This window comes from Protopterus annectens, chromosome 15.part0 (assembly GCF_019279795.1).
Source record: "Protopterus annectens isolate FY-2018-M chromosome 15.part0, PAN1.0, whole genome shotgun sequence".
Lineage (NCBI taxonomy): Eukaryota > Metazoa > Chordata > Ceratodontiformes > Protopteridae > Protopterus > Protopterus annectens.
Window position 1 is genome coordinate 171560404 of NC_056749.1, and position 72089 is coordinate 171632492.

A 72089-nucleotide genomic window follows, 5' to 3' on the forward strand; every position below is an offset into this window, starting at 1 on the left:
GCCAAAGCCAGAGCATATTGGGCATGTCTATGTCTGCCTACAGGAACATCATCTGGGGGTTCCTCCTCCGAGTCCTCCTGTGAGTGTGGCTGTGGTGACCTAGGCACTGGAGGGAGGTTGTGTATCCCTTCCCTTTCCTAATCCTGCTGCAGCTGTTTCTGCAGAATCATATTGTGTAGCATGGCACATACTGTGAACATATGGGCACATCTGGCTGGAGAGTAATGTAGGGCTCCACCAGATATATTGATGCACCAAAACTCTGAATTCAGAAGCCCAAATACATGCTTTATGATGTTCCTCGTTTGTTCTTATGCCTCATTATAGCATTCTTCAGTAGGTGTGTGTGCATTTCTTATGGTATCATCCACGGTTCCAGTGTATAGCCAGCATGCCCCAGTAAATGGCCATGTGGGATGTCCCCTCTAGCAAACATCTGGTTCAGCTGTGAGGCATGCCAGATATGGGAGTCATGATAACTGCCAGGGCTGCCAGCACAAACATTCATGATAATGCCCTGGTCATTGCACACAACCTGGCAGTTGATTATGTGGCATCCCTTGTGGATGATGCAGATTCTATCCTCTGCACCAGGTGGTGACTTGATGTGTACATGCGTGCAAATTATGGCACCCAGTACCTCAGGGTAATGTGATACATGGTAAAAGTGTTGCATATTGCTGGTACTCACCTCAGTGGTGAAGGGAAAAGAAATGTGCTCACTGGCATGTGGTAGCATGGCATCCAGGAACTGGTGGAGTACCCTGGAAGGATGCCTGTGAGACTCCCATTATGTCCCCAGTTGGTATTTGGAAAGTACCTGTAGCTAGTATCATAAGGGCTACACATACCTTTGTTTTCACTGGGACAGGTTCCCCTCTGTTGGCTCTGGGTCTGAGTAGAGGGCGGCAGAGCTCAGTGAGTTCTTGTAGTATATCCCTTTCCACCCTGTAGTGCTCTATAATCTCTAGCTCATGTAGCTCCTGAAAGGTTACCCTGGACCTGAACACTCTTCTCCTTCTCTGCCTAGGCCTATTGTCAGCAGCAGCAGCATTGACCTCGGCATCTAGCATATACAGATGTAGCAGATCTGCAGTAGCCCCTAGTGTTCTTTTAGTTAAAATTACCAAGTCTGTATTCCAATGGTGCAGAGTATGGGGGCAAAATCAGATTGTAGGGTGTATGCATACTTTATAGTGCTCTGCTGTAGGTGCTGACTATGTGATTGGCTACCTATGATGCATTCTTCCTGCCTAGTATATCATTAACATCATGTAATGGCCCTAGCTTAAGTTAAACAGAGGTCAAAACTAATTAATATGTCACTGGGTTTAACATACAATCAGCACTGTGACACAACACACAGACACATGCCCCATAGGTAAACAAAGCTTAGCAGTCAGTGTACACACACCCCCAGACTTCTATGCTTAGTATGGCAGCGCACCATACAAACACATTGAAACTCACTCCCCTGAGCTAAACAAAAGTTAGAAGTGAGTGCACACATCCCCCTACAAGGTTATGCTCAGCATTGCGGCACAACACACAAGCAGCCTGAAATAAACTTAGAGGTCATTGGACACATCCTCCATTGATGTCAGTTACCTCTTCTGTAAATAACAACATGGTTCTCTGCCTACACAAAGGGAATATGCAGACACGATTACCCCTTTGTGCTATTAAGTAACTACGCCTTATTTGCATAAGCATCCATGCTCACAGCCTGGAAACTACAAGTTTCAAAGCCATACCATGTTAGCAACAGCACCACTGCATCATTGCAGATATTCCATGCTGGGTCCTGTAATACACTTCTGTCACTTTTTCTAATTTTTTTTTTTTTTTATAAAGCATCTTTGAACACTGTGGCATGCTGTGCCAACATGCTCAGATTATAAAAATAAATTTAATTTAACTTATTTCTTTTAATTTTTCAGACACACAGAGGATAGTTTCATATCTGTATGTGATATGCCATTTCTATCCATCTACCTACATTTTTACAGACCCGTTTGTCTGTCTATATTCTTGTACATGGAATTTTTCCATATACACTACGGACACTGACATGGGGTATGCAGAACTTCCTATCTGTTTGCTAGATCACTCTACCTGCCTCATTTGCATGAGATTCACTTGCATATGAGGTGATTTGCATGCCACAGAAGTTTCGGTGTTGGTGCACTCATCGCTCAGCAGCGCTTACTGAATCTAATAATAGTAATAATAATACTATCTCAGATGGCTTAGTGGTTAAGTGCTGTGGCTATAGTGTACAGGGTCCTGGGTTGAAGACCTGCATGGGCTATTTATTTGGGAGGGTGGCCTAATGGTTAAGGTGTTTGCCTTACAAACACAAGGTGCAAGGTTTGAGTCTCACAAGGGATAAGTGGCTAGGCTTGCAAAGGCTCACAAGGGCAGTTAGCTTCGTACTAATCTATAATCTATAATGTAAAATCTGCTTACTTTTGTGTAAGCAGCATGGCACAATCCCTACATGTTAAAAAAGACTGGGTAGGCATTTTTAAATTCACCCGCAGATCTTAAACCAATAAACAAAGCTCATTCTTAACATCGGGTTAAATGTTGCCCATAAGAACTAAATCAATAAACCAAATGTAACTTAAGTTTGAACTTCTCAACCAAAATTCAAACTCCTCAACCAAGAAGCTATTTTTTTCACAAAAACTTGTACTTAATTTGTGCCAGTCCAGCATGATCAAATTTATTTTTAAAGATGGCTGTTCAACCTTGACCAGATAATTGAAAATATGCACAAGCTTCTTGGTCGTTTATTGGTTAATGACATCAGTTCGATGCTTTTTACTGGGCAAGTCACTGCACAATTTCTTTGGGTAGTTACTGATAACCAGACTTGGCACTAAGAAACTTAAACAGTGATTGTTGTTTAAAGTTCTAATTATGAAGAAGTCAGTGTTACACATGGATGAAATCACTTAATTTTGGTTGGAGTAAACATTTTATTTTACTTCTCTTTAGATGCCTCTCTCATTTTCCTTGCATAGATTGTGTACTTGGAATTGGAGTGTGAGTTTTGTTCCTTGTTTGTTTTGGAATGATTCATATTATAACACTACATATGGTGACTTACATGGACTTGCTGATGTTTACATATGTTGACTTTTAGATCTCCTGAATTTGATGAAATTTCACAAACTCAGTTTTAGTCTAAAATAAATGCTGTGGAAATTACTAAGAAGTGGCACTAGCATGGTATACTTGACACCCTGGGTTTGATTCCCACTAATTAAACCATTAGAGACTGGTAGCCATATGTATACTGTATAGATAGGTAGAAAGATTTACAAATGCAGTATGCAATTGCAGAGCAAAGGGGAAAATGAGATGCAATGCTCCATGATTATAAACATACTTCATTCATAAAAATTGGAAGACAATATACATAACCTATGCACACATTCATAAATTGTGCACAATGCCTAATTTGTATCAGGGCACAGAGTTATGTCACACTTTGGAAGTATGTGCTCAAAAATGAGATGTTGCAGCTTTTCCTAGAATATACATACATAGCTAATAGAGGGACAGCATGTACACTGTGCCTCCTAAACCTACCTTACCAGCAACGACCATTAAAGGCCCTGCATCATAGCCGGCCACACATACTGCCATGCTGCACTACAGAATTGTACCTGGACCAGACAGCACACATCATTAATACCATGATATGGTTTGTACATGTCAGTACCAAAGTGCAGGACTGAATGACACACATGACAGCAATAGCATCTAAAGGTATATAAATAAACTTTGGTACATTTAGTATGAGCTCAGTTTTAGTACATCAATAATTTATTAAGACAAGTTCATCCCTGAGGTTTTGGGTGTTGCAGAGTGACATAACAACAACCCCCCAGTTTGCAATTGTCTGCAAACTTTTTAGCCAAGGGTATAGGTTGTCTGCTTAGGGCTCCTAGAGGTAAATACCAAAAAGATGAGTTCCCAGCACTGAGCCCTGAGGGACACTGCTGGTTACTATTGTACTTTCCGATGAAATGAAGCACCTGTAATTTGCACTGCATGGGTTCTGACTTTCAGCCAATTTGCTACCCATCTTACCATATATAGGTTGATTTTTAAAACATTTAGCTTTTGTATGATACCAGCACTGTGAATGGTGTGAAAGGCCTTATCCAGTTCAAGATACACCACATGCATTGCATGCCCACCATCTACAGCTTCAAATATCTCTTTCAAAGAAATTTAGCAGATTAAATATACAGAATCTATGCTTTATAACGCCAAACTGCTGAGAGTCACGTCTAAGAAGATTCTTGATATTACAGTTTGGGAGGTAAATAATAATAATACATTCTATGGCTTACAGATAGATAATACTTGTAAAGGTGTTAGGCTAGGGCTAAAATGTTTTGAGAATCAAATAAGCAAACATTCTCAAATGGAAAGTTGGAGAATAGGGTTTATATTAGATCTTCAAATGCTTAGGTTGCTGAGCACCGAAACGTCAACACCTAAATGTCAAAGTCTAATAAACGAGATAGGCCAATTATGCAAATTTTTTCCCTGGGAAAAAATATGCTTGGCCATCATTGGGAATTTTCCATTTTCCCTGATATAGAGTGATCTCAGAGTTGGTATATTTAGTTAGGGGGTTGTGGTGGATGAAGCCCCCCACTTGATTAGGGTTTTAGAGTTTGTTTGATTTTGTTTTTTTTGTTTTTTTGTTGGACACGCAATTTTTTTCCCTGGGAAAAAATTCTCGTAACTGGCCTGTTTGCGTTTATTAGATTTCAATGTTTAGGTGTCGACGTTTCAGCGTTCAACATCCTAAGTGTTTGAAGATCTAATATAGACCTGGAGAATAGTGACCATGACACATCTAATGGAAGTGGTCTTGGGAAACAACTTTTTACGTTTTGAAGGCCAGTTTTTTAGACAAACAACAGGGGTGGCCATGGGGGCCGCCTGTGCTCCATTGTTTGTGAATTATGTCATGGCTGAGTGGGAAGACCAATATGTGTTTAATAGCTCTTATAAAACGTTTGGGTCATATATACCCAATTTTTGGATGACATCTTTATTTTATGGAAGGACAACCTTAGTAAACTGGAGGAATTTTTATATTATATAAACGATACAGTTCATTTTTTTTACTTTTTCACCATGTTTTCATAGAGACAAGATTCATTACTTGGATGTGGAAATATCAAAATATTGTTAAAATGGAAAATTAATTTCTAATATTAGCAGAAAATCCACATTATCTAATACATAATTGCATTTTGCTATCTGGCATCCAATTCACCAGAAAAAGTCTGTAGTGAAGGGCCAGCTAGTTAGGTTAGCAAGAATGATATCAGAGACTGATATGTTTAAAAGTGAATGTGAGGTGGTGTTATCCATGTTCATAAGGAGAGGTTATCCAACAGAGTTTTTGGAAGAAATTAAAAAGAAAGTAGTCATGAAGAGGGAGAATGGTTATTATCAACCCATTTTGTACAGTGGAAAAATGATGGGGCAGGTCACAAAGAAAGATAATTTAGTATCAAATAATAGGAGAGCCTTTATTTCCACTTATACTTTGGATAGTAAAGTTGTTGGTAATGTGATTAGGAAAAATTGGTAGGTATCTATGGAATATCCAAGTCTTAATGCAAAAATGGCAGACAAACCAGTTATGGTTTATATGAAAGACAAGTCCCTCAAAAAATGTGCAGGTGTGTACAATTCATAGGTTCATAGGTTCATAGGTAGGTACTAGGCTATTGGCCCAAGGGTCTACGTAAGCCTAGCCAACAAGGTTCCCTGACTTACGCCACCCATGAAAGTTATTTTTCTGTGTCACTGTCGAGCAGAGACACAGAAATGATTTCTGGGGTATATTTCCTATTTCCCATCCGCTCATCAAGATTTTTCTTGAAGAGTGCTAATGAAGAACTTTGCTTGACATAGATGGGTAGCCTGTTCCAGAGTATGGTAAGTCTCTGGGACAGGAATCTATCCCTCCAGCATGTCCTGTTTATTGTGGTGACAAGGTTTAGGTACCTAGAGCACGTAGCTCGGAGGGATTGGGATTTCTTTAGGTTTAACATATCCAACAGCTCTGGGTTTGACATAGCTTTATAAGTTAGGCAGAGATCACCTCAGAGTAGGCGATATGCTACGGAGTAAAGCTGTAGTTTTTTGAGGTGGTCAATGTAAGGCATTTGTTTGAGGCCAGTAATCCTCTTTGTGAGGTACTTCTGTGGCTTTTCCAGCTGCTGCAGATATCTTGTGAGGTACATTCCAAAAGGGGCGTTGTACTCTATAATGGGTCTAATAAGTGTCGAGTAGAGGGGAACAATGAACTCTTTTTTCCTTGATGAGAACCCTTTTATGATGAGGTGTGCCATGTAGAAGGACTTCCTGACTACTGAGGCAATGTGACTATCAAAGGAGAGACTACTGTCCACCTGGGACCCAAGGGTCTCTTATCACACATTCGGTGTTAAGTAGATTGCTGCCTATGTGGTAGCTCATGGGTACAGAGTTTTTACTAAAGGGGATGACACTGCACTTTTTGGCATTGAGCTTGAGGCCATGGCTCTGACACCAGGCATCTGTTTCAGCGAGGCCCTTCTGTAGGATGTCCACATCATTTGGGGACTTCACTATGGCTCTTAGTTTGCAGTCATCTGCAAACTTCATTAGCCAGATGCCTTCTGTGTTAGCCTGTACTTTAGAGAAGTAGATACCAAACAGGAGAGGTCCTAGGACAGAACCCTATGGTACTCCACTTGTCACTGCTTTGAGGTCAGATTTGGGGTCTGCAAGTTTTACAGTGTGGGTTCTGTCAGTGAGCCAGTCGGCAACCCATCTTGTGACGTAGGGATTTATACCTAGTTTAGTGAGTTTAGCTATAATTCCAAAATGGGGAATGGTGTCAAAAGCCTTGGCAAGGTCAAGATAGGCTTTGTGAACTACCTTACCCTCATCTATGGCTTTGGTGACTGTCTCAAAGAAGTTAATCAGGTTCAGAAAGCATGATCTGCCTTTCATAAACCTGAACTGGGTGGGATCCAGAGTTTGGAGGTTACCAATGTCTTTGTTTATGAGTTCCATGGCCTTGCAGACCAGGCTTGTCAGGCTAATAGGTCGATAGTTCCCAGGATCAGTGGTGGCTCCCCCTTTGTGGAGTGGGATAACTGTTGCTGTGCGCCATTCAGTGGGCACAAAGCCTGATGCGAGGCTATTATTGAACATGGTGCTTAAGTGGGGAGACAGTTCATTCTGAAGTTCATGTAAAACGCAGCCTGGGATGTTGTCCAGTCCTATGGATGCTGTGTTTTTGGCTTTAGAGAGTGCAGCTTTTACCTGCATAGTTGTGATTACAGGGACTCTTCCTGTATAGATATGGGCCTTTTAGGGGGTTGAGGGAGGATAGAGTTAGCACTGAACTTATCTGCCAGGATGTTGGCAATATCAGTTGGTTCTGTAATTTTCATGCCTTTTTGCTGTAACTCAGAGCAGATCTGGGAGTTGCCATCAAGATTCTTGACATAGCTATAGAATGCTTTGTGGTTGTCTTGGAATTAGTGGCAATTTTGCTTTCATAGCTAGCTTTGGAGGATCTTATAAGGGATCTCAGCTTCTTACTGAGGCTGACCAGGGAGCTCCTCCACTCATGGGATTTTACTTTCTTTTGCAAAAGTTTCTTCCTTCTGTTGTGCAGTTTGTTTATGGCAGGGGACCACCAGATTGGCTTCCTTTTTTTTTGGAGGATAGCGTCTTGGTTCTGTTTGGGATAGCATGATCCATGCATTTGTGTAAGTGCTTATAGAGTGCATTTATGTAGGATTCAGCAGTTGTAACTGTATTGTCCATCTACATGGGTGTCATGAAGTTCACCACTTCTGTCTTAAGAAGCATGAAGTTGGCTTTGGAGAAATTTTTTACCATAGTTTCCTTAATGGGGGGAGGGGGTGGGATGTGGATATCAAGGGTGATTAGCTTATGGTCGGATTGGATCGATGAGGAGTTGATTTTTGGAGTGGAACACCAGTCACTCATGTTGGTAATGACTGGGTCTAGGTTATTGTTGCCCCTGGTGGGGGTGTGGATAAGTTGATCCAGGGCATTGGAGTTTATGAATTCCAGAAAATGTTGAGCTAAGGAGTTGGTACACGGGTAGTTTTCCCAGTTAATTTTGGGTTGTTCAAGTCACCCATTATTAGGGTGTTTGGTCGAACCATAATATTTTCCAGTACATCAAGAAAAGAGGAGTGGAATCCTGGGGCATGGTGGGGGCTCTGTAGCAAGCTACAATTTGGACTGCAGTTTTGCCCAGAGTTAGTTGCACTTGGATAACCTCGGATGCACTATGCTGAGCAACTAGCCTGGAAGTGTGGATATCCTTAATGAATATGGACACACCTCCACCTTTGGTGTTTTGGTCCAGGTTACATGGCTGAAAAGTGTGGTATGAGTTATAGCCTAGTAGTGCTCTCTGGAGCCTTGAACCAGGTCTCAGTCACTGAACAGATATTGATGTTCTCCATTTTAAGGAGTGCCTCGAGTGAGTGCATTTTGAGATTTAAACTTCTAGCATTGAGTAGCATTACCCTCAGTTTTTTCTTGCCTGTTCCTGTTACAGTGGTGAATTTGTTATTTGAACCTTGCCTAAAAAAGGCATTATAGGGGCAGTAAGAAACATAGCCAGTATCCGGAATCCCAGGGGCGACAGGTGCAGGCCATCTGTGGCAAAGCATCGTGGTCTGTCGACCATGTCATCCCAAGCAGACAGATACTGGATCCCTGTAGAATGACAGCAGAAGCTTAGCCAATTGTTGAAGTCAATCATTTTGGCCTTGTACTGCGGTATCATTTGGCGCAATGGCAGAATGCTACTCAGGGCTAGGGTCATACCTGCCTGGGCTACAAGATCAGACAGCTCTTCCATGTCTCTTTTTATGTAGTCCAGGGAGGTACATCTCAGGTCATTAGTATAAATGGCAACAATATGGGTACAGGGAAATGTGGATGTTGTACGCAATAACCCTACATTCTTAGTGGTAATAAATTTGTTGTTAGGAGTATTACTTATAAAATTATGGGTCAATGTAATTGTAATAGTACTAATGTAGTTTATACTGCCCAGTGTAAGCAGTGTCCATCCTTCTATATGGGGAAGACCTCGAGAAGATTAAGGGATCATATTTATGAACAATGCTTAGATATTAAAAATTGCAAGACTACTAATGCACTATATAGGAATTTGATAAGTTTTCCTAACCATTCATTTGTTTTTTTAATTGTTAATAAAGTTATTAAGGATATACAAGGTGGCGTAGTAGATGAGCACTTGGATATGTATGACTTAAAGTGGCAAATTAGACTTGATGCAACTCACTGTCCTGGCTTAAATGAAGCATTATCCATCAAATCAGTGTTAAAGTTGAAGCAATTAGATTTTAAATCATTTTATTGTTTTATGTGGGGAACATATGGTTTTATTTGGATATTTAAAGATGATAAAATTATTTTTAATGGAATTTTGAAGAAGTTCCATCAGGAATGAAAGTGCTTAGCTCGTTTTTCTTTTAATAAGAAGTTTTTTGGTGTGCATTCTGGGCTGCACTGCTGGTTTTTGTTTTCAGTTACCTGTTTGTGGATTATTTGTGCATTTGTTGCTGAGTTAGAGTTAGAAGAAGGACTAAGAAAAGGGATAGATTTACTTGTGTTTATGTGTGTGTGAGTTTGGCAGAGGCAATGCATTCAGCAGACTGGTGATGAATGTTGAGTGTGTGTGCACGTGCTTACTGTTTAGGTTTATAGTATGGGTTAGGAAGGAAATAAATGCATTATCGTACCTGCTTGATGGTCTGTGTGTGTGTGTGTGTGTGTGTGTGTGTGTGTGTGTGTGTGTGTGTGTCTCTGAATATCTTATTTAGTGGTACTGTCAGGTAAAGCATTTGCATAAGTTAATATATAATATTTTAGGGTTTGATGCAAGGAAAGGAGCAGAGTTCGGTTTAACATGCATGAGCAAGGTGAGGCAGGGGGTACACCAAATCCCCCCTCCAAATTACTGATGTCTGCTAAATCTAACCCTGCTGCAAACCCTAACTCTACATATTAGCTTACAAAAAGCTCTTTACTCAACAGCAACACTATGCACACAACCTTGGTAGTGTTTAGTGTCAGGGTTTAAAAATTAAAAAAAAAAAATCTATTTCAATTCCTTTGTCAAATGTTTTTATTTATTTATTTATTTTTTTCAGTTCCTTTGCATTTTGAAGTTTTGGTTTCAATCAGTGGTGTCAATGTTTAAGCACTTTGAAATAAAGAACTGAAGTCAATAATAATAATCCTTCTATTCATACCTCTTAACTGTACAGATTTTTACAGAATGCCCAGATTTTTGCCTCATAGTTTTGGTCTGGTTTTCATAAAATTGTGGTTTTCTGGTAAATTAGTGGCAAATCATTAAAGACTGAAGTTGGAAAATAATGACAGACATTCGAATTTCAGACTCCATACCCTTCAGAAAATTCATGCTAATGCAAAACCTGTTATTCTATCAACTTTCTAAGTTTGTAAGAGCAATATTTAAAAATTGTCCCTCTTTTTGCTTACTTTTATGCATGGTATTATTCAGATTTCTTGATCTAAGAGATTGAGAGGCATGATCAAAGCCATGTGAACACATGCTGCAGTAACAATTAGTGGGATAAAGAAGTGATATTAATCATATAGTCAACCCCAGATGAGTCACACAGATATTTTTACTTATTACTAAGCATTCTGAGCAGTGTGCTATGCTTTACATAGAGGAAATTAGGACATTCTACAGCTGACAGCTGATGCAATGAAAAACACAGACAATGAATTTATAGTTGTGAATAATGGAAAATGTTATTTCTTCATCACAGCAATGCCCCTTTCTCTCAAAAGTGTGCATGCGCACACACACACACACACACACACACACACACACACACACACACACACACACACACACACACACACACACACACACACACACATCATGCAGCAGGTTACACCCATTGCACCCTGCCTCTTTTAGTAATAATTTACGAAGTCTGGGCATCAGAGAAAGAGAGATGTCTCTCTGACATTGACATTGCATCACTGCATCAAAGACAAGTGTGCATTGTCACATACCTGGCTGCTGAGCAACTGCCTTGCTGCTAATGCCAGCAATGTGCAATGTAAAAAAGAGTGTTCTGCTTTTTGCTATTTGTTCCTTGGTGGGGATGAATGGTTAAGAAATTACATCCATAGGATAGCTTCATTGGTAATGATGGATAAAGCACTGACTTTTCTTCTAGGTGGCCATAGTTTAACTAGTCACCCACATGCTGCAAGGAGCTAGTATGGGGGATGTTGCAAGTAAGTGGAAATCACCGCCTCACCCAGGACTATCATATTACCCAGAATTCTGATGCATCCTGCATTGCATATCTCTCACAAACCAAATACTACATATGCAGTAGAATGCTTGTCTCTATTGTTAGAAAAATATTGTTTATTTTGTGCCATGGGGCTGGAGTTTGGCACATAATACAAAAATCCTCAATCCACTATGGCTCTCAAGTGTCTCTGATTTTACACAATATTCTTGATTTTGTCTCATAGTTTTGTACTGTGTCTTGTAAAACTGTTTGATTTTCTTGTGAAACACTAAGAATTACATTTGGTCAATAATGCATGTTAAAGCAAAGCTATAGGTGGGAGAGACAGATAAGCTGAGTTTTGGCTCATGGTCTGGCAAGGTGAAACATGCTGAGTCAACCCCCCCCATGTCATGTTTTCATACTGGACCTGCAACGTGAGAGAGTTTGTTAATTCTGCAAACTGCAAGAACTTTCTGCATCTCTTTTTTTTTTAAGCAAATATATTTTATTTTCAGCTTTTCAAAGAGGAAATGGAGTAACTAAGCTGTAAAGTCATTAAAAGAATCTAATTTTCATGTTCTATTATTCTATTCAGTAATGTTCAATTTTATATAAATGTTACTTCATGTTGAGAAGGATTGTGAATCTGGGCTAGTGAGGTGATTACACAGTGAAGTCTAGGAAAATAATAAGAGAAATATTAAAAAGATTCATCTCAATTTATTTTTAGAAGATGTTTGCATGCAAATTCACATGCATTCATTTGATGTTTTCTGTCTCCAGCAGGAGATAAGTCAGTTAAGCAAACAGTGTACAAAAAAAGAGATCTTATTAAGTATACATCTGAAACACAGCTTGCTGATGCAACAGGTGGTGGATAAAGATAAAATAATCCATACCATTCAGTTTTGTTTTCTTCTACATCACCACCTTCAACATAGCCAGTGAGAAGCTATGAACTATAACAACTTAATGAATATTAAAGATACAATGCACATCAACATGGCTGAATACTGTCTGATTCCTAATTAATCACAAGGAAGTGACAAAAAATTAATAAGCATGCAGCCCATCCATAACATGCGGACATCTATGAATGTCATTTGAAAATTCAGACTGTCAACCTCCCACTGATAAGGACATTGTGCTTATTTTGATTTCAAAAATATGAGAGCAAAACTGAAGAATAAAATGGACGATGATAAAGAAATATATTTACTAGGCCATATTACACCTTTACTGCTCAACATATTTATACCATGTGGTAACAGAGGAGAGTAAAAATGATGGTTGTAGAGCAAAAAAAAAAAAACAATTATGATGTAACTTCATAAGCACATGAATGACTTTCAGTAGGATTTGTAAAATGTGTTTTTTTTCAAGACTACCAAACACCTAACAAACATTAGGCATAGTGTACACACTCAGGTCGATGCAACTATACTATTTTCTGTCGGCATCTGATACAGAAGGAAAAAAAGCACAACACCCCACAAGCACATTAGCCTTACAGGTACTGTTCTTAAAGAGTTATGCTCAGTAAATACACATTATCCCCTTTCCTTAAGACTAAAAAGCACTGTTTACAAAATACAATCAGACTATGCTATACCTTATTATACAAGACTACACCACACCACACTAGCTGTTACATGGAATACAATTTATATATTTTCCCTACTCATATCCTATTATACAATATACCATTTTGAATATTTAATAATTACATAATTATGTAGAGTAGCTGCAATTGCCATTTTTTCAAGTCATAAGAAATAGCATAATCTTTGTCTTTTAGGTATATGAACTGGTTTTCGAGATCATGAGAGCTGACAGTCACTGAAGGTATAAGTAGTCACAGTAGTAATGTATACATGCAGGTAATGTATGTATACATTACCTGCATGTATACATTACTACTGTGTACATGCAGGTAATGCAACATCGCTAACAAGTAGAGTGAAAATTTCAAGAAAATCTGGAAAGTCAAAGACTGGAACAAAGTCAAAATCAGAACAGTTCTGTAATTCAGTCAGTCTCTTGGATGACTATGTATGTCAATTTCTATTAAAGACTCTCTACTTCAGGAAATCTCACCAGAAGTTCACTTTTCTCAGCTGAATACAGTCCTATTTGACAGCTGTCCTGTTTCACATCTAAGCAACTGTCCATCTTTTGTCTCAACTATCTCAGATTTCAGGGTATTATTTTGATTAATGGCAGTATCTTTTTGTTCATGTGAATTTTTGTCATTTGTGCTTTTGCATCCAAATGACTTCTGGTTCATCTGAAGACAGTGGTCTGGCTGTCATGTCAGAATAACATCTCTGCTTATATTAAGATCTTTGCCAAGAAGATTTAATACTCGGTTCATGCTCTGGATGTGGAGGCACCAAAGGATGCAGGTAACGTCATCTTCATTCTCCTCCCCATCAACAGCTTCGAAGGTGAAATCACAAGAGGCCATAGTGGAGTATCCCTCTGATCAAGCAAAGACAAGCAGGGATCTTGCTTTTGACTCATATCACATTTGCTTAAGAAATTTGTATGACCCTTTCTACTTTCACATATGATTACATATAAATTAGACTTGTAGTTTAAATCCAAAATTCCACATTGGAATCTTTTTTATATATGTCTGAATTCCTATTTCTGTGAAAAGTTATGAACCTTCTTACTTTCATCTTGTTGACTATTACCAGACACGGATATCTGAAATTCCATTACACGAAAAAGTGCTTTTTGAAGAAAAATCATTGATTTTGCAATGGCAACACTGCTTTATGTCCTCAAAATACATTGAGCAATAACACAAATTAGATAATGTCAGTCTTTGAAGTGGAACAGAAATGTAACTATGCTCCTTCACTGTGAGCCTGATATTTCATGTGGCATCATTTGTTGTTTAGCACTGTGTTTATGAAACATACTGAAATTTGTTTTTTTTTATCATATGAACTGATGAAACAACTCAATGCCAAAACATTGTATAAATGATTGGTTACAGTTATTCTTGGGATATAATTAACATACCGTGTAAAACATGAACATCTTCAGGGAATGAGTGAAATAACTGAATGGGAATTTCTTTCTTCTTATCTGACCATCTTGACAGTACCACTTTTTGTCTTCATCTGTATTTCAATCCCTAGTTCAGAACATCAAACACATTTTTATAGCCATTCTTCAGATATACGGTGATAAGGGACAGCTGACACTCCCTTCTTATCATTGTCCAATAGCTCATCCATGCATTTTTTTCAGATTGCTCGTGACAAAAGATCAGCTTGGTGAATCTTCTTGCCAGGTTTATACAGAATGGACAAGTCAAATCTCTGTCAAGACAAAATCCTTCATAACTCTGTGATTCATGAACAGCTTTATAAAGAATGCTTTGTAGTGGTTGTAGTCACTTTCCTTATAAAACATTCTCTCACAAAGGTATTCATAACACTTGCTACTTCAATAAACAAGGTCACTGAGCATATCTTGTCTAATCCGCGGTGGTGCAGCGGTAACATTGTTGTCTCACAGCAAGAGGTTCTCCCGTTCGATTCTTGGCTGGAGTGCGGGGAGTGCCTTCTGTGTGGAGTCTGCATGTCCTCCCCACGGTTGGGTGGGCATTCGAAAGACATGCGTAAATGGGCGTGCCTTCGTTGAAGGTTGTACTTCAAAATCTACTGCCAATCATTAGCGGACCGGAGTTCCACTGTGGCGACCCCTAATCGGGTAAAGCTGAAAGATCAATAACAACAATTGAGCATATCTTGTCTGACAAGCAGTTAATAGTCTGAAATATAGCAGCAGTCTGGTTATTGCAAAACCACTGCTCTGATACCTGAATAATCTGCAGTGTCTTACAACACAGCTGCATCACATCACTGTACAACACTTTAGGTGATTCAGTCACAATTTATTTTTATTTTTATTTTGCTTTAAAGAATAACAAACTTTTTACCTGAGCTAATTCCCAATGGCATGTCAGCATGTTTTTTCAAGTATCTTCCTTAATGACAGAGATCCTTGTGTGAAATAAAGTTTGAAATAGGATATGTATCGTACCGTATCCAAGAATCTCAGTAAGGAATATGTGCCATATGAACAACTACTCTCTGTTATTTGGGATAAGAATAAATAGCTTGATTCATCAACACATGCCAAAGCAATGCATGCTCATCAAATAAAAACAGCATTTGTCTTTGGTGAATTTTGAGTTATTTTGCCTTAGATAGAGTCTTTGCAGTCTCATGTCATGTACTTTCTTGTATTATCCTACATTATTATGTCATCAGTGATGTTCTTGACACTTTTCAGACCTTCAATGATTTCTGTTACAGCTCTGAGCCATCTCTTGTACTAAAAAAATCTAAGTGGCATTCTTCAGCATCTGTACTTTCAAACATGAATATTAAATGCACACAGCATTGAATTATCTGGGTTGTGTAAGATTTTTTAGGAGCTCTGTTTGGCTTCAAACACAGAAATACTTCACATTAGGTATTACATCATATTACACTTCTAGTAGATGGTCGAAGGAGAAAACAAGCCTGTCTACACAGCACTTTTAAGTACTTTTAACTTTTACTTCCCACTCCATATATATTTTCCTCAACATATGCTTTACCTGCCTCATAACATCTTGAATATCTCTGTGGATTACCTCTCAACCATCCATACTATCATTCCATTCCAGGAGGACACAGTCCCCTCTGTGATTGGGGCAGAAGTGCCATTGTGTGTCTACAATCACTGTCTGTAATCATTGTAATAGATACAATTGTTACTGTGACTGCTTAAATGTCTTTCAGTCAATCACTGATATGGTGTGTTGTCAGGAGACACATTCAAATCTGTAAGAGGTGCAGATTTATCCCTGTAAGCCTACAAGCAGTTTCACTAATGGATTATATAAGCAGCCTGAATAGAAACTGCAGCTGCTTCAATGATTACTGAGGCTGCTTTCAGGGATTCAGTCAGTGTTTATTTTACTAAGTTTGATGACCTGTAGCAAGTAGCACAGCTTCTTGGAATAGTTAAATGAAAGCATTTGAAATGGTATAGAAAGAGGTATTAGTTATTTGCACGTTCCTTATATTGTCAGAGGGAGACAGATGAAAATACTTGGTTTCTGTGCTGTTTTATTTTTCTTCTTTTCTCCTGGATGAATATTTTTGGTCATCAGCTTTGGAGTGTTTTTTTTTCTTCTTTTCTGGTCCTTAATTTTTTGAAGTGGTGCCACCTAGGAGGCATTTCCTAGGGCACTAACTAACCTAACTATGGCTCCTCCTTCCCATCCATTCCAGATGGCTCCTCCTTCCCATCCATTCCAGATGGCTCCTCCTTCCCATCCATTCCAGTATCAAAGGAGAAAAGCTCTACTGATGTACCTCTTCTAACCTAGGATTATAGCCTTTCCCCTCTACCTCATGGGTCTTTCTGGTAGCGTTCCTCTAAATTTCCTCCTGCAGCTTAACACTCCTTTCCTTATATGGCCTCCCGAACTGTAAGCAGTACTCCATATGGGGCATCTGTAGAGTGAAAGCATTATCTCTTTGCTTTTGGAGTCTATCCTTGACTACAAACCCAGCAGTGTTTGCTCATACCACCCCCCACTCTTTGTAATTCAGGTGGTGCAGTCCAAATGTGGTCAACAATCCTAGATTCTATTTTTGCCCTGTTACCATCAGCTCCACTTTTCCCCAGTTGATAGTTCACACATGAGTTGTTGTGGCCTCACTGCAATGTAGTAGTTTGAAACCATTTTCAGTGAAATTCATCTGCCACATTTCTGTCCAGTTTACATCATCCTCTTTACTGCCCCCCTAGATATGTCTGAGAAAAACATATTGAAGAGTACTGCATCCAGGACAGACCCCTGTCAAGTTTCATTAGTCAGTCTACTAAATCATGGCACTGTCCCTCTCTCAATAGCCCTCTGCATTCTGCCATTCATCCATTTACCTATTCATTTCATTTGTGATGGTCCTTACAAGAGTCCATTTGCTTTTTCTATCAGCCTCCTATGTGGCACAGAGTCAAAGGTCTTGCTGAAGTCGAGATAAGCTATATTTATTTATACTCCCCTGTCAAAATTCAACTGTACACAGACATAAAACTGGATTGAGTCTGGCTGATGACTCCGTTTGCATGAGTCCAAGTTAACTAGCATCTTATGCTATAGAAATTATACAAATGTTTCTCTTATGATTATCTCCATGACTTTTCTGCATTGTTCCACTCCTCCCTTGTACATCGTACCACAGTTTCTAGTCTGCAGTCCTGTGATACCTCAGCACTAAGCAGTTATAGTTTCATAGGTCCATTGGTGATTGCTACACTATCAACCATAAAGGGCCTTTTCAAGCCTTACCATGCTTCCCAAATGTATTTGACAGGTTATGATATTGCTCATTTTATAGGTGGTATAATGTATTAGTGGTCAAGCATTTACAAGCTTCTTCTTTCTAATAGGGACATAGGTGCAGAACTGGAGAAATTTAGGATTGCCAATCCACTGATCTGAGTTCCACTTGAATAGCTGCAAAGAGGAACCCTGCTTCACATGGATGAGAACTCTATTCTAGAGAAGGGGTAGTCTCTGAGTCAGGTCTATATCACATAGTCAAAGTTTTATAACTTCAAACACGAAATGTACGCACTATTCCATTCGAAGTTATAAAACTTCGACTATGAATTAAAAAAAAAGAAGAAGGAAAAACAAAATAAACTGTTGTAAGCAAGGGGGCAAGCTCCCCTGCACCCCCCACCCCCACTACTTAAATATACCAACTCCGAGATCGCACCTCATTGAACAGAGTGGAAATCTCCCCTTACGGAGATTTCTGTTGAAATGCTCGAACTTGTACAAGTTCGAACTTATAGTTTCGACCATATAAGGTTCGAACTTATACAGGTTTGACTATGTGATACAAACCCTCTTAGTCCCATACATGTCCATCCAGTATGTACTCTAGGTTACAGAAGAGGATTTTTTTTTTTCAAGGAATCTAATTGTTTTTAATAGCACCATAGATTTAAAAATAAATGAAACAAGGAATATCCTAAAGATATGATTTAGGTTTAATTTTGAATTACATAAAAGTTGTTTTATTTAAAATAAAATGTAAAAAAAGATGAATTAGAACCTTGTTTATGCTGCAAGATAGTAAAGTATTTTTTGTATCTATTATATCTCTGTGAAAAAATAAAGTGAGAGCACTGGTGAAAAATTTGGTTCCATGTTATCAGAAAATGAGGACTGGAGATTTAGGAGAGTTTTGTGCAATATTGTTTAATATATTATATTATTATACAGTTCTAAGAGTGGTACATTGGATTACATATGGTTACAATAAAAAGGAAGACAGGTGAAATGGAGATAAACTGTTGACAAAGGAGGTCTATGATTATTTTAAATTTTCTTTTTTTGTGAAATGTGACATGTTTTGGATGTTTATTTATTTATTGGCATTTGTTTACCAGGAAAGTCCACTGAGACAAAAGAGCCCATTTTCAGTGGAGACCCACAGAGAAAAGCTCCACAAAGATAGTTACTTTAATAGCACATAAAATAAAAAAAATGGATACAGAATACAAAGCAAATAAGCATATGATATGTAAAGATTAATGGAATTTAGAGATACATATTAGCCAAATAGTCATATTATTATACATTTAGGGGTAATATAGTGATTAAGCAGCCATGTAGAAATATTTACAATGACTTCACAATATTTACAAGGTACTCAAAGAGTATAAGCCAGCAGAGTAGTACAGGGTAGAGTGGAAGTGATTTATTAACAGATAGAAGGGCAGGATGGATATTAAGGGAAGAACAGGTTAATTATATATGTTATTAAGTAGTGATGAAGGAAGATCTGAAGAGGTGAGGAAATAAATTATGGTGAATATTGACTTAAGGTGTGGAAGTCAGGTTACAGATGGATGAGAGTTGAGATATCTGCATTGCCATACGGTGGTGAGGTGTTACTGTAGAGATTTTTTGAAGGAGGAAATGTTACTGGAGGTTCTGATAGCTATTGGGAGATCATTCCATAGCTTGGCTATTGAGAAGGATTTAAGCAGTTTGCCAGCTGGGAGTTTAGGTATGTCAACAGGTAAGAGAAGTTGATTTTCAGATCTAAGTGACCTATTTGGGTGGTAGTGTGTTAATATAGAGGAAAGGGATGAATAGTCTGAGGATTTGTAAATTATTTTTTATGTTGTGATTAGTTATAAGTAGGTTAGATGATGTGGGAGACAGCTAAGTGAATGAAGGGAGATGAAGTGGTGGAAAGAGTGTTTTGCATTGGTAACAAACTTGGCTAAATTGTTGTAGCAGGACTCAAGCTTGGTTTTAGGGTGGGCTGGATACTGGTAAGGAGAGGAGCACCATACAGGAGAGAAGGTAGGAGAAAGGCTGAAGCAAGAGTATACTTAGTAGAGCAGTTAAGAAAGTGTTATAGTCTGTACAGGGTGCCTAGTGTTTGGTTTTGCTTTTTTTAATTTTATTGTGGATATGAAGGTCAAATGTCAGGTTTACATCAAGAATAACTCCTAGTAATTTAGTGTGGGAGACAACCTCTATAGTGGTTTTGGCTTGAGACTGAATGGTGAAATCTAACTTGTTAACAGGGAGGTTTTTTTCTTAGGAGTAAATATTAGCAATTCGGTTTTGTTAAGGTTTAGGGCTAAGTGATTGTTGGCCATCCAGATTTTGGTAGCAGTAAAGGCATTCTAGGTGATTTGCAGAAGTTCTGTTGTTGATTTAGCTGAGCAATTAATAGTTGAATCATCTGCATGTTGCACAACAGATCCTTTCATAAAAGTGGAGTGAAAGTCATTTATAAAAATACTGAAAAGAAGGGGTCTTAAGACAGGGTTTATATTACGAAAGTGAAAAGACTTTTACGCAAATACTGAAACGTCGAACTGTATAGCGCAAAGTGGACTTAGAGCGAAAGTCAAAAACTGCAAAAATGGAAATATCGAATTTCCATGGTTGGCCCGTCTGTGGATTAGCTGCATAAGGTAAGTGCTGGATAGTTACAGAGTTTAGGATAGGGTGCGGGTTAAGGTAAGTGCTTAGATAAGTAATGTATGTTAGATTTAGTGTAGGGTAGAGGTAGGGTTTTGTTAAATGTATGTATGTAAGTTATTTATTTTGTTTGTGTATATTTTCGTAGGGGAAGTGTGCGGTAGTTATGGACCTTAGGGTTAGGGAGGGGTTAAGGATAGTGCATAAATAGTTTTGTATGTGGGGTTTAGTTGTGTTGGAGGTAGGGTTTTGTTAAATGTATGTATGTGGTTTATTTGTTTTGTTTGGGTGTATGTCTGTAGGGGACATGTGCGGTAGTTATGGCCTTTAGGGTTAGGGAGGGGTTAAGGAAAGTGCATAGTTAGTTGTGTATGTGGGGTTTAGGGTCAAGTTAGAAGTAGGGTTTTGTGCTTTACTTTAGGTTAGAAGTAAGGTTTGGTTAGTGTACGTATGTGGTTTATTTATTTTATTTGGGTAGGTAGTATATAGATAGTGGTGGGGATGGCCGACTATGACAATTCAATTTTTTTTTTTTTGCTGTTTAGTGCGTTTGGGATTTTCATGATTCGTGGTATAGGGGTCGATGTTTTGGTATTCGCGCATAGGGTTTTTCACTTTTGTAATATAGACCCCTTAAGACAGAGCCCTGGGGGAACACCTGTGGAAGATTCGAGAAATGGAGAGAAAGAGTTAAGCCATCTACTAGATTGTTGTTGGCCTTTTAGATAGCTAGCAAACCAGTTTAAACTTGGGAGGAGATACCAAGGATGGTGAGTTTACTGAAGAGTAGTGGGTGTGAGACTGTGTCAAAAGCTTTTGAGAGGTTGAGAAAGAGTGAGGATACCAGTCTGCAAGCATTTCTAGCCTGATTGACTGTGTCCATAAAGAAAATAATGGCAGTGGCAGTGCTATGACCTGGCCTAAACCTGTGCTGAGTTGGGGAGTTGGTTTAATATTAGATGGTTTAGAAGTTGATAGTGGATACATTTTTCAAGAATTTTAGAAAGAAGGGAGAGAATAGCAATGGGTTGTGTTTTATTACCACATTTATGGAGAGGAATAATGCATGCTTTTTTCCAAATAGTGGGAAGATAAAGAATCTTGGATGGATCTGTTGAGAAGTATGTTGATGGTATAGGCAATGGGTCTTGCTGACATTTGGAGGTATTCTGCAAGTAGGTTGTCATGGGCAGTGGGGCCAGGTTTCAGTTTTAGGAGATGTTTTGTTATAGTAGCGACTGGTATAGGTAAGAAAGATAAGGTGGATAAGGACGGTCTTGTAGTATCCTGTGAAGGGGGTGATAGTGGTTGAGAGTTAGTATTAGATTGGGGAAAGATAGTGGTAAGTTTAGCTATTATGTTGATAAAATGTGAATTGAAGAGGGTGGCTATTTCAGTGGCTGTTTTCTCAGAGAATGGGCAAGGGTTGTTTTTGGTACCAGGGTTAATTAGAGATGAAACGGAGTTCCAGAATTTATTTGGATTTTGTTTGTGATGTTTTTGGAGGTTTGGATAATATTCTTTTCTGTCATTGATGACTAGGAGCTTTGCTTGATTACAAAGCTGTCTAAATTGTAGGAGATCAGATCAGCCTTTTTTTTTCATATTTTGTCCCTGGCAGTCATGATTTACTTGGTAGTTTTAGATAACCATATGGCATGCTTAGTTTTTACTCTTTGTTGTCATAATGGGGCTTCTATGTTTAAGATATTGAGGAATGTGGAGTTGAAGAACTCAACAGCCTCATCCAGGGGCAAGGCTTTAGTATATTTCAGTTGATATTTCTCAGAGTTTCATTAGGAGTTGTAGGATTAAAGCTGCTTAGATTTCTTCTTTGTTTGTATAGATGTTGTGATGGCATTGGATTGGTTTTACGAAGTATATAGGCTGGTAGGTGGTCACTAATGCTGTTGCTGAAATTTTGTTTGGGTCTGAGACTAGTAACCAGCCAAGAATTGAGCCACTGTCTTTATTTCTTTTGGGTCTAGTTATATATGCTATCAGCTGTGTAAAATTGAAGAGGTTGATATGAGATGATGGAGAGTGGTCAGAAAAGTCTATCCAGTTTATATTTATATCGCCTAGGATGATTGTCTCATTATTTATATTATTAGCTATCCAGGCAAGGATATCTTCTAGGAGTGAAATATTGTTACCTGGTGAGATGTATATAACTATGATACAGAGATACTTAGAATTGCTCAATATGAGGATTGATATAAGTATCTCGGCTGTAAAGAATTGAGGAATAGGGTTAGAATATGGACCGATGGTGAAGGTATTAGGAAAGAGTATAGCAATGTCTCCTCCTTTTTTATGTGGTCTGTCAGCTCATAAGTGGGCATATCCTGAGGGGAGGAATTCTGAGTCTTTTATGTAGGGCTTCAGACAAGTTTTGGTAGCAGCTGGTATATCTGGTTTATTCAGGGATAGCCAGGAATTCCAGTATTTTATTTCTGAAACTTTGAAGGTTAATTGTTGTGAAATTTAGTGATTTATGTGAGCTAGAGAGGTTGGTATTCAAGGGAATGGGTCCTAGATTTGGGTGAATATCTCCACTAGGAGTATGTTTGATTGCTTGTATAGGGTAGTGAAAGGTAGAAGGTTTCTTTTTAAGTGCCTGGAGATAGATATATAGTTGTAGTTGCTTTTATGAAGGAGAAGTATTTTTTGCTTGGTATATAGAAGTACATCGAGTGCATAAATGCTAGGTGATATATCTGAGAAGCTGGAGAGAGCTGAAAATTGTATGGCAGTTATAGATACAGTATTGCGAGGTGTAGAAGTTGTGTACAATGATGTTAGTTGAGATAAGAGGCTTAGTAAAAGGGAAAGGGTGCAGTCAGAGTTGACAGATATGTGCATGAATGTAAAGCATATTGGATAGGTGAAGAAGCAGTATGAGGTGTTTATGTTAGTGATAGTTTACATATATTAGTAAATGAATGGATAGAAGGTGTAGTATGTACACCTGGTATGATGATACTAGATAGGTATTGAAGTACTAGTAAATGGGTGAGTGTGTAATATTGGATGATGGTGTGTAAGGGTGTCAAATGTAATTGGATGATTGCATGGGAGGGGTAGGTAATTGTTATTGAATAATAGAGGGGAAGAGATAAAGAGACAATAAATGTAATTGATGTAGGGGTGGGTGGAAATGTGGGTGGCAGGGTAGGGGAGGTGAGTGAACCTAAGCAAAGCAAGGGCGAATGGAGCAGGATTACCCAGGTTGCGCAGAAATCCCTCTAAAGCAACCAGTGTGATAGGTAAGAAATAGTGCAGTGAAACAGGGAAGTGGTGGGTAGAGTAACTGTGATGTAAGGATGACAGAGAGGTTTGTGAAGGATAGAAAGACTGGAATGCTTTTAGTACAAAGGAGAAAGCTAGGTAAGAGTTAGAAAGCTTGAGAGTATAGCACTGGGATGAGATAAAGAATTGTGGTCAAAAGTGACTCTGTAGAAGAGTTGCCTCTATAATCCAAAAGTACAGGTACATGACCAGGAAAGCAGGTATGGCAGGGAAAAACAGGGTCTAAAAGCAAATGGGAAAAGGGATAGAAATTTAGGCAATGGTGATGCATGAAGAGCCATAGACCAAACACAGGGAGAAAAACTGCTGCTAGAATATTATGTATATAGGTCCAGTTATACATACAAAATATGGGTGAATAAAACAGTCCCGGTACAGAGCTTGTGTTCTTGACTGTAAAAACATGGTGGAGCCCTTTAGAATGCAATAAAACTGCTTCCTTATTTAGTCATTCCTTAGAGTTTCTTTATTATTTGGCTGGCATAGGAGGAAGACAGGTATGAGAGTGTTACAAAATATGGGTGGATAAAACAGTCCTGGTACACAGCTTGTGTTCTTGACCATAAAAGGATGGTGGATCCCTTTAGAATGCAATAAAATAGCTTCCCTATTTAGTGGTTCCTCACAGTTGTTTTATTATTTGCCTGGCATAAGGGGAAGACAGGGATGAGAGTGTCATAAATATGGGTATATGTTTATTTTTATAGACTGCAATGACCATTGGTTGAAACAAAAACTATACTACTAATACTTCTACAATAGGAATGCGTGCAAGCAGGAGTTATATCAGGCAAGAGGGATGGAATTGACTGAAGAAACTAGCAAATGAACTACATTGTGGGGTACAAATAACTTTGGAGGGAAAGGTAATACGAATGGGATAAAAACTAGCAGAAGTTTGGACTGCTGGTTAGAAACTGCCTTATTACAATGGACTAATTGAGTGTAGACAAAGAGAAATGGTAGGAGAGTGCTAAATGAAGGACCAGCTCTTCTAGATTTTTTAGGTGAGTCCAAAAGAGAAACTGCTTTTAAAAGCGAATAATTAGTAGGGCATATAAAATATTGAATGATACCTACAAGACTCAATCAGAAGATGTGAGAAAAGATTAGGAAGAGATACTGGAAAGGCAGTTTACAAAAGAACAGTGGGGATATCTATACAGCTTCCAAGTATAAAGCAAAGTCCAGAAGGTTTAACATTTTGTATGGAAGTGTTTGCAAAGGCATTTTATACAACAAGCAGACTTTAGAGATTTCTTTTCTTCAGGTAGACTGCAAATATTGTCAGTGTGACGGGAAAGGGAGAAGCTATTTAAACATGCTTTTTTTTGAAATTTAAGAAGTTGACAGATTTGAAAAATTCAATACAGTGTACATTTTCAGAAATGTTGGGGAGAAACTACTAGGTTCAGTACTACTGGCTGCCAAAAATGTATTTATTTATTTATTTCACATTTGTTTACCGGGGAGGTTTGACTGTACAGAGCTATCCATTTTCAGCGAAGGCCCTGGGAGAAAAGCTCCAGAACAATTGCTGACATACTATACATAAGGTATTTACATGACCATTGTGGTTTACACATACAGTTCTAAAATACTGCAGAAAATAACATATGATTGCATAAGATATTTACATAAGCACAGTAGTTTAGACAATTAAAAGTATAGCAGGTAGTAACATATGATTGCTGTTCATACAGTATGTTTAGTAGAGATAATCTTGAAGATGTACTGAAGATAAGACAAGAAAGGAAAAACTAAAAAAAAAAATGCTAGCCAGAAAATCTTGCAGATGTAATGAAGATAAGAGAAAAAAGGAAAAACTAAAAATCTAAACCAACCATAAACAAAATACTAAATAATGTAAAGGAAGAAGCAAATTATATAGAAATAAATAGAATTTTAAGAGCAATACATGCAGAATAATGCTAAGGAGAAGAAGAGGGACTGAAACTGAAGAGGAGGCAGGAATTTATCAGATGTAATTGTGATGATGTAAGGTATTGTCAGCTATGCCAACAGAAGTAGGGCAGTGGATATGTAACATATGCCAGCACAGCTAGCTGGAATTTTGTAAAGAATTATATGACATTTGTATATCAAACTGATTTATATAGATTGTTGTGTTGAAAATGTATTTGTCAAGTTGTTTGCATCAAAATGTATCAGCAGTGTGTCCTGCTGGATAGAAAAGAAATATATATTTTATTTGTTTTTATTTATTTTATATTTGTTGACTGTGTTTGTCCGACTGGGCTACAAATGCCCATTTTCAGTGGAGGCCGGAGGAGAAAAGCTCCAACAGAAAATAGAAATTGTACATATTGAATACATATAGAAATACATTCATCAGTGCCACACATTATTGCATTACAGTGTCATACATTAAACTGTGGCAAGTGAAATACATATAGAAATATATTCATCAGAGGGATACATTCATAACTACATATTATATACATAATAGTGCAATAGTTACATAGCTGAAATATTTTACTAGTTATGTTTGTACAGTGATGTTTTTGTCATGAAGGTATTTTTTTGTATCGGTTTTGTATTGATTGGGATGTTCAAGGGATCTTATATCAAGTGGTAGGCTATTCCAGACCTTGTAAGGGTTGAAGCTGTAGACTAGGTGACCCATTTTGGTCCTTGGTTTATATATTTTTAGTAGGCCTTGTTCAGAACTGCGGAGTAATCTAGTGGGTAGATAATGAGAGATTAGAGATGAGATAGTTGGACAGAAAGAGGGTTTGTAGAGAATGGAATGAATAATCTGAAACTGATTATACTGAAGCAGGTTAGGTAATTCTAGCCAATTTAGTTCATTTAGTGAGAGACATTGATGGGACTTGTAAGAATTTTGGGCAGCAAATCTGGCAATCCTGTTATAAGTTGTTTCTAACTTGTTTAGTAGTCCAGTGTTGAGGCTGGTGAGAATTTGGGAGCTATAAAGTAAAGTGGGTAAAAGGTAGGTATTTGAAAGGGTTAGTTTTGCTGTTTTGGTAAGATATTTTTTGTTTCTATAGAGGAGACCTAGCTTGAGATGTGTTTTTCAGATACAATTATTGACGTGTAAATCAAAGGTTAGTCTATCACCAATAGTAACACCTAAGAGTTTTGTACTGGTGTCCACCTGTATTTCAGTATTATTTTGTGACAGTATGGAGAAAGAAGACTTTATGTGGTTAAGGTTTTTAGGGAGAAACAGTAGTAATTTGGTTTTCTTTGGATTAAGGATAAGTTGGTTTTCAGTCTCTGTCAATAGCTTATCCATTGCACAGTTGTACTTAACCAAAATTCTCAATAACTCAGAACCAGTTTTATCAAAGAATCCCACCAATTCAGTATGAAGCCGGGAATCTGCCACAATCCATTTAGGAAATTTACTGATCCATAATCCTTTGGGAGCTCTCCTGCTGTTATACACTTTAAATACAAATTGTCTTACTGTAACAAACAATATATGGAAAGTTTGTTTTCAAATTATCTGTGTGGAAGGGGTTGACTGGAATTTCTCTGAACCACACATAAGTTGAAATTCAGTCTAAAACCAAGCATTCAGTCTATAGCCTACCACATTAGAACTTGAAATGGAATGACTAGGATGAGTAAGTCCCAAAATTCTAGCATGAAGTGTTGCTGTATTCACTGTACCAGCAACCCCATCTCCATTGAAAGAGCTTTTGTCTTACACTTCTTTATTGGATAACTGAGGCAGCTGCAGTACATCCTAACTCAGTTTTGTAATAAAATTGTAAGATTTCCTGGTAAAGTTGGCTTATTGTTGTCAGTATGCAGTGATTCCCGAAGTGACATAACCAGGCCCAGACATAGGCAAACCAAGAATGAAACAATATCCTCAAGTAAGTCAGGAAGCCAGAAACACAAACAAGGTTACTAATAAAAGAAAAAGCTAATTTTAGACGTGTTTTATAAAATCAAGTTTTGCTCTGAGGGCAAACACACTAGTGTTGGAAGTAAATCTTTTATTTCACAATTTTCTCTAGATATGTTTTCAACTGAATTTATTATAAATACCAATTGGAATAGATGTTTGACCAAAGAATTAAAATGCAAGCTTGGTAAGCTTCCTAAGATAGTATGCAGTAGAGGTAAAAACATTAATTATTCAATGACCCCCCCATTAATATTCCAAAATGTGCATGCTGATTGGCCAGCGTGCCCATTGTAATTCAGACTTATACTAATGGAAAAAGGTCCGGTCGCCTGGACTTTTTCCATTAGTATAAATCTTTTTTATTATTTTTTTTTGTGTTAGATGACCCCCCCCCATTAATATTCCAAAATGTGCATGCTGATTGGCCAGCGTGCCCATTGTAATTCAGACTTATACTAATGGAAAAAGGTCCGGTCCCCTGGACTTTTTCCATTAGTATAAATCTTTTTTATTATTTTTTTTTGTGTTAGACAGCAACGGAGAACAGAAGAGCTCCATTGCTGTAATCTTGCTATGTTAAACGGATTTAACATAGCGAGATATCTTAAAAAAAAGCAACGGAGATCTTCCTTTCTTTGTTGCTTTTTTTAAAGCTGTCTCACTATGTTAAACCCGTTTAACATAGCGAGGCAGCTTTAAAAAAAGCAGCCGAGAAAGGAAGATCTCCGTTGCTTTTTTTAAAGCTATCTCGCTATGTTAAACTTTTTTAACATAGCGAGACACCTTTTAAAAAGCAACGGAGATCTTCCTTTACCTTTTTCTCCACACACAGCTTTGATGTACTGCGTAAACATACTCATGAGCAGTACATCAGAACTGCTGCAGAATACCAGACAGCTGTGGAAGGGCAGCATGGAGGCACTATACAATGCCATTATTTAAAAAAAGTAAGTATTTTTTTTCTTAAATAATGTCATTGTATAATAGCAATAACCCACCTCTGGGTGTGGGTAATGTTGACTTTACCCATGGTTGTCTTTGTTTGGCCACTCAGGTTTCACCCTCATGAACAAACCACAACAACCGTGGGTAAATCCAGCATTACCCACACCCAGGCATGGGTTATTGCTTAAATATTACATAGAACATGCCACACAATATAAAATGGGTATTATACATAAGTGTGCTTCCTGCTCATTTTGCAAGTATAAATTTAGCAGTGCCGACATCACAATCCAGGATTATGAATGTAGCGTTTCTTGTCTAGGGAAATGTAAATGTAATACAAAAGCAGTAGTCTATGTTGCATTGTGTTCATCGTGTGATTCATTGCATGTAGATAAGAGAGAATGTATGATGAAAAGCAGAATATACAAACACAACAAAGATATCTGCAATAAGAATTCTAATAGTGCACTTTGTAAACATTCTATAAGGTGTACTAATTTTGTGAAATAGCAGCTTTGTGTAGTAGACAGGATTGAGTTTGCTGATGAAAGCGCTTGGAAAGAGCACTCAGAATATAAGGAAATAGTGTGGCATATATGTTTAAATACTGCAGTACATCCTACAATTAATGAAAATTTATCCTTGTGTCCTGTCTTGAAACTCAAAATCTTTTGTTGTCAATTAATGAGTTTATATGCATATCTTTATTTTAGCACTCTTTTATAAGTTTTAATTATTGCTTGTTTTTGTTTGAAATTTGTGAGAAGCATTTGATATGCTTGCATGTGTCACACAACTTTTAGAATGATATTTATTATCCTCTTGGTCAATGGAGTATCAGTTTTGAAAACATCTTTAAGATGAAAGCGCTCAACTCAGGTTACACTGTGCTTCTTGGTTTGATGTTTGTGGAGTTTTTATTATTTGGTTTGTGTTTTTTAGACTTAACATACAATCTATAAGGCCTACGACATTTTTCTTACCATCTTGGGGTCACAATGCAATTTTAAAATGTTTTCTCATCCAGCATTAATAGTTGATGTTCTATCTAATCACTCGCTTTCAATCTAAACAGCTAATAGCATTCCTGAAAGCTGATTGATTTATTCTCTCTCATTTGAGACATTAAACTATCAATACACTTTAAACACCCTTGCTTCCACCTCCCCATTGTTCATATAATATTCTTTTTTGCATCTTTTGCAATACCACCTCAGTCCTACAGTGCCTCCTATAACTAAATTGTCCTTCTGACCTAGTAATTTACATGCTTTCTTATACATATCAGCTTCCACCACTTCACATATTTTTAGTCCTATTTCAGTCTTTCTTCCCACTGAACCCATTTCAAACCTGCATCTTAATGCTCCTAAACATCCTACACCTATAAGCTTTAACAACATACCACCTTAAATCAAGAGGCTGTCTGAATGAATGCCAGCTGTGTGAAGAAAAATCTCCAAAAGTGCTTTTGGTAATGGTGGAGTTTTCCTTTTTTCCACTGTTGTCTGACCTCTGAGCAGGTATATTTACGTTCATAAATAAAGTTCATAAACAAAGTTGTAGCCCCTTCCTGACAGCATATTTGACAAAGAGACAGCAGACTGCTTAAATGATGATTACCATAACTCCGCTCATACCCAAATGGTATTCTGTAGCACTGATTGTGACGCTAAAGGCTAACAAAGCAGCTGTACCTTTCAATCCACCCTAATGATGTGATTGAATTCATGTTCTGAGCATTTGCACAGGAGCATAAAAGCATCTAGTACAAAATTTGAATAATCCTTTTCTATATAGAACCAGTTCAAAAAGTGCTCAATGGGTTAAGTAAAAGCAAAACGAACAGTAGTGTAATGCCACACAGAAAAGAGCTGGACACAAGGTATGCCTAGGTGTATCAGAAAATGGGTTTTCTGATGAAGTTTGATATTAAACTGAATGAAACCACTAAAAATACCTTGTGTCTGGCTCTTTTCTATGTGGCATTGCAATGCTGTTGATTTATCCTGCTTCTTTGGGTGAGGAGGTTGTGTTTTAAACGCAAAACGAACATTAACAGTTTCATGCATTCTTCTTTACTGCATACTGCAGTGATGACAGAATTCCACAAATTGAACCTGTGGGAGGTATACAGACTAGCAGACATAACTTTGTACCTCACTGTTAGCTTTAAAGAAGTTTCTCTACTATTAGTGTCAAAATGGTAGGCCACAGTGCACACTTTGCTAAGCAAAAAATTATGTGCTTTACACCTCAACATTTTGATGACAGTTAGTAATACAGCATCATACAATAATAATTAAAAAAAAAATCCAGAATGCGAGGGATACATTAATGGCAAAAAATGTAGAACCTTAATTTTGCATATGTTATCCTTATGTTACAACATATCTATTTTCTCTTTTCTTATCATAATATGAGCATATCGTTTCTCAAACCTATATCAAAAACTGTACCATATAACAAAATAACATTGTCTATCACTTTGTAAAAAATATCTTCCTTAATATTGAGAAATGACACAGCTTCCTGAACTGATGTGGCATTATTAAATCAATGTATCGACACTTACAGTTAGAAAATTTATAAATTACTAAAGCTGTGAATCAGCATGTAGGCTGGGATTTAGAGAGAGATTCCACAATGAGCAGTACCAAATAGTACTGATAGTGGCCATGTGCGGAGTGTGGGGAGTCCAAGAGCACTGTTTGTATGACAGCCCGGTGTTTGAAATTACACCATAGAAAATTATTACAAAATGAAATATATCAGGAAACTGTGCGAATGAGCAACATGGAACATGCAAATGCAGGAAGCTGATATGGCAGAGCAATAAAGAGACAGATGAATTGATAACATTGTACAGTTACAGTCACCAAGATTGATTTACAGAGTACAGGACAGGAACCATACTTTTCATGGCAGTAGCAGAAACTCATTGATATGTTGGTAGCTGCCATAACAAATAGTTTTGGCATTAAAGCTACCCAAGCTAATGGGGATGTTATAAGTGTTAACTAATATTGTAGCACCTAACCTATCATTAGACAGTGGAGCACTTTAGAATCAAGAGGAATACACTATGAGACCTACTTAGGCGGTGTCACCCACAAGTTGTCTTAGGGAGGGGTGTGTGTAGCATGTCCATTCTGGTAGACATTAAAGTATATGCCCAATTGACCATCAAATACAAATGACATGTTAGGTAAATTTTAGGACACTGTTCTAAAAATACTTAAATTTGTCAACATCATGGTACAACATGTGGAAGAGCATATCTCGCTTTAGAAAACCAACACCACATGGGCATTCTATGATACTGCACCCTTCCCTGAGATGCTCAGCACCATAGATTTCATCCATATTTTTATCAAGGCCTTACCTGAAAAAAAAAAAGATACATAAATAAGGACTGTCACTTCCTGAGTGGCCATGTGATTTGCAATGCTCAGTAAATTATCCATAACATATCTGTGTTTCACCCAGGCAGTTCTCATGACAGACACATTTGGGATTTTTCTGACCTATACCAATGGTTCTTACAATGCCACTTCCCACAGTGTCTCCTGGTTTGCAAGTTCACACACAACATAGAAAGTATTGCCTATACAAATAGCTAGCATGTTTACTGGATGCATGACACAAATAATGTTGTGTCTTGTGTTTTGCAGGCAGTGATGGATATGTGAATTAGCCACAAATTACAGCATTTACAACTAACAGACAATGGCAGCTATATATCATATAACATGTCCCATGCTGAAACAAGAAATGTCATAGAAAAAGTCTTTGGACTACTGAAGTATAGATTCCATTGTTTTAAACACCTCTACTAGGATGCTACAATATTGCTGGGACACACAGAGTAAAATGTTTGTGTGTGTGTGTGTGTGTGTGTGTGTGTGTGTGTGTGTGTGTGTGTGTGTGTGTGTGGCATGCTGTATTTCCTAGTTCTTTGAAAACAAAAGGAGCAAGTCAATCACATTATGTTAGAACCGCACTGTTACTGCTGCAGCAGGATAGGGAGGAAATATAGGAGAAGATAAAGTAGGAGGGAAGCCGCAGCTATTGCGCATTGTGTGCTAAACACCTATGTATTGGCAAAGTGGTTCTGTACAATCTGTCACTATAAGCTGCTACACAGGTAAGACATAATAGCATGATCATTGTAAAGCACTCAGGTTATACAGGGCAGCACCTGGTCTGGTAATGGTATTAACAGCATTAATCAGATATCAAAATATCTACACTGGATACATGGTGGGCATGGCACACTCTACATCACTTGAACACTTGGAACAGTCTGTGCGTATCACGCATGTCTGGACCATCCCATGACCATGGCAATATGTCTTATGGATGTGGAGTAGAGGGCAATCATAATATGTCATATGTGTGCACCTGTTGAAGGTACATTAACCATCAATGACCACAGTAGCAGAAAGGTCTCATTAGTCCAATTCTCCATAGGTTCATAGGTTCATAGGTTGATACTAGGCTATCGGCCCTAGGGCCTATACAAGCCTAGCCATAACAATTCCCTGGCTATTTCTTCACACAATATTTACTTCCCTGGACCCCTGTCTAGCAGGGCTACTGACATGAGCCCCAGGGTGAATTTCCTATCTCCCATCCAATCATCAAGGTTCCTTTTGAAGAGAGCCAAAGAGGCGCACTGCTTGACATGTATGGGTAGTCTATTCCAGAGTTTGGGGAGTTTCTGGGTTAGGAACCTATCCCTCCAGCATGTTTTTTTCATTGTGATGACAAGGTTTAGATCCCTTGAGCATGTGCCTCTGAGGGATTGGGATTTCTTTAAGTGTCGCATGTCCAACAGCTCTGGGTTTGACATGGCCTTGTATGTTAAGCAGAGATTGCCTCTGAGTAGACGATATGTGACAGAGTACAGGTGGAGTTCTTTTAGACGGTCAGCATAGGGCATTTGCTTTAGGCTTGTAATTCTTTTAGTGAGGTATTTCTTCGGCCTTTCCAGCTGTTGCAGATGTCTTGAGAGGTACATACCAAATGGGGTGTTGTATTCTATAATGTGTCTAATGAGGGATGAGTACAGTGGGACAATGACCTCCTTTTTTCTGGATGGAAAGCCTCATGAGGTGTGCCACATAGAAGGATTTCCTGACTGTTGTGGTGATGTGGTTATTGAAGGTGAGACCACATTCCACCTGTGCCCCTAAGTCTCTTATCACACTTTCGGTGTTTATTGCATTGCCACTTATGTGGTAATTCATGGGTACATGTTTTTTCCCAAAGGGGATAACTATACATTTCTTGGCATTGAGCTTGAGCCCATGGCTCTGGCACCAAACATCTGTTTCTGTAAGGCCCTTTTGTAGAATATCCACATAATTTGGGGAATCAATAATGGCTCCCAGTTTGCAGTCATCTGCAAACTTTATTAGCTAGAGTCCCTTAGTGTTGGCCTGTACTTCAGCGAAGTAGATGCCAAACAAGATCGATCCCAGGACTGAACCCTTAGGTACTCCACTTGTCACTTGTCTGGAGCTGGATTTGGAGTCGGCTACTTTTATAGTGTGGGTTCTGTCAGTAAGCCAATTGGCAACCCATCGAGTGATGTATGGATTAATAACCAGCTTAGTAAGTTTATCTATGATTCCAGAGTGGGGGATGGTGTCGAAGGGCTTGGCGAGGTCCAGATAGGCTGCGTGGACCACCTTATACTTGTCCACAGCTCTGGAGACTAATTTGAAGAAGTCAATTAGGTTCAGGAGACAAGTTCGGCCCATCACGAACCCAAACCTCATGGGGTCCAGTGTCTGAAGGTTGCCAATGTCTTTGTTTATATGTTTCATGATAATATGTTTCATGACCATGCAGATCAGGCTCATCAGACTGATGGGGCGGTAGTTCACAGGATCCAAGGTGGATCCCCCCTTGTAGAGTGGGATAACTGTAGGTGTGCACTACTCAGTGGGCATGAAGCCTGAGGTGAGGCTATGATTAAACATGACACTTAGGTGAGGTGCCAGTTCATTTTGTAGTTCATGTAGTACACAGCTTGGGATGTTGTCTGGTCCCATGGATGCTGTATTCTTAGCTTTGGAGAATGTGTTTTTTACCTGTGTGGGTGTTATTACCAGAATTTGGCAATCTTTCGGTATTGAGATGGGCCCTTTAGGGGTTGGGGGGGTGAATTTTGCACTGAATTGATCTGCCAGGATGTTGGCAATATCCTTGTGATCAGAATATTTAATGCCATTCTGTTGTAGCTCAGAGCAGATCTGAGCATTGCCATTTAGATTCTTGACATTGCTATAGAATGCCTTGTGGTTGTCTTTGGAGTCTTTGGCAATTTTATTTTCATAACTAGCTTTGGAGGATTTTATGAGGGATCTCAGCTTCTTACTGAGGCTGGTAAGGGTTTGCATCCTGGGATTTTTCACCTTTTCTGCAACAGTTTCTTCCTTTTGTTGTAAAGTTTGTTTATGGCAAGGGACCACCAGATTGGCTTCCTTTTTTTGGAGGAGAGTGTCTTGGTTCTATTGGGGATGGCACAGTTCATGCACGAGTGGATGTGCTCGCACAGTGCCTTAGTGTAGGATTCAGCAGTCGAACTTTCACTTCCCATCTGCATGGGTGTCATGAAGTTTGCCACTTCTGACTTGAGTAGCATGAAGTTGGCTTTGGAGAAGTTTTTATGGAGGTTTCCTTACTGGGGTTGGGGATGGGATGTGGATGTCAAGGGTGATTAGCTTATGGTCAGACCTGACCAATGAGGGGGTGACCATAAGTGTGGAGCCTCCATTTCCCATGTTGACAATGACCAGGTCAAGGATACTGGAGCCCCTGATGGGACTAAGGATTAGTTGATCCAGGGCGTTGGAATTTATGAATTCCATGAATCGTTGGACAAAGGTGTTAGTACACGAGTAGTTTTCCCAGTTAATGGTAGAGTAATTGAAATCACCCAGAATTAGGGTGTTTGGTTGTATCTTAATATTTCCCAGGATGTTTAGAAAGATGTAGTGAGAATCTTGGGGCATGGTGGGGGATCTGTAGCAAGCTACAATTTGGATTGCAGTCTTACCTAGTGTTAGCTGCACCTGGAGAATTTCAGATGCATTGTGTTGGGCAACTAGCCTGATGTTGTAAATATCCTTGGTGAATATGGACACTCCTTCTTTAGTGTTTCGGTCCTGGTTTGGTGACCGAAAAGTGTGGTAAGAGTTGTAGCCTGGTATTGCATGGGTACTCTCTGGAGCCTTGAACCAGGTCTCAGTTACTGCACAGATCTTGATGTTCTCCATTTTTAGGAATGCCTCGAGAGAGTGCATTTTGAGGTTTAGACTTCTAGCATTGAGTAGCATTACCTTCAGATTTTGCATGCTTGTACCTGTTATGGTGGTGGTTTTGTCCTTTGAACTTTGCCTAAAAAAGGCACTATAGGGGTGGCAAGAGCCTTAACCATTAGCCTGAATCCCAGGGGCAATAGGTACAGACCATCTCTGGCAAAGCATCGTGGCCTGTCGATCATGTCGTCCCAGGCAGACAGATACTGGATCCCCTTTGAATGACACCAGAAGCTTAGCCAATTGTTGAAGTCAATCATTTTGTCCTTATACTGTGTAGTATCATTCTGGGCAAAGGCAGGATGCTACTCAGGGTTAGGGTCATACCTGCCTGGGCCACATGACCCAAGAGCTCTTCCATGTCTCTTTTCATGTAGTCCAGGGAGGTACATCTCAAGTCATTCACTCCAACATGGACAATGACAGAATCATATTTGTACTTGTTGCGGAGTGACTTGATTGCATGCATTATGTGGCAGATCCTGGCACCCGACAGGCAGCTGACTGTAATTTTCTCCTTGTTCAGCCTGGTGAGTGGGACATCAGTGTGCCTGACTATAGAGTCACCTATGACCAAAGTGCTGGGTATGTTATCTTGCCTTAGGGGTGTTGTTGGGTACACACTGGTGTTGTGCGCTATGTGACACTTTGGTTGTGATTGGTGTTTGTTTGCATTTCAGCTTCAGAGGTCAGTGTTGCTTGGGCAGGTTACTGTTAAGGGCCGCCACATATGTGGGTTTAGTGTTGCTATGTGTGGGTGTCGGTCGTGTCGGTTTAGAAAGGCTATGTGTTGCTTTGGGTGTAGTGTGGGTGTTCACCTTCTCCTCTTGACTGTCTAGCACAATCTTGGGTGGAGAGAGCTTGGATTCCAGTTTGACTATGTAAGTGCATCTCTCGCAGATTTTAGTGTTGGGCCATAGGAGGAGAGGGTTGTCTGTGTACATGAGGCAATTGCTGCATTGCCCAAGTATGCCCAGATTCACCAGGTGGCCAGGAGAAATCACCAGAAGCTGACCCTTGGACATGCCTGGTTTGGTGCTTTTTTTTGTAAAGTACAAGAGCTGTTTTCCCTACCTTAGCAAGGTACTTTGTAATTATAGGCTGTTTAGTGCCTATGATTAATTTATCTTTATTAACAGGGAGAGTTGAGTGCTTGTATCAGTTTAAGACTTCATAGTGCTTTCCAGTAGGTTTTAAAGCAAGTGCTAGTCACAGGGATGCTTAAAGGTAAGATGGAAAAAAAAGGTTTATCCTAAACACTGCACTGTGCACTAGAGGAGTTAGATGTCTAAGTAGGTAACTTAAGTTTTACCTGTCTAAAAAGTTAAGTTTTAGAGGAGTGTCACTATTTTTAAAACAGCAAGATAGATTGAAAGGGGGTGGTCACTTTTGTATTCTGGGACTATGGAATACAGTAGAATGGCCAATAAATTTAAATAGTTGAAGGGGACTGATTGCTTACTCACACAAGCCAGTAAAAACAGAGAGGAAATGAGATATATGTTCACATTAACATAAGGGGAAGGCAACTAGAAAGACAGTGGTGTTTAAGAACACTACAGTAACTGGGTGAGAGTGTGGGGGGAAAAATTCTGCCTGACTCACAAGAGACAGAGCTGTGGTCTCTTTTCAAGTTTTAATATGCAGTTAAAAGCAGAATATAAGTAAAACACAAGGTAAATAAAACAAACCACAGTATTAAAATAGAAAAAGGCAATAAAGTAATGCAACAAATAAAAAGCAAACTAACCTTTCCCTCACAGCAACGTGTGGCAGAGTCTGGGTGAGCCTTTCTATTAAAGCTCTGAAATGTTTTGTTTTACCCCTTAAATAGAAGGTGTAGATCCTAGCTCTACCCCCTCAGTTCACAGATGATTATCCTTAACTGACCTGTTCTATTGACCTGTACTAATTTCTGCCTGACTCACAAGAGACAGAGCTGTGGTCTCTTTTCAAGTTTTAATATGCAGTTAAAAGCAGAATACAATACAAGTAAAACACAAGGTAAATAAAACAAATCTCAGTATTCAAAATAGAAAAAGGCAATAAAGTAATACAACAAATAAAAAGCAAACTAACCTTTCCTTCACAGCAAAGTGTAGCAGAGTCTGGGTGAGCCTTTCTAATAAAGCTCTGAAATGTTTTATTTTACCCCCTTAAATAGAAGGTTTAGTTCCTAGCTCCACCCCTCAGTTCACAGATGATTATCCTTAACTGACCTGTTCTATTGATGTGTACTAATTTCTGCCTGACTCACAAGAGAGAGAGCTGTGGTCTCTTTTCGAGTTTTAATATGCAGTTAAAAGCATAATACAAGTAAAACACAAGGTAAATAAAACAAATCACAGTATTCAAACAAATCAGAAATCCAGGTCACTGTGCTTTTGAAGCATGTCCTGCTCCATCTCACAAAGCACATTTACCATCTCCATAGTGATGTAAATGGCAACTGCTTGTAGCTTGATCACTGACAGGCACATCTATCTACTGACTGATTCTGAATGGTCCATGCATTTCAGGGATTATATGCAAGTAATGACAGCATTAGAGTAACCTGCATCTCTCACTTATGGTTTGCTTGCCCATATCAGAGACAGTGTAAATATCAGAACCTACATCTGGGAGGGGGGGGGGGTCACTCACAGACAATAGGACATAATGCAGTGAAGTCATGTTCACTGAATTAATTTACATAGGTTTTGCTGTACACATGGATGTGGGAGTTCCCTCCTAACAGATCATTGTAGACAGTTCCACTATATCACTGGACTATGACACCAGCTGCTGTTAGCCATCCATTGCCCTGCAGTGCTGAACAATCCACCACTGCAACCTGTAAATGCAAGAAACACTTGACACTAGTGTCAGACCACATCTATATGCCTGTACTATTTTCTTGTGGCATGTATACTAGCTAACATATATAACATTACTATACAAAACTCTACAACACATATATCGTTGGACAGGATTTCGCACTTGCAAGTCAGAGATTCTTTTCTAACAGGACAACAATAGTTATTTTTATTTTACTATGCTAATAAATCCATAAAAATTGTATGCACACATATGTATCATTCCATCATGGCATGATCAGTGTTAACCTACTTCATCACCCACAGGCACATAAGTAGTAGGTTCCAAGCCTGCATGCACAGCCATTTAACTTCCAAGTATAAAAAACGTTTCCTCCTACCTGGGAAGTGATATCAACAAATTAGCAATATCTGTCAGATGCTGCTGTGCTGTTTGTCTAGTACCTGTGGTGGTCTTCCACACCACAATACCCCATGCCTTCTGCTTTGCATAGAAAAGCTATCATATTCCTTTGCACCTGTTGTAGGAACCTATTTTGGCAACCCACATCATTCACATCCTGGACAATGCCCTGCCAGATCTGGTCCTTTATATGCTGATCAGCACCACATTTATCCAGTATGTACAAGACATGAATGCAAAGGATTTACAGTACCACATCATTCTCTTAGCTTGTGAATGTCTCCAGGCTCTGCATCCCAAAGGTGGTCATAACAATACCTGTACATCTGCAGAGAAAAATATTCCATTTTAGTGGGTAACACCATTATGTGTTTCTGTCCACCCAAGTATTGTCTGCTGTTGCCAGACATGATCATTTTACATGGCTGGTATGCTGTGATGATGTGGGGCCATCTCAGTCTCCCATGATATATGCGTGCCATGGTATCTCTTGCAAAATTATATGGCCACTGCATTCTGTCTACAGGGATACTTAACTGTCCTATGTGGGTGGTTAGTGTCTGTGTATACAAAATGTGTAGCTGTATGGTTTGTCAGCACCTACACCCTTTCACATGAAGATGTGCTGTGTTATCTCCACCCCAACATATTGGCCATAGCTGTGGTGGGTTATCCATAGCTGGTCATCCACACAACTAAAGCACTGGCCCTCTCTTCACCTCACAGGTAATACAGGCATTGCAGGTTTACAACAGGTACACTGCCATCCCCAGTCTTCTTCCTTCTCTGTTGCAATCCTCATCTGCAACCCTTTCACAGGTATTTCAATACACTCTGTTCCTGCATTTCAGTGTGTTCTTGCACAAAATGGTGATGAGACTTTATGTAACGCTAATGCAGTCAACTTAGCATGGCGCATCTGAATATGAAGAAAGATAGCACCACTGTCTAGGAATCTCTTAGCCGGTATACTACTCTATCCATACACAGCAACTTGAGCCATGCATGTGATACTTAATGTGAGGTATGAGATCTCTATGAAAGTTCACCAGCTAAGGGCACACACACAGTGCCACACAATGGCATAATACTGCTTTGAATGACATGCATACCTCTCAACCTCTTAGTACAAGAAATCTGGACAAAGCCAAAAATAATGGGGGCCAATGGCCCAAAAATAGGGACAGATTCTAAATATCACTCTTATACACTTAGAAAGCTGCTAAAATGACAAGTTTTGTATCTCTGTGCATTTTACTAAAGAATAGGAAGTCTAAAACAACTCAAATGTCTGTCATTATTTAGTAACTTCAATCTTCAATGATTTTCAGCAAAAAACACTCATTTTACGAGAAACAAATTATAAACATTAGGCAGAAATCTTGACATTCTGCGAACATTTGGATAGCTGAGAGGTATGATGACATGTTTCAACAACATCCATTCTTGTGCATGTTTCTGCCATACTGCTCTTTAGGTAGATGGACTGAGTAGCCATGGCTGCTTCTTTGTTGACAACTAAGAAAGTCCTGCATGGTGTGCAAGATAAATCAGGATTTCCTTCCTGCATGAGGATTTTAGTGAGCACCCACTGGGCTGGTATCTTCTTCTACTTTTGACTTTTCCCAGTTAGGGATCGCCACAGTTGAACAATGGTCTGCATAACGATTGGAGTTGTACGGTGTCGAGTTGCCAGCCCAGCATCAAACCTTCCACAAAAGGCACACATTCACACCTAGGGCCAATTTAGAATGTCCAGTCCACCTACAGCATGTGTTTGGGATGTGGGAGGAAACCAGAGCACCCAAAGGAAACCCTCACAACTGCAGGGAGGACATGCAGACTCTGCACAGAAGGCCCCCAGCCAAGAATCAAACCAGGGAATATCTTGTTGTGAGGCAGCAATGCTAACCTCTGCACCAACATGGCTGCCTACCTGCTAGGCTGGCATGATGGCACTTTTAAAGGGCTGATGCCCACTTTGACTTGACACAGTTGTTTTCTGATGTCAAACACATCATCTGCTTAGGGGAACAGTGCAGGTATTGCTTTGATGAGCTGAAGTGGCACCACCCTGACCAGCTTCACCAGTAGGAGACAGAGGTTCAGGACATACAACTAGTACTTTTTTCTTTTTTTTTTTTAATGACAGTTATATCAGTTATATTCAAATGAGTTAAGTGATTATCACCTCTGTTGATTTGCTGATCCTTTGTCTCACAGCTGCTGAAGAAAGTCAGTTAAGTATTGGTGGTTACTTCAAAATATGCTGTAGTGCCTGATTTGGAAGGATGTGCATTTGTTTTATAGCTACCTTGGGTAAAAAGAGTACTGCTGTTCATGTCCTCTTTGTATCTCGTGATATCTCCATTTCATTTCATTTCTCATATGCAGGTCCATTTATGGCAGAGGAGGTGGCAAGGTCATGGTCATCTTAGTCTCTTGAATAGCTGCGGTCGGGCTGCTGTAAAGCCACTATGGCACTCTATGTTTGCCTCCCAGGGCAGAGAGAGTTTGGCAGTGATATCTGTTGTGGCCTCTTGTGGGAGTGAAGACTTCTCTTTTCAAGTCAGGGAGGAGCATCAACTGTGGTCACTCAGTGACAGCCACAGAGGATGGTGGCTGTTTAGCTGTAATTGCTCCTGGACACGTGCAACAGGAATATGCAGATCATGATGGATTGGCTTAATGACTCATTCTGCTGGAAGTTCCGGAAATCTGGCCATCAGAGTTAAAAGTGAGCATTTATAATAGCCACTCAGACAAACCATATGTGAGATTGTTGCTCTCTGACCGTGTGGGCAGTTATCTATGTCATCAACTCATCATAGCACTATGGTCCTCCCTTCCTTGTCAATACCCATTGCCTGTTCATTGTTCAGCCCTCCCAATTACTGTCCCCTCCACCTTTTGTATGTTCTGCTCCTGTGCCAGTCTGTGCCTGTGTTCTGCATTTATATGTCCACATCCTCTACCTGCCTTTCATATTTTATCCCGCCCAATGCCATCTTTTATTACCTTTCCCTTCTAATCTTTTCTTTCCATTATGAAAACGGAACCAATCCAACAAAAAATTATCCATTCTTCTCCATCCTCTGTTTCTTATTCCTCACCCTTCTGTTTTTCTGTTGTCTTGTTGTACTCTCCTTTCCTCCTGTTCCAGCTGTCCCTTTCCTCCCCATTTATATAATGAAGACCTCTGGCACTTTTGTGTAAACACACACATTGCTGTTCCTGTACAGAACCATGGTGTGCTATGATGCCCCAGATGTGGCTCTGTACCACAGTCTATACTGGCAGCAGAGGAATTACATAATGTTTTATGCACTGCCTTGGAATAATGTGCACATCGTCAATACGTACTATGGCAGTATTACATATCCAGTATCTTACTGTAGCATTGTTCTGCCTAGTCATTACTGGTCACTTCTGATTAGTGCACCATGCCATTAAAGATAAATAAACATACAACACTGCCCATCTGCTCTAGTATATGACTTCAGACTCAGTATGCTGGCACTGCCCTCTGACTGTCATCAACACAGTTAGTGTTTCGCCATTCCAGGCAGTAAGCACCCATTGTTTCAGCACTGTGCAGGCATGCTGCACATCTCTCTAAATACCAAGTTTAATCTGCTTAATGCAGTCACTTAATTATGGCAAGGTTTAATATATCACCCCAAACTAACAATATGCTTATCATTTTTTACATTGAGAAGAAACTACTCTCCATACCTTACCTATGTGTAACTGAATGGTTTGTTCTTTTGTACAGAGGCCTCATGATATGGTCACGGTGGAGAGAGCTATGCATTCTGTTTTGAAAAACATTTTATGAACAGATGTGCCTAAAATAATGAACTAAAATACTTGTTTAGGAGTTCAGTTTATATTAATTACATTTTGAAACAGAAATGAAAGCAGTGTTTTGCAGTGCTTTAAACATACCTCTCAAACTGCAGACCCTGAAAATATATGCAAAGGCCACTGAAAAATAGGCACATCCAGCTAAAAATATGGACAACTAATTGGCATAAAAACTAAAATAATAAGAAGCAGGTCCATAGGTTCATAGGTTGGTACTAGGCTATTCTTTTAGTGAGGTATTTCTGCAGCCTTTCCAGTTGTTGCAGATGTCTTGAGAGGTACATACCAAATGGGGCATTGTATTCTATAATGGGTCTAATGAGGGATGAGTACAGTGGGACAATGACCTCATTTTTTCTGGATGAAAAGCCCTTAGTGATGAGATGTGCCACATAGAAGAGTTTCCTGACTGTTGTGGCAATGTGGTTATTGAAGGTGAGACCACTGTCCACCTGTGTCCCTAAGTCTCTTATCACACTTTCATGTTTAGTGCACTGCCACCTATGTGGTAATTCATGGGTACATGTTTTTTCCCAAAGGGGATAACTATACATTTCTTGGCATTGAGCTTGAGCCCATGGCTCTGGCACCAAGCATCTGTTTCTGTAAGGTCCTTTTGAAGAGTATCCACATCATTTGGGAATTCAATAATGGGTCCCAGTTTGCAGTCATCTGCAAATTTTGTTAGCCAGAGTCCCTTAGTGTTGGCCTGTACTTCAGAGAAGTACATGCCAAACAAGAGACATCCCAAGACTGAACCCTGAGGTACTCCACTTGTCACTTGTCTGGAGCTGGATTTGAAGTCAGCTACTTTTACAGTGTGGGTTCTGTCAGTAGGCCAGTTGGCAACCCATCAAGTGATGTAGGGATTAATGCCCAGCTTAGTAAGTTTATCTATGATTCCAGAGTGGGGGATGGTGTCAAAGGCCTTGGCAAGGTCCAGATAGGCTGTGTGGACTGCCTTACCCTCGTCCACGGCTCTGGAGACTGATTCGAAGAAGTCAGTCAGGTTCAGGAGACAAGATCGGTCCTTCACAAACCCAAACTGGGTGGGGTCCAGTGTTTTAAGGTTGCAAATGTCTTTGTTTATAAGTTCCATGATTATATGTTCCATGGCCTTGCAGATCAGGCTCTTCAGACTGATGGGACGGTAGTTCCCGGGATCCAAGGTGGATCCCCCCCTGTGGAGTGGGATAACTGTAGCTCTGCGCCACTCAGTGGGCACGAAGCCTGAGGTGAGGGTATAATTAAACATGACACTTAGGTGAGGTGCTAGTTCATTTTGTAGTTCATGTAGTACACAGCCCGGGATGTCATCTGGTCCCATGGATGCTGTATTCTTAACTTTGGAGAGTGAGTTTTATACCTGTGTGGCCGTTATTACCGGAATTTGGCAATCTTCTGGTATTGAGATGGGCCATTTAGAGGGTGAGAAGTGGGTGAAGTTGGCACTGAATCGATCTGCCAGGATATTGGCAATATCCTTGGGATCAGTATATTTAAAGACATTCTGTTGTAGCTCAGAGCAGATCTGAGCATTGCCATATAGATTCTTCACATAGTTATAGAATGCCTTGTGGTTGTCTTTGGAATCTTTGGCAATTTTATTTTCGTAACTAGTTTTGGAGGACTTTATGAGGGAATCTCAGCTTCTTACTGAGGCTGGTAAGGTAGTTTTTTGCATCCTGGGATTTTCCTCTTTTCTGCAATAGTTTCTTCCTTTTGTTGTAAAGTTTATTTATGGCAGGGGACCACCAGATTGGCTTCCTTTTTTTTGGAGGAGAGCATCTTGGTTCTGTTTGGGATGGCACGATTCATGCATGAGTGGATGTGCTCATACAGTGCTTTAGTGTACGACTCAGCAGTCGAACTTTCAGTTCCCATCTGCATGGGTGTCATGAAGTTTGTAACTTCTGACTTGAGTGGCATGAAGTTAGCTTTGGAGAAGTTTTTAATGGAGGCTTCCTTACTGGGGGGGTGGGGGGGATGTGGATGTTAAGGGTGATTAGCTTATGGTTTGACCTGATCAATGAGGGGGTGACCATAGGTGTGGAGCATCGATTTCCCATGCTGGTAATGACCAGGTATAGGATATTGGAGCCCTTGGTGGGACTACGGATTAGTTGATCCAGGGCATTGGAATTTATGAATTCCAAGAACCGTTGGGCAAAGGTGTTGGTACATGAGTAGTTTTCCTAGTTAATGGCAGGGTATCTGAAATCACCCAGTATTAGGGTGTTTGGTTGTATATTAATATTTTCTGGTATGTTTAGAAACTTAACTCTTCCCTCCTCCAGTAGGAATGCGGAATATTATTCAGAAGCACATGTTTAAAAAAACAGCGAATCCTGAAAATGATGAACAAATATAAGCACATTAAAGATGCAGTGTAAAACTTGGAGACTTTGATAAATGGTATTGCAAAAATCTACTAACAATGCCATTTATTTTTGCTTCTGAAAAATGTACATGTAAGGTGTGTGACATCTCTCAGTAAATTATTGATGCCACTAGTATGCGGTCATATAGTGTGGTTTTCTGTATACTAGACATCTTAAAAATCATGTGTAATGGGAGGGTGGGATTAGAAAATTGTGTGAAATGGGGAAATCAAGCCTGAAAATAGGACATACCTCCAGATGGAGGTATGTCATGTGCAGAAGTAAATCAAGTCTGAATATCAGTAAGTTCTTCCAAAACAGATGCAGTTGAAAGGTATGGCTTTGAATCCCACAGGATAATTTATTCAAAGTACATGTAAGAAATTTAAACTAATCTAATTTTGATTTTTTTTTTCTAGGTTATAAGAAACATTTTTATTTTTAAATGTCAGTCATTTGCTTTGTATATTTTCTGAGTTAACCAACCACATGCCATTAATATGGCTTCTGTAACCCTACAGAGGTAACAGCTGGTTGTGCCCTACTGCATGCATTTTTTAACTTTCGATCCTTATGAGTCCGAACTAAGATAAGACTTTTGTTTAATGTCACCTAGAAGGCATGCATCTAGCCAAAGGTAACAAACAAATCCATATGAAAGTCTAGCCCACACAGCAGATTCTGCTCTTTTAGACCATTTCAGCTCTGATTCTATAAGCAAGAGGCTTAGAGTTGACTTTTGCATTTTGATATTTCTGCTGCACAATAAAACTTGATATTGATTAAACCATGAAAATATATTAAATATGTCATATGTTGTTCACTACATATCCTGAGATTTACAACCACATGGACGTGATCATGTTGAATCTTCCTCTATTTACTGTGCCTGCATGATGAGCTCTGATGCTCATTAGCAATGAATGCAGTCAGACAAGTATGCAGCATGACTATCTCATTAAATATTCTGGCTGTGGCCACAGGAGGTACAGCAGAAAAACCATGTAGGAGCATGATGCTGCTGCAGGTATGTATGACCTGTTGTAAGGCTCATCTGTAGAGTATGAGTCCCAAAGGTGCGTACAGTTGTAACTAGAAAAAAAAGCCATGCAGAATCTTCACTAACCAGTACACAAGCCTCATATCCCTATTTGTTTCAACCTGTTATACTCACATGCAGAGAAGGTAACTTGTACAAGATAATAAGGGAAATAAGATGCAGCTTGGATGGTTAGAAAAGGCATTAGGGCCACACATACAAATATATAACAGACAGGCTGGAGAAGGGAACTGGTGACACAGATTCATACGTGGAAGACAATGAAGAAGAGGCAGCAGATGCATGGAGGAAAGACAGTTGTGCTGCTGGGAGCGTAGAGGTCAGTGTGGTGGCCAGAGATGCAACTCGCAGTGATCCAGCTACCAGTGATGTAGCAGCTATTGTTGCATGTACAACAGGCCTGAATTGTGGTAGGAGTTCTGGTCTGCAGGCTCATGCACATAAAACTGCAGAAAAAAAACATGGTGAGGGAGAAAACGCTCCAATACACTGGTCAAATGCAGGTACAATATCATGACAGTTTGATTAGTCTTCCTGTACTATACAGCATCAGTTAAGAACCCCCCCCCTATTTTAACAACAATGTGCTTATATGGAACCCCTATGGGAGATGAATCCACATCCTTCATGATATGTCTTGTAAAGGCACTTCATTCATAGACTGAATTATAGCAGTTGTATTGATGACAGCCTTTAGACAAACATATAATAGCTGTGTGTCCCACACTTGCAAAACAAATAAACAAAAGAGACACAAGCATATGACCCTCAAGTAACTTGAACCCATAACCTCATTACTGCCACTGCATTTATTTGCTGAGCTACAGAGCTTATCATACAAAAAGCCTTCGGGGAAACACATAATAGTTGTTTGTTATGCACTTGCTGAATGAAAGAATAAGAGATCCAACAATGGTACCTCGGGATATCACCTCTGGAATCTAATTCGACTACAGGCTCATGTAACAGTGTAATATTTTGCAAAATACAGTTCTCAAAACCTGACAATCATACCAAATTTCCTCTCTGCCCATTGACACAGAGCAACACTCGGCTTATGTGTGTTGCTGGTGGACAGCGAGCAATGCCAATATAAGTTGTGCATGTTACTGGTGGTGCATAACAGTTGCAGGTGTGAAACACCGTAGGCTAGCTCTTTGCTATATGTTGAGCAGTACCACTTCTTGTCATAGGTAATTGTGCAGCAACAGTACTCTTCATAACCAGCTGCGTCCGGGACGGTGGAGGACCATCCCTGGGTGCCGGTACAGTACAATTGCTAAAAGATAACTGATTTGGAAGACAAAAATGGGCATATATATCTTCTTTTTGACCAGATTAAGGGGAGGAAATGGGAATATAGGAAAGAGATGAAAAGCAGAAGCAAGAAGAAGGTAGTATATAAAGTGAGTAACTAAGGAATGGGCAGGATGGAGGTGGGAAGGTGCCCATTTTTCATGTATAAAAAGAAGGTACGTTAGGGAAGGAAGAGGAAGGTATTAGGGTTAGTGTATGTTTCCGAGAAAGACAGACAACACCATCAAAGTGTGTAGTAACAGATTGAGGGTGGGAAACACAGGGGAAAGACAGACAACACCATCAAAGTGTGTAGTAACACATTGAGGGTGGGAAACACAGGGGAAAGACAGACAACACCATCAAAGTGTGTGCTAACACATCGAGGGTGGGAAACACAGTACTGAAGGGGCATCTATCAAAGGAGGACACAATTATGAGTTGAGGTATACAAAACTAACAGGGTGGACATTCACACAAAAACAAGGGGATCACCAGGATGGAGATGTGATGAGTTTCAATAGTGGCAGTCCCTGACAGTGTTAATCCAGCTGGAGTTTACTTACCTCCCTTGGTACCACTATCACTGGGCCCTGTCTCAAATTGTGGACAAAGTGCTGGAAAGGGATGTTATTCAAAGAGTCACTCATGGAGGCTCTCCATCTAGCTGATTATTGCATCTGACCTCCTGTCTATTATCTCACCTGTATTGTCTGCCAGCTGCTAATGGGTGTCACGGGTGTCACCTCCAGTGGCACTGTTATTGGGTGATACAATACTCATAATATCTGGTGCAGGGTTACCTGTAGTGTGTGTTGCAGATAGGGCAGGAGATGTTGTGGCTGGGTGCTTCTGGTGGTGGTGGTGGCTGCCCAGCTGTTGCCACCTATGGGGGGAATGAAATGCCTTGCCTGGGAGATGGATACAGGTCCTGGTGATGGACAAAAACAAAATAACATATAAAATAAATATATGAATAGAAAAGTCAGAGACAAAAAAAATGGTGGGAGAGAAAAACTACTAATGTAATTAAAAATAAAGCAGATGTGTAATTGCTGTATGATAAATTACACCTAATATAACTGACTGAACAGCAAACACACTTTCCAATGTAGCAAAGCTGTTTGCACAGACAAATAAGGAAGACTTGAACCCACAGCCATCAACACCTGCAATCATCAAGGCAAAGGATGACCATGATGGACAAACTGAAAGGGTCTGTTCTCCAAGACACCATAAAAGAAAATGCCTGAGACACTTGTGCATATACACAGGTTATGAGAGAAGGAAACAAGTGTATTGACAATGTTTGTCCATGATACAAATTTTTATTCATCAAAATAATGGTGCACATACATATTTCCCACATCTAATGCTGTACTTAATATAATGAGACAGGCATCTCAATAGTGACATACATGGGAGGGGGACTGAGCACACAGGTATCATCACAAGGTAGGAGCACAGTTTTAACATACTGACCAACCAGTAAATGGCTGGATACAAGCCCACATGCACTAATACAATTCAACTGTCATACTGCTACCTCTGAATTATGGAAGTTATCATCAAAGCAGCAGTAAGTTAGGAAAGGTATAATGTATGAAACTGTAGCTATACTACTTTTAAAACTAATACCTGTACATTCTGAAGTAAGTATGACTACCCTACCATTCTGTTAGGTACTCCAATCTCCTCCTGTGCATCTGTTATTCATAGGTTCATAGGTTCATACTAGGCTATCTGCCTGCCCAAGGGCATTTATAAGCCTAGCCCATAGTTATTTGGCTTTCGCCACCCCTTTAGTTTGAATAAAACTATGCCTATTATTTTGCTGTGCCTCTGTCAAGCAGTGACACTGAAGTAATCCCTGGGGTATATCTGCGATCCCCCATCCATTGGTCAAGATTCCTCTTGAACAAGGCCAGCGAGGTGCTCTGCCTCACATGTACCGGGATTTTGTTCCACAGCATAGGGAGTCTCTGGGTGATGAATCTGTCCCTCCAGCACGTTCTATTAATAACCGTGTCAAGGTTTAAGTCTCCCGCCCTTCACTGCAATGTCTTCTGGAGTCATGAAAAGAAAAACAGCACTGTGTAAGATGTATGGATGACATATACTAGCAGGGTATATGCCTAGCTAAGATAGTGCCTGCTGTTTAACATCATCCTCCCTTCAGACTTGAAGTTCAGGATTTTGATGCCCTATGTCATTGCAATGGTGATGGCACTGTTCTCCTGTACGTAGAATCCTAGTGACAAGGGTGACAGTGTGGGCACTACTATCTGAAGATACAGTCTTATGCTGTAGCCCTTGATAGCATTCATGTAGTAGCCTCTAGTTGTAATCCATATGGAGGAGATAAAGAAATATGTTTCACTCCTCATCACACCACATCTAAGCTCTAAATGGAGTATTACATTCACCTTCTCTATCCATGACGTCTCACCTTGAAGAATCACAGGAGACAAATGATCAAAAATAAATGCCCAAAGCAGTTTTCATGCCTACCATACAGCAGGCAATGGTAAACATCAACAGGTACCTCATTTGCATAATGGGAGGCAGGCTAAAAAAATATAGGTAGTACATTAAGACTCATTATGGGATTTTAAAGTTTGAAACAAGGCAGTCTTCTATTCCTGTGTATGCTGTTAAGACAGCAGACTGTACAGTGACTCCATCTGAGGAGAACTGAGCATGATGGGTAGTAGATGATGTCATAATACAAATTCTACTATTTAAAAACAAGTAATAAGTCAAGCCATGTTTAGCATAATTATCACTCCCAAACAGGTGAATCTGCACAATATAAGAACAATGGCAAGCAGAGAGCCTCACTGCTTTATTGAAAGAAAGTGTAGAGCAGGAAAGTTGCAGACCTGAAAAGGCTGAGAACAGAAATATTGTTCAAGCAAACCTACAAATCAGCTTGCACAAGTCTATCTTTTCAAGCACAGCTGCTTTTAACTGCTACTGAACTTGTCGACATAATTAAGAGATACGTTTGTCAGTAACTATATTGGGAATGTGTACTGAAAAGATATTGCAAGAGTAAAGCACTTGTTCAGCTGAAGGATTGTTAAGTATAACGTGAGACAGCCCCCTCGCCAATCAGCTCATATTCAGATCATAGTTCAAAACATTCTTTTGGGCTTCTGATACCACTTTCGGTAAATAAAATTTTCTCTTATACACATTACACACATATCAGCTGGAAAACTGTTTTAGTCCTCAGAAAAATGTTATGTCACAGATGCAACACCCCCCCTGACCAACCATCAAGTTAGCAGACTGTAATGGAGACAGAGGAGTGCCTTGCTCTCTTAGAGGCAGTGGTACATACAAGCATTCATAATGTGTGGAGCTGGATGCTGTGGCAGAACTCGATCAGTCACCTGGATGATCTACTGGAGATGTCCCAGGTATGTACACCTATTTTTGTGTAAGAACACCTGCAAGTCGTTTGCACCCCTTAGTCAATGTTCAAATTATTACTGGTGTCTGATTTACGGTATACAAGCACATCAGGAACTCACCCCCCACAGCAATATACACAAGGCATGCAAGTGCATTATTTATTGTTTTCATGTTAATATTTGTGAGAAAAAAGATACAACCCGACCAACATGGTAGTTACCATATACTATAATGTAACATAATAAAAACAGGAACGGTATATTTGATAAGCGCTTTCACACACAAGTGCATCATCAGATCAATGACAGAAGAAAAACAGGTGATATTTAAATAAAAACAGCCAATCACAAGGAAAATAGCAGTAAATCAATGATGTAATGGTCTTGCTTTCAGTACCGGTTTTAAAGGAACACATCCATTCAACCCAGGATATTTATCTGCCTGTAAACTAACAATCCATTTCATCTCTGCTATTTCAGTCTTGTTTACATGGCCTCCTCCCCTTATATTAATGTTAATATTTGTAAACCTCAGGAGCATTCATACTTCTGTTACTGAGTCATAGTTATTCAGGTTATTGCACTTTGGTGTATTCACAGGTGTTTCTTTATCTTGCATCAGCATTGCAAAACTGCAGCTGCAGATGTTGGGGGATGTGCAGCCACTTATAATGATGGTGGGGATGAGCCAACACAGTCAGTGAGTGCAGAATTTTTGTTGGCCAGTGAGAATGTGACCACTGCCTCCACTGGAGTGACCATGGACACATTCTCAATGCTTGTTGATACCTAGGAGGACAGGTTAATGGGGATGTTATCAGTTAGGGAACTGTACTGACTCCTAGTAGACACATGTCACAATCAGTCCCCAACAATCACGGACCAAGTGGTTTACACAGGATGAGGGGGTATGGTAGTAGTACTCACTTGAGACATGGTTTCCACCCTCCCCTAAGGTCAGTGTGCCAGTGCCTGTAGTATTTAGGGACAGGCGAGTACCTCCATAACCACTGGAGAGGTAGTGAGATTCATGGACTGGAGGGATTGCACTTCTTATGGTGATGTTCTACAATGACCTTTTTGCAGATATTTGGCATAATATTTTGTGTACTGGATGCAGATGAGTTTCAGAGGGGTTACGATGATGTTTCTACACTGATTAATAAACCATGAGTGAAGGCAGGGAGCTAGAATGTTTAATCTGTTCAAGCAGGGGGTGAATGTCCTTGGATGTGATATTTCTGAAGTAGAATTAGAGATGCATGAAAGGGAATAGCAGATGCAGTTTGGTATTGGCTCGAAAAAGGATGGAAAGGTTTCTGAAATTGGAAAGAAAATCAGAGGCAGAAGGCTGAGAGGATGTGAAATTCATGAAGGAAAGGTTTTTCGGATCTTTAAGATGATTGACCTCTTTCCAGAAGTTTTTGGGCAATTTTATTAGTGAGGTTTGGTATGATATCAATAGGTGAATTTTATAATGGCATATAGTTTGCTTGGCCAGGTTGTGCTGCCGGGTGTAACACTGTCTGTTTATGGTAGTAGAAAGTGCTTTCCAAGAATGCCATGCCTTATCTTTGAACTGTAGAAGAGCTTTAAACGTGTAGGTAAACCAGTTTTGTTGTGTTAGATTTATATAATCTTTGGATTACTGGGAAGAAAGAGTTTTGCGGGTCAGTCATTACAGAGGTCAGACGTTCGGCAGGAATGTTAGGATCAGATGAATTCAGAATCATTAAGAAGAGGGTTTATTTAAGTTTGTTAATGCTATTCTATGATTTATTAGAGAATGATAAGAGCTTGGGGGGATCTTTACATATAAACTAATAGGGCAGTGATCACTGGAGAATGCTGGATGGTTGTTGCTGTTTGAGATTAGGGAAGGCTTGATAGCAAATCTAGGAGGGAGTGGTGAGAGTATGGGTCTAATATGCTGAAATATGAGCCAAGTGAGGCTGAATTGTATCAGAAGAGTATACAGGCCATTGGAAGTGGGACTGTGCAGGATGAAATTGAAGTTTCCAAGTATTGATGAGTTTTTTATATTATTTATGGAGGAAATCATTTCTATTAGTAGGTTATTTAGTATGGGAAGTGAGCAGGGAGGTTGTAGATATGCCACAGTAAGATGCAGTGTTGTATTCTTGGGTGAAGGAATGGATAAAAGTAGCCAGTTAGAATAATTATTTGTACTAGTGTTTCCTTGGGCAAGTAGTTGAAATTTTTAAGTACAGATTGAACAAAAGGAGAGTTTCACATCCTTGTCTTGTGTCTGGTCTGTTGTCAAAACGTAGTTGTAACCAGACGGAAGTAGATTAATTAAGGATTGTTAGCCTTAACACATGACTCTGTGATAGCAATTAAATCAGGCTTAGGTAAGGAAATGAAGGAATTAATCTGGTCAAGTTTTGTAAGTTTACACTTTCTGCATTAATTAGAATATAGAAGAGTATAGATGGACCTGAATTAACTTAGGGTTACAACCTGTCCCACTTTGCTCTTTGGGAAGTTGTGTCCTGCAAAAAAATTGAAAAATGGCAAATGTCCTGAGAGTTTAGGACAAACTTATTTCCTATATTTTATGTCATAGTTGCATAAAAAAGTTTTCTGTATCTGAAACACCTAAATGTTATAAGAAACAGAATAAGCAACTTAAACGCTACAAGAATAAGCTTTTATTTCGGCAAAAAACTGAAGTTCTGTCCTTTGTACTGGCTGTGGGTATGTTTTGCCCTGCAAAATTTGACATTTATACCAAAAATGTCTGACTTTGGGCATTTGAAAAGGTGGCATCTCTAAATTAACTTCGATATTACTCAAAAGATGCAGCAGAACTGAGAGTGCTGAAAGTTTGTAGAGATGGTTAGACAGGTGCCAGAGTAGATTATTAAATGATGATTGAGTACATACACACATACACACATATACACACACACACACACACACACACACACACATATATATATATATATATATATATATATATATATATATATATATATATATATATATATATACCTACATACATAGATGGACAGACAGTGCAACTTACTGAAGTAGGTGGAGCTACAAGTGTGGTAGGATATAGTAATGGAGGGTAGCTGGGGGATACGTATGGGTTTCACAGCTTTGAATAAAGGGAATGTAGCATAGTAGTATTAAACAGAACTGTGTGAAATATGACTGGGGAGTACTTCACAGAGTGATTAATATGGTATGTATTGTTTAAAGGGATACTAATGAGTTTTAGCAGGAGGAATAAAAGTAGGTATTTAGGACAAAAAGTGGAGTGCATTCTGTGGTAAAGAAGAGAAAGATGTATTGTGAGTGTTGTATGTTAAAAACAGCAAGGCAGGAGCTTCTCCACTGACCCCTTACTTGATTTAGTCGCCCCCCCCCCCATCTTGTGTGCTGCTCCTGCAAACACCCACTGTGTTGTAACTACTTCCTAAGTATGATACTGTGTAAGAAAACACAAACTGATCCTGTTTTTCATGCTGCCAAGGTCATACTGCAGGGCACCACTGGATAAATCATGACAGGGACAGCATGCTTTGGGTAGTCCTAAAACATGCTCAATAATGTTCCATGTTTGTAAGCAGGCACTGCTGTAATCCTGGCCTGTTTAAGTTTGTGAATTTCTTATGGGTGTCATAAGTCAAGGTTTCAGGGTATATCCAGCATTATCAGCAAGATGTCCTTGTAGGAAGTCACTCCTCAAAAATGTTGGTACAAGTCACAGGTGTACCATACATCGGAGTTGCGATAACCACCTGTGTGACCTGAATGCAAATTATATATAATAGTGTATGTATCTCCTTCCCAGTTCAACAGATGGGATCTTTATTTCTATGTGGATACAGTGAATGGCCCCCCAGTACCTCACAGAAATGGGCTATATCACATATGTGGTGTTAGTTCTCTACTCTGGGATAGGAACGAACCATAAATACTCACCCACATACTGAAGCCTGGCATCAAAATACTGAACTGATGGAGTATTACATAAGAGAAACCCCCACTGTATCTCCAGTCAGCTGCCGAAAGGTCCCTGTAACAAATATACATAAAGCCACACATGCTATAGTATCCCCTGTGATAGGTACTCCATAACCATTATAGGAATGCAGATAAGGCCAACATACATCCAGAGCTTCTTGCGTAGTGTGCCTTTAAGCATGTTATTGCTCCACAATGCTTGTGTTAGGGAGTACATGAACATTAAGTGCAATCAGAAGATGTCGCATCATACTCATACTTTCACCTCTCAACCCTTACCCACACATACAATGTACAAAAACACACACAAACACTCAATCACCTTCAATTTCAGACACCATACCAGCCAGACACTTCATGCAACGTACCGGAAATGCATAAGCATGGATTTGAGATATTCAAATTCGCTCTTATGCACTTTTGGCATCCTGCATTTTCAGCTTCATGGTCTCAGAATGCTGAAATTTGAGATTTCAGCATCTCAAGATTATGAAGTGAAACTATATATATATATATATATATATATATGTATATATATATATATATATATATATATATATATATATATATATATATATATATATATATATATATATATATATATATATATATATATATATATATATATATACATATACACACACACACACACACACACACACACACACACACACACACACACACACACACACACACACACACACACACACACTTAAATGACTACTTGTATTACATCTGCTGTTGAACTACTCTGGATATGTAATTTACAGGGAGCCTAGCAAGTGGCAGAAATGAGTCCTCTATGAGTTCACCAGCCTTTTAAAAAAAATAATTCACTACCTACCTACCTAACTAAACAAATAAATGAATATTTCTGTTTTTTTTTTTAGGATCATAGGATCATAGGAAGTTACTAGGCTATTGGCCCTGAGGCCCTTACAAGCCTATCCAAGAATTTAGACCATGTTCCAACAAGTCAGCACCCTATGCCACTGTCCAGCTGGGACATAGGTGGAATCCCAGGGGTGTATTTTCTGTTTCCCCATCCAGTTATCTAGATTGCGCTTAAAAAGGTTTAATGAGATGCTCTGCTTTACGTAGAGAGGGAGTCTAGTCCACAAAAAGGGGAGTCTCTGGGACACAAATTTGTCCCACCAATAAGTCCTATTGATGTCACACACCAGACTGAGGTCTTGCATGTCAGTTACTTGAGTGGAGCTTGACTTGGAGATATGCAGCAGTCCTATCAGGGACTTTGCTTTGTGTGCCAGACATAGTTCACCTCTGAGGAATCTGCAGGCGACTGAGTAGAGAGACAGGGCTTTTAGCCTATCTGTGTAGGGTAGATGTTTGAGGGGCTGTATTCTCCAGGTGAGGAATCTCTGTGGTCTCTCCAGCTGCTGCATGTGCTTTGCGAGATACATGCTGAAAGGGGCATTGTATTTAGTAATCGGTCTTATAAGGGAAGAATACAGGGATGCTATGACCACCTTGTCCCTGGATGAGATACCCTTACTAATGAGGTGGGCCATGTAGAAAACTTTCTATACAACGGAGGCAATATGGTGGCCAAAGGTCAGTTTGCTATCAACCTGGGTTCCCAAGTCCCTCATGACTGATTGTGTGCTTAGTGCCTTATTATCAATGAGATAATTTGTGGGGACATCATTCTCCCAAAAGGGATGATGCATTTTTGACATTCAGTTTGAGGCCATGTTTCTGGCACCAGTCATTTGTTTGGGCAAGACCCTCTTGGAGGATGTCCACAACACTAGGGGTATTGATGACAGCACCCAGCTTGCAGTCATTTGCAAACTTGGTCAGCCATAACTCACTAGATTTGGCCTGCACCTCTGAGAAGTATAGCCCAAACAGCAGAGGCCCCAAGACCAATCCCTGGGGTACACCACTTTTTTATGGGTCTACTACTTAAGGTGGCTTCCATTATTTTGACTAGGTGGGTTCTACCAGTAAGCCACTTTGCTAGCCATCTGGTAACATATGGATTGATGCCTAGTTGAGAGAATTTATCTATTATACCTGAGTGGGGAATAGTAACAAAGGCCTTGGCCAGGTCAAGGTAGGTGGTGTGCACCATCTTCCCCTTGTCTATGGCCTTGGTGACTGTCTCAAAGAAGTCGACCAAATTTAACAGGCATGACCTCCCCTTGACAAAGTTAAACTGTGTCAAATGAAGTGTTTTGAGGCTGCCAATGTCCTTGTTAATGAGGTTCATGATAATCCGCTCCATGGCCTTGCAGATCTGGCTAGATAGTGATGGGTCTATAATTTCCTGGATCGGTGGATGCTCCACTTTTCTGCAAAGGGATGACTGTAGCTGTCCTCCACTTGGTTGGGATGAAGCTGGTACTCAGGCTTTGGCTGAACAGGGTGCCTAATGGTGCCACAAGGTCCTGCCTGACTTCATGTAGGATGCAGCCTGGGATGTTATCAGGTCTCATGAAGGCTGTATTTTTTGCCTTTGAGAGGGCAGTGATGACTTGCTCCCTAGAGATGAGGGGAGGGGGGCAGGTACTGGGGATGTCCTGCTTTACTGATGGGAGGACAGAGGAGTGAAGTTTTCACTGAATCTGTTTGCCAGCAGGTTGGCTATATCTACAGGGTGTGTGTATGTGGTGTCCTTGACCACCATTTCTGAGCAGATCAGGGTGTTTCCCTTCAGATTGCGGACATATGTGAAGAAAGCCTTATGACTGTCTTTAGTAGATGTGGCCAGTTTGGACTTGAAGTTTGCTTTGGAGGATTTCACTAGTGCTCTTATTTGCTTGCTCAGGCTAAGGAGATATTGCTTCCAATTAGACACCTGCTCCTTCTTTGTCCTGGACAGCAATATTTTCCTTTATTATAGAGTTTATTTATTGTTGATGTCCACCAGACAGGTTTACTCTTCATTGAGGAGTATGAATTTAATTTGATCTGTTCTCACCATTCCTGTTACATGCTTATGATCACTTGAAATTGTGCTTTTAGCTTTCAGGTAATACTGTGTGGGTGCCAAGTTTTCAGCTTTAGTACAGATCACTGCTCCCCTTCCAGCTCAAAACTAATGTTTAAAACAAATTGACTTCGGAAGTTTGTCCACAGAGTTGACAACACCTGCACAGCATATTGTTCTCTGTATCAAGTGAGTAAAGCTAGACTCAGTCCATCTATTGTGGAGTTATCCTGTGCTATGTTTGACCAGTGTTCTGGAAAGGATAAAGTGATGCTTTAAAACATACAGTGGATCATCTAAAGGATTCTTTTTAGTATTTCTATGATCTGTAGCCTTATTCCCTCTTTAAGGGATGTTCATTATCCTTCATTCTGTCCTGTTTTTTTAACTTAACTTGGATTCTTTGGATCTTTTCTCCTTTCTGAGTGTTTGGCATCCTCTACCTTTGCTGGATGGCTCTGTAGTACAGGAACAAGGGTCCTCCTTCCTTTAGGTAAACTTACATGTGACCTAGTTTGTCCAAGGCCCTCTTTTTTGTTATAGTGGGTCTTAAGAAAAATCTGTGTTTTCAAGTTTATATGAATCCAGGTTGTTGTAATTGTTGTTGGTGGTGTTATTTTGCAAAATGGTGAAATGTCTTGGTTCTGGCTCTGTTTGAGGGGTTATACTGGGGCCCATGTGCTGTTGTGCAATTCCCTGATCTGGCCCACCTCAACTCTAACCTGAGGCACTAAAGAGAGTAAAAATAAATAAAAAAGGTCCATTTCCCCCCATATGCTGGAGCAATGTATGTTTTCAATCATCTGCACTTCCGCAACTATAAGCTGTGGAGGGAAAACACAAGGCTGTCAAGGACCATTCCCCACAATGCGTGTGCACTCCTCAATTCTAAGGAGCAGAAAAAGGGCTGTTTTTGATTCCACTGACCTGATGTTCCTGAGGCTGAAACTGAAAGAGAGATATCTGAATGTCGGAGGTCATATTCTTCAGAAAATCCATGATTATGCAAAATCTCTTATTACAACAACTCACTAGAAAGTAGCAGTAGATTTTGTTACAGTTACCACTAAGCATTTCAGTACTTGAATGCTTCAGCCCTGAAAGCAATTACAATATCAGAATTAATTTCTGATTGCCTGTACTGCAATAAAGCCCCATCACAACAACTTCTGATCATGTCCCTTAGCACCTTGTGCTCGGGATGGCTGTTTCCTTTGCCTCACACTAGCTGTGGTACTGTCACATAGTGTTATCTCCATCACTCTCTTTATAAAGAGCTCCCAAAACAAGATATTTTTCCTAATTATTACAACATGCTTAAGGTAAGAAATCATTCCTACCTGTTGTAGGTATTTCCAGAATTTGGTTTGCACCGCCATGTGTAACCACATAATGTGTTTCTCCCAATAAACACGTACTACTTCAATGAACTCAGGAGACTGGGCCTTCATTCTACAGATGTACTGTATCTCTGCTAGGGTGATTATGCTGTGCAAGTCCAGTAATCCCTGTAATTATCTACCTTTTTTAGGCATGTTATCAGTTTTGGAGACGTGCAGTAACAATATGATGTCTTGATTAGACTGGTGGTAAACTGATGGCCTCTTTAACCTGTCACGATACTGTAGGTGTTTGTAGTGGAGTTTCTATTTCAATCTCTTCAGCAGTGTTTAACAATGTACTTTCACTTAGCAAATGAAAAGCATAAAACAGAAGACATAATTTCCTTTTTTACTTACTGTTTCTTCTAAAGAGAGCTTTGCTAAGGTAGTAAACACACTCACATGCATAGTTTATTTTAGACTAATGTTACAAAGTTTTCAGCATCCTATAAGTCCATCTGGCACACACATTTTAATGACAACCAGCAAAGCTCTTTTAAAGCTATCTAAGAATCGCCACCAGTGATTCTTTGTTGCTAATACCCTCAGGCTCTTATAGGTTCATAGATAAACATCAGGCCATCAGTTTGCAGACTATTACAAGCATAGCCAAAAACCAGAGCTCAGAATCAAATCCTGTACCATGTATGGTTAATGCAGTAAGCATTATGCCAACCTTCTCCCCCATTTATCTGTAATCTGGATGTGAATCTTGCATCATCTGTGCTGTTGCGCCAAACTTATTGCAGTATCTCATTGAGCCACAGGAAAAAGTTAATTAGCCTAAGCAACATTTCACTAAATATTTTAATTCAAATAATTGGGCTGTAACCATTTTATCTCTTGGTGAAAGTTCCCCTGTGAAATCTCTGGGCGTCAGTTTCAGAAGTGAATCCTACCCTTCCCAACAAGCTTTTCTTTACCTTGTCAAAATCTCTACATTTTGAGCTGGGTGTCTCCATGTGAGCACAAGGGGGACATCTGTGAGAACAGCATCCAGAATTCATGCCCAGCTAGAGTGCTCCCAATCTTCCCGGTTGATGATTCTTTCAAATATAATGAGGTAGGCTTCTACACCTTTTCTGCTCCTTAGGGGCACAATCAGAGGAGTGTTCCTACATGTGCTTCAGACTTGACTTCAGATATTTTTCCTTTGGCAACAGTAGCTATGATATGTAGTATTTGTTTCATGGTGGACACCATGTAGATGTCAACTCATGGACCCACACAGTCCTCCAGACAGAACTACTCCATGAACTCCACAAAAGAATGAATCAAGGCTTGAAACAATAGACAAACATTTTTTATGGAAAATTTTAAAAATTAATTTGACAGTGAAAAGTTGAATCAGCTGCATCTATTCTCTATCTGGCAGAGTTTTCCAAAGGGAGACATACCAGGATTCTCAAAACAGTGTGGATTTTATTTAACAATATGTAAAACATGCTAGGGTCGATAGAAAAGAAAAGAAAAGTTTTCAACACATGAAATAAAATTAACCAATTCACTTTGCAGCATGGTTATCTGGTTAATCACTTAGCCATATCAGTGGTGATACTCTGTTCAGGTGCTTACGATAAATGTGAACACAGGTTAAATGATGCATCACGTTATATGGGAAGATCATATGGATAACTTATAATGTATCACTGCTTTGAGATGGTTGCTGTTTTATTATTATTAAGCCTAGGACCACTTTTAGATGACAATATTCCAGCATTTCAATACATATCCTGTACATCAGGTAACATGGGTAACCATCAAACTGCAATTATAATTGATGAGATTGCAAATGCATGGTGATATTCAGAAGACCTTGCTGTTCTGCACTGCACAGTATATAGGTTACTCAGCTCTGGTGGCAACCAATCAACAGACACCTGAGCAGAAAGAAAACCCTGCCCATATGTTTACCTTCCTGCCTCCACTTTATATTTATACAAATAATTTAAAGTAATTCAAATAAGTCAACAGGATAAAACAACAGAACTAGATATAAGTAAACCCATAAAAAAGCACACACCTGTTAAAAACTCCATCTGCACAAAAAAGATTTAGTGTTTTGTGTCTTTTTTAGTACAACACTATATCAGAATAACAATGGCTGATTTCCACGTCATCTAATAAAAATATGAAGACAATTAATTCATAATTATCAGTCTAATGACAAAACATTATTCAATGTTTCCATGCTCTTAGATGTAAAATACATTTAATACTTATCACATCATTCAGTCCTGTATGTTGATCTGCCTTACAGAATAACTCCCAATGTAATTCTCTCATCTCAATGAGACTATCAAAGTCTCCCCCCTTAGATCACATCTTAACTGTTCATTAACTGAAAGGGTAAACTTCTTAAAGTTATTTTATTTATTTAGTACTTTAATTTAATTTATATATTTATCTATACATTTATTTATTTATTTTCATTTTGTTTACCAGGTTACAACATTCATCAAAAATGTATCATTTGCAGACTCAGACCGCGTAACATTCAAAACTGAAATAAGAATATTTCAATAGCAATGCCACTGATCAAAAGTGCTTTAACTGTAGTCAACATAATATATTCCAGGTAAAATAAATATAATTTCAAGCACATCTAAAGAGGATAAAAGCATGCTACATAATATAGTTAATACTGTGCTATGTTTATATGAAACATCATTTTTATTGTTAGTGTATTATATTATGTAAACATGTTTGTAAGTATGACAGAACAATTTTCTAGTTAATTTCCCTGTAGAGAAAATTCACAAAAAATCGCATTCAACCAAATACAAAATGCATGTACAGTTACGGGTAAACAATTTGCAGATCAAATCACCCTCATAGTGCCTGCCAGCTTCAATAAGGGTAAAATACTGATAAATTGGCATTGTTGCAGAAACCAAGTGTAAAAGTGCCTTTCTTAATTATGGTTAACCTTTAAAATAGATTTAGATTTTGAAATAATGGTTTAAGATTACTGCCCCATCTATTAGCAGAGGCAGGCAAAAGCCAACACTACAGTTTAAAAAAAAAAAATAACATTTTAGTTTGCACAGAATTAACAAGAAAAGTTAAGGAAAGTTAGGGTTACCACCTGTCTCACTTTGTGAGAGATAGTCCCTCTTTGCGCAGTTGTGTCCTGACAAAAAATTTAAAAATGGCAAATGTCCTGAGATTTTAGGACAAAATTATTTTCTATATTTTATGTAATAGTTGCATAAAACAGTTATTCTATATCTAAAATACCTAAATGTTATAAGAAACAGAATAAGCAACTAAAATGCTACAAGAATAGGCAAAAAAGTTAAGTTCTATCCTTTGTACTGAGCGTGGGTATGTGTTGGCCTGTAAAATCTGATGTTTGTCCCATAAATGTCCCACTTTGGCCATTTGAAAAGGTGGCAACCCTAAAGATAGGGCATTATTAAAAGTATCAAATTTAGCACTTCTGTTATGAGTGCTAGTAAACTCATTTTTGCATTAGATATTTTGGTATTCTTCATTATTGAGCACCTAATATATATATATATATATATATATATATATATATATACCACAGAAAATGCAACAAATAAATTATTCTTAAAATGGTTCCAAATTGTTTCTTTTTTTTTTCAAAAAAGACCCTTCTTAAAATGATAATCTTTTTTAATCTAGTAAATTCCTTTTAGCTACACATTTTTAACATGCAGCAAGTGACAGCACTCAAAATGTAAACAAGAATCAATAAATAGAGTCTTTCTGCAAGTACTACAGTAAATATTTTGGTGTTCATAATCCATTGGGGCAAATCCCAATACAGTTAACGATCCACAACAAATGTAAAAAAATGCATATGGAAACCATGCAGATGAATGAAGATTCAATAATTCACAAAGTATAGAAGTGCTTTCACACAAACCCATGTGCTTTCTCATGTATTTAAAATCATGTAAATGTAATACAATGTATAAATAATGTAAAAGACAAAACTCATGACTGATATAAGGCAATTAAAAAACACTTCCGTGTTTCAGTTTCCTTCTGCTTAATGCAGGTTTGAGACTATAATATTCATTTAGTCCAGGACTTGTTTTCATATTTAATTTACTAATCTACTTATATTCAGCATTTTCAGTACATATTCTAACATATATAGCCCTATAGATGCCTTAGATTACCTGCAGCATCATAAAACTGAACTCATGCAAAACACTCAAAATTTATACCATGTTTTGCAAGGACACTGTGTGAATTAACTTTCTCAATATCATAAAGATGCTGATAAATTTGCTGTTCAAAACATCTATCTTATCCCGACATATTTTTTTACATTCAATACATGAAGCAGCATAAACAAAGTACTTATTAAAGTTTCCTTTATCTGTATAGTTTTTGTATGCAGTTTATTTTCATATTTGCTGATGGATTCATAATACAAGGATTTCTGTGAATCTAAATAGTTAATACTATCAGAATTTGTGCTAAAATGAATATTTAGGAAATCTGTTGACTAATTCATCTAATCTACAAAAATGGAACATTCTTCTAAAGTGCTATTTCATAGAAAAATAAAGGATATCAATAAAATAAATGCAAGACAAAGTATTTCAAAAGCAAGCTAGCTTTTAAAATAGGCTTCTTCCCATTCATCTAGAACAAATTTGGAATGTACTGGGGTGATTGGAACCCACAACACCATTCTTTTATTTTGAAAAATTAATACGCTTGTGAAAAATGAAGGACCTTCTTTAAAAAAATATTCCAACATAATAAATATTTTTAAACCATTTGTTATAATTGTAGCATTTTTGTTAACTAATGTCTAATGAATTGTACCTCTATTACCAAAACTAAAGAAAGGTAAATAAAATGTGGTCACAATTAATATGAAGCAGGCACATCTTTTATTATGTTTCCAAAACAACATATGTGAAAATAGCTTCCCCCAGAGAGAAAAGACCTTTAGAAAACATTCCACTCAATTACTTGCGTCTATATTACAACATCAAAGCTTTAATTAATTGAATAACTAAAGCTCGCTCTTGTAGTATCGACAGCTAAAATTGTCGAACGGCCAATTCAACAAAGGGAAACACTTCCCTTGGCCGAATCAAACAAAAAAACAAAACTTTACATCCAAAATCAAGTGGGGGGAGGCTTTACCCCCCCACCTAAATATACCAGCTCCAAGATCACTCCAAACTGGAGAAACAGGTATACTCCACATAATGGCATAGGGAAGTGTTTCCCGGGGTTAAATAGGCTGTTCGACAATTTAGGGTTTTGATATTACAAGTTCAAGCTTTACTTTTTCAATTAAGTAAAACTTTGATCTTGTAATATAGAGCCAATTATTTGAATCCAAACTATTCTTTCTTAACTCGCAAATCACAATCTCCTCTGTAATAACATCAGCATCCACTTTAGGAACTGTGTCACAGTAATCTAAAGGATTCAAAAGTCCTGAAATCCAATTCAACCACTAAAAATTCCAATTTAGTAACAAACCAGCAATCTCTACTCAGAATGATTAGTGATATTATGTACAATTACGTAAGTCATGATAGAGATCCTGTTACCTCTCCAGTGAAATCAGTCATGCTTAGTGAGAGTAACTTGATAAAAATATATCTAATAACTTATATACATGGATATACAAAATCAATAATGAGCAATTAGGAGGACTTCATGGGGAAATAGCAGGCTCTGAGTGTATTATTGGGGACAGCAGTTTGCCTCTGTGTTTGCATGTCAAGTGTGTTATAGTATAATTTTTTAATTCAAAAGGGTGCTGCTGTTTGTTGTTTCATTCTAGAAAAAAAGTAGCTAGTTTTCTTCTTTATGTATGGAGGAATAATTTATATATTGAACTTTTAATCAATGAATATGACTGGAAATTGGTATAAGACAGTGTGCCTATCTATCTGTTGGTGAGACTCAGTGTGTGTGTGTGTGTGTGTGTGTGTGTGTGTGTGTGTGTGTGTGTGTGTGTGTGTGTGTGTGTGTCTGTGCATGCCTACTGAAATAACATCAGAAAACAGTATTTATATGGTAAGTCTTATTTGACTGGGGCTGTTTCATTCTGCCTTGCATTGTATGGGTCATGCTGCACCTTAATAATATGTGCTAACCCTAACCCTGCCACTAACCCTAACATGAATCATAACTTTTAAGAAGTCCTTCATATAACACTGTCACTACACAAGATAGCTTGGACACTCACAACACACATACATACATGTGCAAACACACACACACACACACACACACACACACACACACACACACACACACACACACACACACACACACACACACACACTATATCTATCCCCTAACCTAAGCCTGACCCTAACTCTAAACACTCCACAATTTCAACACACAAACACTTAATCTATCACCTTACCTAACCCTTACTCTAACCCTAACCCACACACAATTGCACAAACAGATACATACACTCCTAGTACACATCTCACTTATCATTTTTGGTAAAGAAAACATATGATGGAACATCCATTTGATAAACCAGATGGTTATACAAACAACTCTTCACTTCTGGTTGTCGGCCAATGGAAGGGACAAACAAACAGCACCAATCTATATACATATATGAATATAGGTGGCCAATTGTATATGAATTTTTAGTTAAATTAGCTCCTTATTTTGAACACATTTTGGTCAGCATACAGAGATGGTCAACAGATGTGAGAGATTGACAGTCCCTGGGGTAGGGGGATATGCCCTTTCCCTAAGGATTGTGCAATCTCAGAGTTAGTGTATCTAATTCACACTGATAAGGGGGATGCAGGGGGAGCTTATCCCTCAATACAAAAAAAAGAAGAAGAAATGGACAGACGTAATAGCATCTTATAATCAGTATTGCATGTTCCAAAGATTAGCATGTATAGGAGAGTGTCAAAATGCTTTTGTCAGTATAAGTGTGTTGACATTAAGCACATTGACATTTGCATGGATTGACGAGCAATAGCAATATATACACACAGAGAAATACCACATGCATAATTTACATAGTTCTCTTCATTTCGTTGACTACATCAACATTTATTAAATCAGCAAAATTCACAAAATCAAAAAAGAAAAGCAATGTGCCTACTACATCTTTTGCAACTTATCATCATCAACCCCCCCCTTTCCCATTTTCTACATGGGGTCAGGGTGTCATGTTAACTGTTGCCATCTCTCTTGATTAATGCCGCACTCCTGTCTTCTTCAACACTCATGCCTGACTGTTGCAGATCTTTTCTCACACAATCCATCCACCTCTTTGCTAAATGCCCTAGTTTCTTTTTACATTCTTTCTGTCTGTCCCAAATCTTCTTCACCAGAATGTCTTCTGCTTTTCTGCACATGTGCCCAAACCACAGTAATCTGTTCTCCTTGATATTTTCTGCAATTGAAGCTACTTTAGATTCTGCTCTTATATCCTCATTTCTTTGTCTATCCCACAGTGTGCATCCTACCACCTGTCTCAGGCACTTCATTTCCATCACCCTTAGCTTCCTCATCTGGTCTGCCTTTACTACCCAGGTTTCTGTACCATACAGTAGCATTGGTCACACCACTGTTTGATACACCTTACTTTTCAATTTTTTTGACATTCATTTGTCATACATTACACCTGTCACTCTATGCAAATTTGCTGCAGCCCCTCTGATTCTAGCTTTGACCTCTTCATTCAGACTTCCCCTCTCCTCAACCATCCCCCAAGATACCTGAGGCTATTAACCTGTTCCACTATCTTCCCTTCTATCTCAATTCTCAGCATCTTCTGATTTCCCCAGCATGCTGCCATTACCACTGTCTTATCTATATTTAGTTTCATCCCATGTTCTTTCAGTTTTGGATTCCATTCACCTAGCCTTTCCTGATGTTCTAGCTGAGAGTCGGCTTCTACTTCCACATTATCTGTACACAGCAACATTGTTGATCTGTCCCCTCCAATCTGTTTGCTAATCTAATCCATCACCAGTATGAACAGCAATGGGGTCAGAGCTGGTGCACACTCACTCCCGCTGGGAACCTCTCTGAGAGACCAAACATTGTTCATACTTGTATCATTGGGTCCTTGTACATAGCTTGCACTAATTCTACCATTGTTTCTAGGACTTCAAAACACCACAGTACTGCCAAAATCAACTTTCTTGGGGCTCTTTCCTCATTTGTAAGTTATCTGTCTTACTGCAAACACTGTGTCACTTGTGCTGCATCCTGATCTGAATCCAAACTGCTCATCTCCCATCTTACTTTCTACTACTCTGCATTATGAATCACCCTCTCCAGAACTTTCATGCAAAGTGACAGGAGTTTGATACCTCTATACTGCCCACTGTTGTGGATGCCCCTTTCTTCTTGTACACTGGCATGAGTATGCTTATTCTCCAGTTATCTGGGGTATTCCTTTCCCTCTACACTACTATGAGTAGGGTCTATATTAAATCAGTGAACGCTTAAAAAAGCGAAAGTTGATTTATCAACCCTATGTAAGTGAAAGCTTACAATCCCGAACACTTAGAACAGTGATTTTTGTTCCCAGGGAAAAAAAAATCACTGTTCCAAAAAAGAAAAAAAGAAAAAACTTTAAAACATTACATAAAGTGCCCCCTCACACCCCCCCACACTTAAATATACCAACTCTGAGATCGCACTACAGTGACGAAAATGTCAAAATAATGAAGAAGGCCAAGCAATTTCTTTCCCAGGGAAGGAATTCACTTAGATGCCGTTTCAGTATTTTGCCATCTCGTGCTTTCAAGTTCGATCAAGACACATACGAAAGAATGCGTCTTCGATCATATAATATGGAACCTATGAGTACCCTCAGGAACAATTTTTCTCCTATCTCACCCAGCATCTTTATCATATCTGCTGTGACCTCATCTGAGCCTGCTGCTTTCCCTGACTTCATTTTCTTTAGTGCTGTTCTTACTTTTTCTGTGGTGGGCTCCTGCACATCTCTCATCATAAGCTGTATCTGGGGCAGTACAGCTTCTGTAGGGTTTTCTTCATTCAAAAGCTGATAGGAGTACTTCCTTCATCTACCTTTGATGTCCTGTGGAGTGTTAAGCAGGTTGTTGCTGGCATCCCTTATGAAGGATGTGTGACTATCTTCAGTGTCTTTTTGTCTTTGCCTTACAACCTCATATAGTTTTGTTGTGTCACCTACTGAGTCACTTTCTGGGAAATTATATTGTGCCTCCATTGCCCTATTCTTTGCTATTGCAATGCCTTTCTTAGCTTCTTTGATAGCCAGTCTGTATTCCTGGCTAGCCTGGTCCATCTTTTCTATATCCCACTTTTTCCTGCACTCCACCTTTCTTTTGATCATTTCCTGGACTTCTGCCTTACACTATCAGCATTCATTATTTACCTTATTTCCACACCTGGCTCAGCCACCTACCTGTTCTGTTGTCCTCAAACATGCTGTTTTTTGTCACTGACATTTTTCTTCAACTCCACCTATTACTTCTTCTTTGGGCTAGAGCCCTAAGTAATTCCTTGAACTGTTGTACTTTCTCTCTAGTCAACTTCCAGGTCTTCAGTCTGGTCACTTGACATTAGAGCCTTCTCTGACCACTGTTTGCTGCTTATTTTGGCAACCAGTGGTTTATGCTGTGGGCCAGCTGTTTCCCTGGGAATGACTTTGCTATCACTGATTCTACCCCAGTACCCGTTCTTTACTAGGAAGAAATCTTCCCAAGCTGCATGTTGGCCACTCTTGAATGTGATCTTGGAACTGTATTTCTTTCTGAGTCATGTGTTGGCTACTATCAAGCCATTTGCCAGACTTCTTTATTCCTTTTGCCCCACATGTGGACCAATGCAGTCCTCACATCCTGTTCTGTCTGTCATGATATGTGTATTCAAGTCATCCATTATCAATACCAATTCATGTTGTCTTGCTTTATCTACTAGGACCTGTAACTGCTGTATGAATGCACTCTTTTCCTCACTATCACAACCCTGCTGTGAGGCAAAGGCTGAGATTATGAATACTGCCCTATCATTACACTGGAGTATGACTGTCATGAGTCTGTCACTAATTTTGATGACATCCCTCACTGCCTATTGATGCCTGTCTGTCACCACTATTATAAGACAACTTCTAGCCTGTCTTCCTCCTGAGTACTAGATTCTGGATCCCAAGCCAAGTGGCTTTGCTGCACTGCCCGTCCATCCTCTCTCTTGGATGCATAGGATGTCCAGCCTCCTCTGTACCATCATGATATCCACTTTCAAGCTCCATCCTATCAATGAACCTACACTGAGTGTAACAATTCTTAGTTCATGTTTGGCAGGTTGATTGGTTTTACATCCAGCTTTCGTTCAGCAGACCTAACCTAGGTAACCCAGGCTGGGCAACTAAACAGTGGACAGCCAGTAACTTATTGATCCAGGGCTATTGGGCTTTATGACGGGCACACACTGGCCAAGAGGGGGACATACACCCCTCACATCATTAGCATAAGCCCCTGGCATAGTTCAGAGTAGCCACTTATCACCAGTAACTATCCATAACCATTTGGTGACATTAGAAAGCAGGGCCAAATTACCTAGAGCCATATTTAACACCATCGACTGACTAGGCCTACCATGATGCTTGCTCTGTGATCTGTGTTCTCCTGTCTTCAGGATATTGCTCACCACAGCAGAAGACAAAAGCAGTTGGTCTGTGCAACTCTTCCCCTAAAGGGCACCACACAGAGACTGTGCTGCTGCTACCAACAACTCCATTCATTGGCGAGTTTGAAATGGAAAAACTCAGCATATTTTTCAGTGGTGGGAGCAATGCACAGAGACACAGGGAGAACAGGCAAACCTCAAACAGCCAATGCCCAGAAGTCAGGATCAAACATTGTACCTCGTGCATTGAAGAAGAAGAACTAAACCATTATGCCAACTGCTCTTTCCAACTTTGAAACTTATATAGATATATTTATGTGTGTGTGTGTGTGTGTGTGTGTGTGTGTGTGTGTGTGTGTGTGTGTGTGTGTGTGTGTGTGTGTGTGTGTGTATATAGGGTTTATATCAGAACATGGAAGTATTAAAACTTTGAATGTTCTGATATCAAACTCTTTTCAGTGAATGCTAAGAATAGCGAAGCTGCAGAACAGCAAATTATTTCCTCGGCAAAGAATTTGGTTGGCCGTTTCTGTGGCTTCGCTATTCTTAGTGCTGTGGTGGAAAGTTACGGGTTGGGTTCAGGTAAGTGTGCGATTGTCCGTTAGGTTTAGGGACGGGTTAAGTGAGATAGGGCGCAGGTTAGGCGTGTGTGCGATAGTGACAGACTTGAGGGTTAGGGGCGGTTTAAGTGAGTTAGGGTTAGGGTGCGGGTTAGGTGAGTGTGTGATAGTGACGGACCTTAGGGTTAGGGTTTGGGTTAAGGTAAGTGGGTAGATAGTAGTGTATGTTTAGTGTAGCATTAGATGTAGGAATTTTAGTGTATGTGTGTGGTTGCTGTTTGCTTGATGTGCTTGTGTTGTGTGTATATGTTTTGGAGCAGCAAATTTTTTCCATGGGAAAGAAATTTGCTGTTCTGAATGTTCGATATTTTCATGTTTAGATGTTTTGGGGCTGATGAAATAGCGTTTGCTATTTTCATCTTTCGATAATGTGATATATATATATATATATATATATATATATATATATATATAAAGGTTTACTATCAATATGTCGAATGCAAAAATTATTTGCATTCGACATAAAGTGAAAACTCGAAAGTCAAAAAAAAAAGTCACAATGTTGAATCTGATGATCGATTTCAGTAGGTTTGACATTGTTTTCGAACATAGCACCTGATGTCCGTATAGGAGCTCATGTACAGTAAACTCCTATATCCGACATCACATTTTTGCAGGGGAGCAAGCCCCCACACCCCCTGCTAAATATATATTCCAATTCCGAGATCGCACTACAGTGAGGAAAGGAATGAATTTCCCTAACCGCACTTTACCACAATCTCTGTACAGTTCTTCAAATATTAGCGAATGGTCAGTACATTTGCTAATACAAACATTCGAACATTGAGAATGCATCCATATGAAACATTCAAACATCTGTAGTTTGAATTTTTCATATGGGTGCATTCTCAACTCAACATTTTAATAGTAAACCATATAAAAATCTACACTGTATACATACATATATATATATATATATATATATATATATATATATATATATATATATATACCTAACCTAAACCCTAACCCTAACGTCCGACACTACCTACACCGACTCCAACCCCCACCCCAACCCTAACACTAAACTTAACAAACCCCAACACCTCAACAACTCCTGCCACTATCGCACACCTACCCCTAACCCCTAACCCTTAACCTCTTAACCCACTCACCACTACCTGCACCCTAACACACCACACTACCACCCTAACTCCCTTAACCCACTTAACTAACCTCCAACCCGTCACCGTCTAAAACTCCACTCCACCGCACCCTAACGCCTGAGCACCACTCCAACACTCCCCTAACACTCCACCACTAACACTACCCTACTCCACACACTGTTTCCACCACACCACACCGCCTCACCGGACCCCTTACCTCCCTCACCCACTCC